The following is a 72,089-nucleotide window of genomic DNA, read 5'->3' on the forward strand; positions in this document are numbered from 1 at the left end:
TCTGAATTCTCTGCTGCTAATGGCATGGTAGGTGAAATCTCAACATCATCTTTTGATTTTCCCAAGAGATGCGTTGATGCTTCCATTCCACCAACCTTGCGTTCATCCCTCTACTATTGTTATCATCGTGTAGCCGCAATCATGTAATGACCGCATTCGCTTGAGTACTCAGATTTGAAAGGTAGAGGAAACTATGTCCCCAGTACATCAGACCTTAGAGATTATAGAAAGAGTGTGCCCGATAGCATATAAGTTACAGTTACCTCTGGAGCTAACACGTATTCACAACGTTTTCCATGTTTCGATGTTGAGGAAGTATGTACCTGATCCTATGCATGTACTGGTGGATCAACCGATTCAGCTCAGGGAAAATATGTCATATGATGAAGATCCAGTCCAGATCTTAGACAGGAAAGAACAGGTGCTCATGAACAAAACCATACCTTTAGTGAAGGTATTGTGGAACAACCATGGAGTTGAAAAGGCAACGTGGGAGTATGAGGAGCAAGTAAAGAAGAAGTATCCTCAACTCTTCCACTGACTTATACAAGTAAATTTCGAGGATAAAATTTCTTTTAGGGGTGGTAGGTTGTAAGACCCGCACCTTACTTTTCTCTTTTTAACTATGTTTACTGTTAAGTTAAGCAAAATGTTGGGTTAAGTATCTAAGTTAGATTTGATTTGTACATCCCGAAGTAAAAGATGAGTTTGAAGCTGGAGAAAATGGTTAAGTAAGGAAGCTTAGCTCTCGTTCACATCATCCTGGCTTGACAAGGGAAATTTTGGCTAAGTGTTGATCGTATTGAAGGATGCTTGAACATCAAGTAAGCGCCAGACGAGCATTGAGTAGATGCTGTCGAGCATCGAGTATAAGTGAGCGAGGAAGGAGGCGAGCGTCGAGTATAAGTGATCGAGAAGGGTCGAGCATCAAGTAGATGCTGCCGAGTGTCGAGTATATGTGAGCGAGGAAGGAGGCGAGTGTCGAGGATGAGCGAAGAAGGCTCGCATGTCTAGTTCGAGCATCGAGTAAGGGTGCGTGTCGAGCTAGCTCCTAGCATCGAGTTCCCCATCGAGTAGCGAGTCCTCCCATCGAGTATTTGACACAGTCTCTTGGAATTGTCTGTCGAGTAAGGAAATCTCCCCATTGAGTTTCCCCAGCGATAAATGAGTTGCTCGAAACATTCAGACTTAAATGCTCAGTTTTGACTTCTCTTTTAGTTATCTAGACAGATGGCTTATTCTCGGCCCTTGATCTCCATTAATGGGTGAGGTGGCTTAAGAAGATTCAGGTGAAGGGATGGACAGTAGTATAAAAAGAAAGAGAACTTCAAGGGCTCATCTTTTGACGTTTTTCTCGAGTAAACTAGGAAAACTTGGTACCATTGGAAAGCTTTTCGAGTCTAGTTGCTGAAATCAGGCCTTTGGAAGGGAGATCTCATTAGAAAAAAGGCCGAAGAAGGAAGGAAGAGTCGAAGGTTCATTTTAGGGCATTTTCGGGCACTCGATGAAGAAACATAGATCTAGACCGAACCACTTGGATTTTCGAGCTGAAACTTTAAGGTATTCTCGTAGACACCTTTCCAAGTAAGTTTGTGGAAGAAACCTTGGCAAGAAAAGGTCTATGGTTCGAGTTAGATATGTTGGGAAGTAACCCTAGAATCTTTACTCAAGTTTGCGGTTAGGGCTATCGGGAAAGATTCGAGGGCCCAAGTTAAACCACAAAGAGTTTCACACTGAAACTTTGAGGTAACATTGGTAACAAAATTTTGAACTTGTTTGGAGAAGGAACTTTCATGAAATGGGTTCTAGTTTTGAAGTTATTTATGTTAGAATTTGAATATGGAAAATGTTGGACGAATGGGCAACACAATGCCATGTATAAGCTTAGTTAAAAGAGTAGTCTCAAAAGGGAGACCAAGTAGCAACTACACTCTATCCTTTTATGTGTAGGAACTACGTCCATTAGAGTGGCCTACAAAGCTTATAAAGAACCAAGCCCAAGGATTTGTGAGTGACTAAATGTTTTCAAATATGTCTACAAGAGGGACATGCAGTTCAAATGAATTTCATGCTAATTGTTCATGGTTTTACAAGCAACTAAAGTTATATATGTATTTTAAATGACTTTTGTTAATCCTAGCGTATGTTAAGAATGTATGAAAAGAAGTGCAACTACATGTTATTAATTGTGAAGCATGCATGTGACTGATAATGATGCTAGAATTTCCCATGGATGTTAGGTTTCTAATGTACCGGGTACCTAAGATGTTGATGGTACTTAGTATACTCCAAGTGCATGTAGGTAGTTCTTTATGAGGGACCGAAGTATGGGTCTCCTGGCCACAACCTTCATTAAGGGACCGAAGTATAGATTTCACGGCCTTGAATGGACGTTGGGAGCTTGAGCTATGAATGCTCATTCTCAACTAAGATTTGCTAGCATGATTGATTATAACGCTATGATTAATGTATGAAATGAGGCAAGTTTCTTGAGGTTATTTTTCAGCATGTCATTTATTTTACATTAAAGCATATAAAAGGTTTGAGAAGAAATGTATTTCTATGTGTCACTCACTGGGCAACCAGCTCACAGTTTTCAAATGTTTTCCCTTTTCCAGGTAGTAGTCAGTTTCCTCGTGGTTGAATCCGCTGCAGCTTGCCACCTAAAGTTTGATGACCTTAGAAAGAAGCTTAGGTTAAACTTGTTTTGATGTACAGACATTTGGAAAGGAGTCGGGGACTTGTGGAACTCATTTTCTTTTGGGACACATGTTATTTTGGTCATCTTATTTTCATTGATCATATGTTTGTTTCTGGAACTGTATTTAAGACTTGCACTATTTAATTTCATGGATGTGTTTGTGCCAAGTCGTTGTATATTCAGGTTTAAGCATGTTCGTTTAAGTTAGGCAGTTGGCACCTAGGTCGGTAATTTCTGCCGTCATATCCTCTTCCAATTTTAGAGGGTAAACTGGGAAGAGGTATGACAGAGAGACTACAAGCTTGTGTATGGTTCTAAGGATCTGATTCTTACAGGATACATTGATTCTTATTTTCAAACTGATATGGATTCTAGAAAATTTACTTCAAGATCAAGATTCACTCTTAATGAAGAAGTTGTAGTATGGAGGAGTATAAGGCAAAATTGTATTGCTGACTTTACCATGGAAGCAGAGTATGTAGTTGCATCTGAAGCAACAAAAGAAGCAGTATGGCTAAGGAAGTTCTTGACTGATTTAGAAATAGTTCCAAAAATGCATCTACATATCACCCTCTATTGTGATAACAATGGAGCAGTTACAAATTCCAAAGAACCAAAGAGCCATAAGCAGGGGAAGCACATTGAGCGCAAATACCATATCAACAGGGATATAGTATGCTAAGGAGACGTGATCGTCACATAAATAGCTTCATAAGACAATCTAGCCGATCCATTTACAAAGGCCCTCACGGCTAAAGTATTCAAGGGTCACCTAGTTAGATTAGGACTACGAGATTCATAAATCTAGGGTAGGTGGGAGAATTCATGGGTATCTGATGCCCTAGTTTATTGTATTTATATTTATTCTCTCATACTCAACATTGTATATATTTATATATGTGTAAACCAACTAGAGTTTTAGTCCAAGTGGGAATTTGTTGGGTTGTATGTCCTAAAACTCGCAGTTTGTAATTTTTAAACTTATTCTATTTACAATAAAGTTGTCATTAAGGTTTATTCAATAAAGGTTTTATTGAACATGTAAATTGCACTTGTAATAGCCTAAATCAAATAAACTAACGAACCCCTGGCTATAGCATGAATACTTGAACTTTATGTAGAGACATAAAAGTGGATCATGTTTGAGTATATAACCAAAACGATCTATAAGTATAAAGATAAGGTTCGGTATCTTAGCCTGGTGACACTATGGATGCAAACCACTTTGTATTTGATACAAACGACATGATCCCAAAATCGTTCATGTAGAGACATGTGAGTGGGAGCATCCTATGCAAAAGATGTTTGCATAAAATCGGACCACAAAATAGTCATTTTTCTTTATAATGTCATTTACTATTAAAACTAACTATTTCAATTCGACGACCTAAGGTAACTCAATCTCAATCCTAAGCTAACTATGAACTCCTGTTTATTCGGGATTATCCTTTAATCTATATGGGTGGGAGTGGCTCAACATCTCCGCTCCATAAACCTCCCATTGTAGGAGTAAGCCCGGATAGATAGTTGGAGACATAGTCCTGCAAGATGGAATTCACTCCTACCCGATTTTAGGGTTAGTAGATAGGTTGTTCTTTTAAGTACTGACTTTTAGTTTTGAATAAGAGGCCCTACTCTCTCTATGAATCAGAGGGACTCGGTTTAGTGCTAGGACCACAAACCAATTGTTCATTGGTCTCCTACCCGATTTCAAGGTTAGCAAATAGGTTGTTCCCTTAAGTATTGTTCCCTTAAGTACTAACTCCTAGTCTTGAACAAGGGGCCTCACCCTCTCTATGACTGAGAGGGACTCGGTTTATTAGTAGAACCACAAACCAATTGTTCATTGGTGGATTAGTGGAGACTTAAGGAGCAAGATGTATTATATGGGTAAAACGGTAATTTTAACCTAACTATAAATACGAACAACTTGTGAAGGATCGATTTACTGATCATGGTTAAATCAAGTAGACAGAAATATATCTACTGTGAGGAAAGTGTAGCTACTGGGCTTTAGTAGAGTGTCCCAATAGTTAACAAATGTTGGTTGATTTGGCTAAAAGAGTTTAGTCAATTAATCTCAAATCATTGGAGCTCATGATCTATAGGTCCATTAGATCCCCTACTAGCTTATAAACGGACTAAACCTTAGAATAGTGTGATGGGAGAATTTGAAACGTTCAAATTTGAATTAAGGGAATTATTAATTTCATATGATATAATTAAACAATTAATTATCGAATTGAACAAAATTGACGAGTTGAAAAATATATAAATATGATTTTAATATTATATACATGAATAGGGATTCATGTTAAGAATTGATGTTTAATAAATTTAATATTTGATATTAAATTAAGTTAATTAATTAAAATTGTTTAATTAATTATTAAAATTAATTTATTTTAGAATTAATTAATTAAATTTAAAATATTAATTATTGAATTAATATTTAATAAAATGAAATTTCATTTTAAATTTGAAAATTGGGTTTTTCAAATTAAATTTGATTTGTATTGAAAAAATCAAATTAAAATAGAATTTAGGGGTTCAGGGGGTTTTTTCCCACTTCACACACTAACTAAAACACCTAAACATCCACTGAATGTTTGAAAAATTGGTGTCAATCTCTTGTGTAATTAGATTGCATGTTGAAGGAAGACAAAACCAGTCTTCATCTGCTGAGATTGATGGCATGCAATTTGAGATTTTTGAAGAAGAATGAGTTTTTATTCATGAGTGACACCAAAAACAAAATAATCCTCCAATCTCCCTTCAAATTCCCTCTCATTTCGGATACCAGTGAAGATTGGAGCTAATTTGGAGTTCTTCAAAAGTATTCACTCAAACCTTAAATTTGTAGAATATTAAGGACTTGCATGTTTGTAATCTAAAAATAATATAGTTAAAATGTTTAAGATCTTAATTGCTTTCACATGTTGAATGTCAACATCAACACATAAAATATTGTATTTATTTAGAAATTTAATAAATCTTAAATATGCAAAATAACGTTAAATTTATTAATTATAATAAAGAGGGAAAAACCGACATACCTTTAGGATCTACCTTTAGCGAGAAAAATGATAGAAGTACGTGTTCATAACGTGTTATGAATTTGAAGAGCACAACGACGGACATAGAGAAAATATAATATAATAATAATATATAATAAAATAAATAAATATAATAAATATATAAATATGTAAAATAAATAAATAACAAAAAGTAAATAAAATAACAAAGAATGGATTTCTCCACTTTCTCCAATCTTTTTGGATATAATATGTGTCTTTCAAAACCCACCAAATGCCACTATTTATAGGCAATTTGGCAAGTAGGAAGGTGGATTACATGAACACTAATAGTGGGTAATTGTGAGACAAATGGACAACACATGGGTTAATGGATAAGTGACATATGACCAATAGACACTAATAATGGACATCTACACTACACCTAATTTAACATATTTATAATACTCTCCACTCAATAGTTATTGACATTTTTTAAATGATAAGAGAAAAAAAAATAAACTTGACATTCTCAAGTAGTGCAAATGTTAAGAACAAGTTAACACCTATGCACTGTATATATTTAGGCAGACTATTTTTTGTCATTTTTTGGATGTTAAGTTAGTTTTTGATGGGTCTTTGTGTCATTATATTCTTCTGCGGAAGGTACAAGAGGATAGGGAAGACGTTATTAGCTTTAAGTTGCTAGAAAGAATGTTTCTTTTGGCCGGGAGAAGTTTGATATTGTGACAGGTTTGAGATATAGTCTCAGGCGTGTAGTTGATTTTGATCATGATAGAACTCTTAGGCTTAGGAAGTTGTACTTGGGAGATAGGTCCAACATGAATGACATTGAGTTGGACAAGGATTCCCCGAATTATGAGTTTGAGAATGTTGAAGATGCAGTGAAGATAGCTATTTTTTATTTTATCAAGTTGGCCATGATGAAAAGGGAACGAAGGCAACCTATGGACTGAATATCTAATTTTCCCTTGGTTTTTTAACGTTGTCATTAAGTTAGTACTTGAACTTTATTTTTGTTATTAAGTTATATTTTGGACTCAAATGGATCTTCGATGTTTTTTTTTATTATTTATACCCATTGAATGTGGGGTAGATGTGTGAATTATTTTCCCATCTATATGTCATGTTCTCAAATTTTTTGGAAGTTAGTTTATTGTTGAGCATCATATCAATTTGTCATATTCGAAAGTTTTCTTTATGTTTTGTTTTATCATAATGTTGCAGATATGTTATTTTTATTGTTGGTCATCATTTTGTAAATGTCTTATATATTAGTGTATTTGTAATATTCTTAAATTTATAAAACATTTTATGCCATGAAGTGTATGTGTATTCACATGTTATAATATGTAATATACCAAAGATTAGTCTTGATCATTTCGTAGTTGGAATGGAAATAATATATGGAATGTTCCATCCTTGAAATTTTCTGACTTTCAAATATATGAAATCTATATGAAATGTACTGTCATAGTAGGCATTTAATTTCATGCATATCATATGTATCTAAAGGTGTTGTACATTTAAGTGTTCTAAGATGTACAATTATGAACCTATCTGATATATCATATATATCTAAACAAAGAGTAATGTTGGTTTAATGTCATACTTGTAACTAATGACAAAATCCAAAGTTTTAAGTTGATATTGAGTATTAAAATTTTGTATCAAACAATTAAAAGCAATCAAACATCCCATACTGACCTACACAAAATTGTTATGTTGGTTGAAACCCCTAAAACATCAAAAAAGGCAATTACAATCCATAAATTAGTGTATTTGTAATATACTTAGATTTATTAAACATTTTATGCCATTACTTTAGGTGTTTGAAGTATATGTATATTCACATGTAATAATATATGTAGTATACCAAAGATTATTTTTTTATTATTTCGTAGTTGGAATGGGAAGTATATATGGAATGTTCTATCGTTGAAATTTTCTGACTTCCAAGTATATGAAGTCTATAATGGATTTTGTTGTCAACTGAATTTGTTATGGAATTGGCTCTATTGATATATATTTATATTCTTTCATTGTTTGTACATCATGGAACCTGGTTCTTGTTAGAGTTAGAAAACACGCAGCGGAAGTAAAACGGATCATTAAGCATTCTAATTCATTAATTTTAGTTTTAAATTAAGCATGCTCATAAACTAATAAGAGGGTTTCATGACATACCTTTGAAGAACCACTTAAATCTCGATTCCAGCTGTAAATCTCCTCCAAATCTACTTGTGAACCACCTCAAGGCCTTTCCTATATCCTCTTGGTGCCTTAGATTGAGTTGTGGGACTTAAAATAAACTTGAATTGAGGAAAAAATGGAGAAGAGATTCTGGTTTTTCAGTTGAAAACTCTTCTTCAACCTTTGAAGTTTTTCAGCTTAAAACTTTCAGTTGCATGCCCGATTTCCACTTCAATCTTCTTTATTTATTACATGACTATCATGCAAACAACATTGTTGCATGAATTACACCTCATGCTTGAAGATTGACTGAAAACCATAGTAGAGAATGTGTGAGCAAGTTGAATAGAAAGAGGAGAAATCTCACTTTTGGGGATTTTTCATTTTCTATCTTTTTCAATTTTGAATTTGTAATTGATTTCCAAAATCAATTTTTCAAAAATGGAATCTTTATTAATTTTACAAAATTAATTCAATAATTAATTTTCTAATAAAATTAATAATAAATAATTAATTAAACAATTTAATTAATTCTAAATAATTCAATAATAAATTTTAAATTAATTTAACACTTATTCTACCATCATGAATCTTTATTCATGAATTTAATATTTAATTCATATTTTAATATTAATTGATTCTCTAATTTCGTTTAGTTCCAAAATTAAATGCGTAATTATATCATAAGTAATTACAAAGTCTCTTAATTCTAATTTGAATGGTTCAAATTAACTTATCGCACTACTTTAAAGCTAATCCATTTGTGAGCTAGTAGGAGGATCTCGTGGACTTACAAATCATGGACTCCAACGATCCGAGATTAATTGGTTAAACTTTTTACATCGAATTAACCCCAACTACTAGGTCACTCCACTAAATTCCATAGTTGCACTCCTCTCACTGTAGATATATTGTGTCCATTCGATATAACCATAATTAGTAAGTTAACCCTTCACAGGTTATTCGTAATAACGACTAGGTCAAATGACTGTTTTACCCCCGAGATTACCTTTTATTCCTTAAGTCCCACTAATCCTCTAATGAACAATTGGTTTGTGATTTGATTTGATCTGAGTCCCTCTCAGGCCAATGAGAAGATGGGGCCCTTACTTAAGACCTGGAGTCTGCACTTAGGGGAACAACCTCTCTACTATCCCTGAAAGTGGGTAGGAGTGAATTCCATATTGCACCCTATGTTCCTAGCTATCTACTCGGTCTTACCCATGAAATGGAGGTTTATTGAGCCGGCGCTGTTGAGTCAACCCTCACCTATGCAAATCTAAGAATAATCCCAAATAAATAGGAGTTCATAGTTAGCTTAGGATTAAGGTCAAGTTACCTAGGTCATCACTTTGAAATAGTCAGTCTTAAACAGTAAACAACATTATAAAGTAAGAGTGACTTATTTTGTGGTCCAATCTTGTACAAACTCATTGCACAAGAGGCCCCACTCTTCATATCATATCATGACATATACGAATCAGGATCAATTCGTCTGTAGCACTTTACAACTCCTTGTAACAACTACAAAATGGGCCACATCCAATAGTGTTACCAGAATAAGGCACCCAACCTTATTCATATATATAGATCATTTTGACTATTTACTCAAACCTGACCCACTTTCATGTCTCTACATAAAGTTCAAGTATTCGTGTAATAATCATGGATCTTTTAGTTTATTGGATTTATTTCTAAAACGAAATAAGCAATTCATATATTCAATAACAACTTATTGAATTTTCATAATAAGTTTTAAAACCACGAGTTTTAGGACATAAAACCCAATAGTTCTTTTAATCTTGTGCAACTATATCAACAAAATATCCATCATTCACAATCGATATAGGATAGTTCCTTTATTGTAGTTTTAGGCTATCGGAGAATGAGGCATTGACAGAACATGCTATCCTGTTTGGGCATCAACAAAACATACAATCATGTTTGATCCACGTATTATGCCTTATGTACAACAGGCTGGTTTTATTGGGGTTGCACATAATAGATTTATCCAATTAGATTGGCACCTCATTACTACTTTGGTAGATCGTTGGAGACAGAAACCCACACATTTCACATGCCTTGTGGGGAATGCACAATTGCGTTGCAGGATGTTGTAGTTCAATTTGGATAACTAGTGGATGGAGAACCTGTTATAGGTTCATCATAATATGATTGGAAAATTATTTGTAACGGTCTTTTGGACATTTAACCAGATGATTTGAAAGGCTCAAGATTGAGTATCCCGTGGTTATCATCCCAATTTTCAGAGTTGTCTCTTGATGCCAACGACATCAACCTACAGAGATATGCACGAGCATACATTATGCAGCTTATTGGAGGATTTTTGTTCGCTGACAAGTCGAACATTTTAGTACGTCTTATGCTTCTTCCACTGTTGGCTAATTTCGAGCATCCTAGTACATACTCGTGGGTCGGTGTTTTTCTTACATGCCTTTATAGAGAACTATGTCGGGCTGCTAATGCACATGCTTTGGAAATAAGGGGGGCCACTGATATTACTACAAGTATGGGCTTATGAAAAAATTAACATTGTAGCACCACAGGTCCAGTTACAGGTCCCAAATCATCATCCACTTAGGGTCAAGTATTATTTTATTTATATATTTGTTCCATTACCATTTTATATATAAATTAATTGTATTTTTAAAAAAATTTAGATGGAGTGGTGTATTAACTGCTTTTAGACAGTCAGCAAATATGTTACTAATATATTGACAAATATTTAACCAAATGCACAATCAAGTAATAAATTAGTATACAAGTGAATATTACATACTTTTTGGGTGTCTAATTATTCCTTCTTTTTTTTTTCAAATTAATTGGCAATCATACACGCTAATTATTCATTTTTTTTCTAAATTAATTGGCAGTCATACACGCACGATATTTAGTCATTAGTGTCTGATTATTGTCGTGATGGTTAAGACATTTGGTTGATCGTTAACCCTCTTATATGCCTCCATATAATAGGGTGACATCAACCAGATCATGTGTTGAGACCATTTAGTTTGCGACAAATGGTATCGTCGTTGTGTTATACTCCCAACACAATGTTAGACTGATTGAGAGGTAAGCACGACCACAACTGGCATCAAAGTCATGTAGAATATATATCATACTGACGTACATGTCATAATCGTTGTGCACAAAGAGAAATAATAAATGGACAAGTTGTATCAAATGTTTAGTTTTCCTAGTATGATTCAATCACGAAACGATTTATCACATCTGACGACACTTACCACTATTACATGATAAGAGTTTTATTATCTTATGTTTTTCAAATGTATGATATGAACATTCTTTAGTATTAACTTTTTTCATCATATAGAATAATTTTGTACAAGATGTCTAGTAGTATTCAGTACAACACAGTTTACCAGAGTTAGTTAAATATGTGACCAAACCTTGGTAAATGTAGAAAATATTATGCAGCGGACAAGACGACTCAATGTTGCTGACACTGATCGAAGACGTATTCGTCGTTGACGACGACAACAAGGCGAAGCTAATCTAGAGACACACGAAGACAACCACCATATGGAAAACTAAGTAACTTGTAATTCAAACTTTTGATTTCATGTAAACTTCTATCTTTAAATAAAAGAACTAATGAAATTACATTTTATCTTGAGACACTAAATTTAGTAAATGAGTATGATATAAAAGAACAAGAACAAAACAAGAAAAAAAATTTACTTAAAAATTAAAAAAAAAAAAAAAAAAAAAAAAATCGTGGATGTTCACGAATTTGATCCTCATTTTGACCAAGTCCAATCCATATGGCTAACATGATAGCCATCTAGCATCCACAGGGTGATGATCAGACAACTGTAATCATGTACTGGTTATACAAATTTGTCACTCCACAAAATTATCCTATTTTTATCAATACTTCTCTTTGACCCTATTTTTTAGGTATCTTTTCTATATACCTTATTTTTGCCATTACTTTTAAAAATTACATTATTTGATCTTTGCCCTTTTCCAATCGTCTCTAATCTGTAATATAACCAGCCACAAGAAAAAAAAAAAGGTGAAACCCCGGTTAGTCACGCTTGCATTTGCGGACGCAGCTCCTGCATGACAATGTGGCCACATAAGCAATTCCCAACAAAGCGAGAAGAAGTACTGCAATATTGAAGTAAACAAATCATCACTACTGGTGTCTGGCAATTGATTAGCATAGAATTTCAATTCATAAATGCACATTTCGTAACTTACAAGTCAAGGTACTATAAAAAAAAATTGCCAGGCGATATCGGACTATCCATCCCAAATGAACTTCCAGAAGACAATGCCTCTCATACTCTCCCGTATTATTACTGGACAAATACTCACTGTTTCCTGGACGCAACAAACTCAATGGGATGTTTAAACCTACCACTGCAAGTCCATTTGTATCCCGCACTTCCATTTTGATTCTTACTGGAGTTGCACCCCAATCAATTTCAACGACTCCAAAATTTGGTTGGCCTAAAAGGAACCAAGAATTTGTACACAAAGGGGAGGTGAAACAGTGAAGAGCATCTAAAATCTAAACATTGCGAGTGACATGTGCATACCGAACGTGCAGGACTTGTATCTGCATTTGCTTTTCATAACTCTCATTGTAGATGGCGTCAATGATGCAAGAAACCTCACTAAAAATTGTAATGGTTGCGGAACCACCCTTTCAACTGCTTGGGTAAGACCACTTGAGGTTATGTCAAATAGTGGATATTCAACGGCGCAATCATAGCGTGAAATTTCGCCAAAATGAACATCTCCACTTATAAAGAAAACTCCTTGTCTCTTAATCCATAAAAAGACAGAAAGAAGGAAAAGACATAATGCATAGTAGAACAAAATAGATCATAGAGTATTCATCTTGACAATAAATTATCTACATGATAAGACCTATATCACAAGCACAAGGACTAGAGCAGCCTACTTCATATAATACGAGTTTCTTTAACACTCAAATATTGTAGTGTCAAGCACGTTGTCCCATGAGACTAGTCGAGATGCGCGTAAACTAGCTCGGATACTCACAGATACTCAAAAAAATGGTAACAATTTAATCCGGGTAACTAAAAGTTTGTAATAATTTAACCTTTGCCAGAGAAAATGTTACTAAAAGTTAGTGGTGTTTCTTATGTATTTAAATAGATAAATCGGTTGAAGACTAAATGTGTTTATAAACTACATAGACTAAATCATTGTGTAATAAAAAATGAAATTGATACTTAATTTTATTTAGATTTTCTTACGTTAGGGACTAAATTGTTAGAAATTTAAACTACTAAATTATTACAAACAAAAGTTTAGGGACAAAATTCTTCCAAAGAGTTTTAAATTATAAATTATGGAGATTTCTCTCATTCTTTTTTTCCTTTTGGTTGCAGTTTGTTATTTAAAGAGTAGAGGTGCTTGAATAAAAAATGGGAGCGCAAGTGTGAATTAGAGATTTTTACCTTGCTATCTGCAATCAACTTGAAAAGGAGATCTCTCTCCTTGGGGAAACGTCCCCAAGACTCCAAATAGAACAACGGCCTGGTGTTTGCTGAAAGATTTGATATAACCTGAATTGTAGAATAACTGTGACATGTACTCAAAAATAAAGCTGACAACTGCTATGTTACGCAAGACAAGATGTCTTATGATAAGATTTATCGCTGAACAAGTGTAAGAACAGATCCACAGAAAAAGTGCACAGGCTAGAAGTTTATAAACAGAGTATGCTTGAGACACCTGAATGGATGACCCAATTATTGTAACTGCCGACTCTGGACCCTTAAGCTCCTTCTCCAGCCACGTCCATTGAGCAGTACCCAAAATAGTTCCATCACTAAACAGCGGATCACGGTGATATCTAGTATCTAATAGGATAACCTATAAAACTTCAAGTCACAAACATATTTGCTGAAGGCTAAATATATAATGTGATCAAAATACAACCATCATTAAAACCAAATTATGAAGATGAGAATCATCGAAAGATCTCTAAATTGTACCTTAATTTTTTTACCTATAGGGCCTAACATATATGATGCATACACACCATGCTGCTTGCGCCTAGAATGGTAAAAGTTCGGTTAATAATTTAACAGAAAAAATCTACTAAGAGGTAAATTAACAATCCAAGTACGACAGTGCTATAAAATTTAATTTATCTTCTCATTACTGTTTCTCTTACTTCACTCCCTTGTGGAATTTCGTATCTTGTTCAAGAAAATAGTAATAATTTATCACAACAAAATGCCAAGGTGTAGGGCTGACCCAACAATAAAGTACAATATCTTTCCAATTTAATATATTATTCATTATCTATTAATCTTGTACCATTCCTTTCTCCTTTCTATTTTACTATTACACCCATCCTCTTCCACTCCCACTCTATCTCCCTCCCCTCCACACACACACACAGTAGAATGGGTAATTATGCTTAGCAAACTGACAAATAATGTCCTCGGATGGACCAAAAATGTCAAAAGGGTCATGCTGAATCATTTGAAGTTATCTATCTCTTTTCCTTTCTTTTTTAACCAGATATAAAACTGTTCATTAAGGAAATGAGAAGAGACTAATGCTCAAAGATACAAACTTCAAGACAAGTAAACAAAAATAAACAACAAAAAAAAGGAAAGCAGCAACCAAACTAACAAGTATCCCAAGAACAAGACCAAAAACCAAGAAACCAGAAACCCAACTGCAGGATACAAAGTACAAATATGAACAAACAAGTTAACAATGTGAAATAAAACATTCCAGCTTCTACAAATATCTTAAACGAAAAAAACATCAAAAAGCTTTGAAAGAGAACACCAATAAAAAGAGCCAAAGTCTGTTTAAAATCAACCAGATAAGTCACCCCATTATTCTGCCAAATTCTCTTCTTTGATTAAAAAATGTGGTTTGTTGATGAAATCAATTGCAAATCACTTATCATTAGTTGAAGTCTAGTTGATTAAATCAATTCCAAATCACTCATCATTAGTTAAAGTTTAGTTGGGCGGCTTTGTCTAGCAATGGAATTTTTTTTTTTCTTTTTGGAGTTCCCATGATCTTGAGACTAAGACTAAACGTGTTTTTTTAAAGAAGTTTTGATTTCTTTAGCAATTTTCAAGCTTCGAAGTGGCAGCTGGATAGCTTTTTCAGGTTTGGTTTGTGGTTTAACTCCGAAAACAGAAGTCTTGGGGTCCTCGTTTACTCGGGATATCTATCTCCCATATTGGTTCAGCCTTTGACCACTGGGATATAGTTCATGTTCTTGGAATATCTCGGTTTGCAAGCTATTTTAGGTCAAAGATATGCTGAATTTTCACTGGCTCTAGGGTTGTTCCAAAATTTCATATAAAAAGGGAACCAGCATGGCGGATGAAGTGCAACTATCCACCTTTATCAGCCAACTTCCCTCTTTCCATCTTTCTTTTCAGAGTTTACCACTCTTCATATTAAGGGTTCAATACTTTTCTCCTTCTAGAGGAGGTTTAAGGAACTCTAATGGTTCGATCTTTGTTCCAAGGAAATATCCATCAACCTTCTGACCTCTGAGGATGGCTAAGACCATTCCTCTCCATCGGAGACAGTTTTTCTGATCGAGCTTCACTGTCAGAATAGTGCTCAAGGGATGACCAATGGAGTAGCTAAATTATATTAGCTCACGGACAGTGGTGGTTGGGTTATTTGAAGGGTTGTTTGGGGCAACAATAGAGCTTGTGGTGCCTTCATCAGCCTCGAAGTGTATGTTGCTATAAATCTATAATCTTAAAATTGAGCAAATTTCAATCTATATCATACTAGAATATGATGAATCAGAAAACAGAAAACTCTGCCAAAATTTTTATGAACTTTTTTAAAGCGTCGGATTGCTAATCCGTTGTACGATTTTTTTGTACCGAGGGTTCGAATCCCTCTCTTCTCTAATAATTTTGCAAAGAAAATTTTTGCTAGCCGCTTATTTTCTAAACAACTGTTTTAAGAAGTTGACAATGGGTTCCTTAGTTTAGTTCGAATTTATTGTCAGCATGCCATCAACTCCAAGGAGTTCTACAGAATATGAAGGGTCAATGAAGATGGTCGATCACATGGTTGTGATGAAACAAGCTTTGGATCATCTCAAATTAGTTGGTAATCCTATTTTGCTTGATGATTTAGTTTCTTGTGTCCTTGCCGGTCTTAATGCTATGCAAAATATATCCTGATAGTCTGCACGATTGAAGGGAAGATAATTAGCACCTGGCAAGAGTTAGTGTCTATTCTAATAACCTTTGAAACAATTAAGCCCAAGCAATGTGATTAGAGAGATTGTTGAACTATCAGCAAATTTGGCGTACAACAAGCAACAACAGCGCTTCCCAGGCAATCAGTCCTCTAACCATAACAAGTTAATGGTCAAGGATCTGAAAACTCCCCAAACAACTCACCTAGAGGTAATGACAAAGGTCATGGTCAAGGACGATTTGTAAATCAAAGGGGTAACAACTCAAAACCCGCTTGCCAATTTGTTTTTAAAGATAACACCACTCATATGCAAAACATTGAGCATTTGTCAAAGAGGGTGAGCACATATGTAAAGTAGAATATGGCACAGCAATAAGAGTGTTGATATTTCCTTTATTTTCATTTTTATTTTTATTTTTATTTTTATTTTTTTGCTAATATCTCCATTGTATCTATTGTGTTATATTTGCTTGCTGTATTTTTATTTTTATTTTTTCCTTATTTGTAATGAGGTGTTTCTTCTATTTAAGAAACCCTTTCCTCCTAAGAGAAATAAGAAAGAAAATACACTTTCTTTGGTATGGTATCAGAGCAGCCCATTGTTTGAAATGAAACCCTAAAAACTCTTCTTTTTTTTTTTTAACCCTAGAAACCTTATCCCCTGTCGCCGCCGCCTGTGCATCATCACTGCCAATCATTCCATCTCCAGTTCAATTGAAAGTTTTGCATTGGTAATTGAAAATACTGCAACGAAGGCTTCTGATTCGAAGCCAAGGGAGCGTAATTCCCATACCTCTACTGCCATTGTTGTTGACTCCAACTCATTCAATAAAGAGTAAATTGATCAAATTCTGAAGCTGCTAAAGACTAATTCTTCATCTAGTAATCCTAGTATTTCCTTGGCACAATTAGGTAATTATCCTCAAGTTTTTTCTTGCCTTAATTTTTCTCTGTGGATAATAGATTCTAGAGCTTCTGACCATATGACTAGTTCCTCGTGTTTATTTGAATCTTAATCTTCTGTATTTTAATGAAAAAATTCATATTGCCGATGGTAGCTTCACATCTATTGCAGGAAAATGAACTATACACTTAACCCCCAAACTTACTTTACATATTGTCCTTCATGTTCCCAAATTAGCATGTAATTTGTTATATGTTAGTAAAATCTCTAAGGAAGCTAACTGTCGTATTACCTTCTTTGACTCCCATTGTATCTTTCAAGATTAGGAGTCGGGGGAGGCGATTGGACATGCTATGGTGATTAATAGTCTCTATTACTTTGATGAAGTTTCAGCTAGTCATAAAAAGGTTTAGGGCTTGAGTAGTGTATGTTCCCCTTCTGTTAAAGAAACTATAATGCTTTGACATCATAGATTAGAGCATCCAAATTTCTTCTACTTAAAGTATCTATTTCCAAATTTATTTAAAGAATTAGATTGTTCAGTTTTTCAATGTGAAAGTTGCATTTTTGCCCAACATCATCGATCCACTTATTTGTCTAAATCTTACAAGGCTTCATCACCTTTTTCCTTAATTCATACTGATGTTTGGGGGTCCGTCTAAAGTTCTAACTCATAGTGGTAAGTGTTGGTTCGTTACCTTTATAGATGATCACACTCTTTTAACTTGGTTTTATTTGTTGACAAAAAAGTCCAAGGTAAAAGAGGTTTTTGTTCAATTTTACAATATGATTGAGACTCGATTTCAAACTAAAATTTGCATTCTTCATTGTGATAATGACATTGAATAGTTTAACAAACAATTAATCAATTTTTTGCAAGATAAGGGTATGTTTCATCAAGCTACGTGTCGCAACACTCCTTGGCAAAATGGTATTACTGAGCGAAAAAATAGACATTTACTTGAAGTTGCTCATGTCCTTATGTTTTCTATGCATGTACCAAAATATTTGTGGGGTGATACAATCCTTACAGCAGCATAGCACTACCTGATCAATTGAATGTCGTCTAAGATTTTGAATTCTAAAACTCCTCTAAATCACTTCGAAGAGTTTTTTTTTCCCTAATGTTCGGCTGTTTTCTGATTTACCACTAAAATTATTTGGATTTACTGCTTATGTTCATGCTTCTACCCTTTCTCGAACTAAACTTGATCCTCCAGCTGTTAAATGCATTTTTGTAGGTTATATCTCTCATCAGAAAGCTTACAAATGTTTTGATCCTTCGACCAACAAGTATTTTGGAAGTATGGACATGTCTTTTTTGGAAATCAACCCTTTTTCAACCCAAATCCTCTTCAAAAGGAGACATTTAACCTTGAAGATAATTTTTGGGACGCTTCACCTCTCCCAAACATCATTGGTTCTGAAATTATGAGTTCTAGTCCTTCGATGCCAAGTATGGAACGTTCTTCTTCAGGGGGAGAAACACTACAAACTAACTCAACAAGTCAAAATCCTGAACTTCAAGCTTATACTAGAAGAAATTGACTCAAAGGGATCGAGATCAAACAATTGACTTATCACAGGACCAATCTAATGCTCCAATGAGTGATTTTGAAGATCTAAGCATTAGATGCTACTCCTATTCCTCTTAATTCTTCATCTCCTCATAATCCTTTACATGACGTCTCTAATCTTGATATTCCAATTGCCATAGGAAAGGTACCCGTAAATATACCAAATATCCCATTGCAAACTATCTTTCTTATCATAGATTGTTTGACTGCCATAAAGTCTTCATATCCAAAATAAATAACCTATTTGTTCCAAGGAATATACAGGTGGCCCTAAATGATTTAAATCGGAAATTAGCAGTAATGGAAGAGATGAATGCGCTTAACAAAATTGCACATAGGACATAGTTGAACTACCAAAAGTAAAGAAAACAGTAGGATGCAAACGGGTGTTCACTGTAAAATGAAAAGCTTATGGTAGTATTGAAAGGTACAAGGCTAGATTAGTTACCAAGGGGTTCACTCAGACCTATGGAATTGATTATCAAGAAACATTTTCTCCAGTTGCTAAAATTAACTCTATTAGAATTTTGTTGTTTATTGCAGTTAAGTTTGATTGGTCTCTTTATCAACTTAATGTTAAGAATGTCTTTCTCAATGGGGATCTTGAAGAAGAGGTGTTTATGGACTTGCCACCTGGTTTTGAAGTGAATCTAGGGGTTAACAAATTGTGCAAGTTAAAGAAATCATTATACGGCCTTAAACAGCCTCCTAAAACATGGTTTGAACGTTTTGGAAAGGCAGTCAAAAGCTATGGATTCAGTCAAAGTCAAGCCGACCATACTATATTCTATAAATATACTAGAAATGACAAGGTTGTTATTTTGATAGTGTATGTTGATGATATCATACTTACCAGTAATGATGAGACAGGACTTAATATCTTGAAGAAAAAACTAGCCAATGATTTCCAAATCAAGGACTTGGGAACCTTAAAGTATTCCTAGGCATGGAGTTTGCCAGGTCCAAAAGTGGCATTCTGGTCAACCAAAGGAAGCATATTCATGATCTACTGAACGAGACAGGTTTACTTGGTGCAAGGTAGCAGAAACTCCCATTGAGCAAAATTTTAAATTGGTTGTTGCAATTGAAAAAGAGGTAAAAGAAAAAGAAAAGTACCAGAGACTTGTGGAGAGACTCATATACCTCTCTCACACATGCCTTGACATTGCTTTTGCAATCAGTATAGTAAGCTAGTTCATGCATGCTCCGGTCCCAGTCCACTTTGAAGCAGTTTATAGAATCTTAATATATTTGAAAGATACTCCAAATCATACTATGTTCTATAAACATACTGTAAATGGCGAGCTTGTTGTTTTGATAGTGTATGTTGATGATATCATACTTATAGGTAATAATGAGATGGGACTGAACATCTTGAAGAAAAAACTAGCTAATGATTTCCAAATCAAGGACTTGGGAACCTTAAAGTATTTCCTAGGCATGGAGTTTGCCGGGTCCAAAAGTGGCATTCTTGTCAACCAAAGGAAGTATATTCTTGAGACAGGTTTTACTTGGTTGCAAGGTAGCAGAAACTCCCATTTAACAAAATTTTTTGGAGCTCTGAGACAATGTAAAACTTTTAGGTTCGAGAGAATCAGAATCAGAATACTTTATTCCATTCACTTATATACATGTGTACAAGAATGACCAAAGAAGGAACGCATAGAAAAGGCCATAAAAGAAAAATATAACAAAGATATTTACAATAATAAAAAAAATCCCTAATATTAGAACAATGACAAGTGTAAATGCTCTCCCTTTAGCAGCAAATTCTATGTTTCACTCTCAAAGCAAGCACATTGAATTTGATATTTGTTTTGTGCACGATAAAGTTCTTGCCAAGAAAGTTTATGTTTGGCATGTACCTTATGGCTTGACTAAACCATTATCAGAATCTCACTTCCCTAATTTCAAACAAACTCAGGGATTTTTTTTTATTTTGTTGGCATTCTTTGTATACATGTCTCATTTGTATAGGAAATATCTTACTACTTATGTGACCCCTTAGTAGCTGGCTTTGTTTGGGATTCTTTTCTTTAGACATTTAGTGTCATGGTTGCTCGGCACAAAGACATTGGTGCCACGATTGAGGAGTCCCTTTTCAACCCACCCCTTGGGGAGAAGGGTCACTTTCTTTTTAGCTTGTGGGAGTGCGCTATTTTGTAGGTTTTGTCGGGTGACCAGAATAGTAAGGTATTTAGATGTATGGAGAGGGTTCCCAGTGAGATGTGGTCTCTTGTTCATTGTCATGTTTCTTTGTGGGTTTCAATTTCAAAGCGTGTTTTTTAACTATTCTACCGGTGTTATTTTGCATAGTTGGAGTTCCTTTTTATAGAGGGTGTTCCTTCCTTTTGTGGGTTGGTTTTTTTGTATGCCCCTTGTATTCTTTTATTTTTCTTCTCAATGAAAGTGGTTATTCTCATTGAAAAAAAAATGTGGCCCCTCAGTAATTGGAAATAATCACTAAATACTGATCTCATTCTCTACACTTGATAATTTTTCTATCTTTGTGAAATTCTCTCTTTAAGAAATTTATGCCTGCCAACACCAGAGGTCGAGGGAAGTTGGTGAAATGGTAATAGGAGACCCAACAAGGCAAATGGATTCACAAGTAAAGTTCTAGAAAACCCAATATAAATCTACTATACAACTTCCTAAACAATTTTAGATATATATATCTATATATATTCACATACATACATATACATAAGGGAGAAAGAACCAAAAGTGGTCTAGTTCATTCTAGCATAGCCAATCACCGACGTTGAAGCATGATAACTCATGAGCATATGCTTCACAGCTCAAATTCAATTCAAGTGGTGAAAGTCAAATGCTTTCCGTAACAATTTTGCTATTTCAGATGGAGATAGCGAGAGAAGAGGAGGCATGTACATGAATGAAGAATAAGATGATATGACGTAGAAATAGTAGATGTACTACACAATGCATACATACAGAATAATGTTATGCATAATGCTAACAAAAAATTTTAATATCAACGCCAATTTTCTAATATCAGTTAACGGAAGTACTATGGAGTAATCAAATACACGGAATAAATTGCAAGATTAAAATGGAGAAATAATAATAAGATAAACCAAAGAAACACAAGCATTAGGTCAGAAAATAATATGTAGAAGTAGAAAATGAACTCCCACCTTGGACTATCAAGAGGTTCATCTAAAAAATCAAGGAGAAGCTTCTGATTAGTGACCTTCTCGGTAAATTCCTTTCCAGCATTGTTTAATCCATAATCATGGTCATCCCAGACACCGATTACCTAAAACAGCACAATGACTGACTAAAAAACAAAGGCACCCACCTTTAACCGTTAAAATTTTAGTCATTTTAAAATCAAATAATGTACTAGACTTTTCGATGAATTTAACAGATCGGGCACCTTGGTCTTCTGTCTAAGCCGAGAATAACCCGGAACTGTCTTGCCCTTCTTGTATTTGAGCATCATTTCCTGCTTAGACGAAGGAACGAAACGTGGAACATTTTTCCATGGTCCCACCGTCCTTTCTCGACCAAGTAATTTGAAAGGACGCCTAATGTCTCCATAGATGTTATCACCAAGCCAAATGAAAACTTGCGGGTCGAAGTTGATTATGGAATTCCAGATTGGCTGCAAAAAAACAACTCCATTTAAACTGTTACTCCTGTAATAACAACACTGTTTTTTCATTTATTTGACATCCCAATACAAAATTGTTTCAGAACGAATCAGTAGATAAAGTTCATTAAAAAAGAAACAACAACAACAAACAAGCAAAATAAAACCTGAGAAGCATCCTGGTTAGCGCATGATCCAAACGCAATCCTGGATACCACAGGCTGAGGCTCCATCAGTTGCTCCTGTTGTGAAGCACTGCTGCTAGGAAACAGAAATCCAGCGACCGCCACTCCAGTCACAATGAAAAACCGCCACCATCTCCATCTTCTCTCATTGCCCATCTCCATTTCTTCCTTCCCTTGATGGAAAGCAGGATTTGTTTGGTAACAGCAGAAAATGTTGAACTAATGGTATAGATAAATGAATAAATTTCGTACTGATATGGATAATCGACAAGACCAAAATGATTTTTGTGGGAAATTTGTATGGATGCCCCTTTTGAGGGGCCAAATAAAAAATGGCTTAGCTAAAAAAAAGGAAACACGGGAAAAATGGCTTCTATTTTCATCGTCCGCCTACAAAATTGGGAATTTTGTATGAATGGCCCAAAATCAAGGGTCCAAATGAAATTTGGTTTTTTTCTCAAATTTTCAGTGATATATGGTATTATGCTTGCATCAACGGCATGTGAATTTATCATACCGTCCCACAAAAGAGATTGACAGGCCTTGTGCATTCTACTCTCGGTTCTCCATCTCGTCTCTCAATTCTCACTCTCGTTCCACTTCATCAAATATTTTGACTTCTCATCCGTCACTCGCTCTCAATTCTCATATACCCACCTCAGTTCTCGCTCTCGCTTATCTTCATAACATTTTCTGGTAATTAATGCGCATTGCACGTCAATTAATTTGAATATTCATTCATTCCTTTCAAATCAATTTGAGTAAATTAGATTAAGTAAATTGGTTAACAAGTCTCATTTGTGAAAAACAAAAACTTTAGAAATCAAACCAAGTAGAAAACCTCACATCCAAAATTCGTGAAAAGCCCATACAACCAAGCAGTGAAAAAGAATTAGCAACAAATACGAAACCGATATTATAGTCGTTTAGCTTCAAACACTAAGTAAGTCTTCACACTTTTTCTCTTCAGTCTTCACACTTTTTCTCTTCTTTTGAACATTGTTAAGTATTTGTTGGGGTGAGATGCAATGATCTCCGAGTAGTAAGAGGGTGACACAAGAGATAATGAATGATTACATAAAATAACCTCAGATTTTAATTCATTGGATTGGGTTAATGCAAAATAAATGTCAAATAGAATAACGACTTATTTTATTAAACAAATAATGTGTGTACAAAATGTACAAACTACGAGACCCACAAGATTTAGGGTACCAACCCCAACATATTCAACATGGTGGAACATGGGATGATAGCAAATTGTGCTATGATGGAGGTGTTTTGAAGGCATCATAGTTCAAAGTACATGGGGGTATAAAGAATTGAAAGATTGTGTTTACAAAGTAGAAGGGGTCAATCCATCATAAGTCAACATTGTAATGAGGGTTCGATATAAGATGAACTTGTATGGACCTCTGATATGCTTAAAGGACGACAATGACATTATTTTTCTATTGGATAAGTTGGATCAAAATAGATCTCAAATTTATGTTCGTGTTGAAAGGAAACCTAAAGATAAGACCGTAGATGAAATGCAGACAAAACAACAGATAAAACAACGGAAAAAATAGCTAACAGAAGTGTTGGGATTGGTGTCCTAATTCTCCCGGAGTATTATAGTTTGTAATCTATACACATTGTTATGAATAAAATAAGAGTTATTTTATTTGGCATTTACTCATATCCAATAAACAAAGCTCCATGGTTATTGTATGTAAACTTAAGCATGTATTTGAGATATACAAGTGGATCATGCCTTAAGTGATAACCTAAAAAGGTCTGTAGTATAAAGATTAAGGAAGGATACCTGATCCTAGTGACACTACGGATATGGCCTGCTTTGTAGAGGTTTGCAAATGTTGTAAACTACTACAGATAGTAGATCCTGACCATTCATGTGAAGACATGCGAGCGGGGGTGTCCTATACAAAGAGTTTGTATAAGATCGGATAACGAGATGACTAGTCTCTGATATAACGCCGTTGATACTAGAGACTTACATCTCACCTAAACGACCATAGGTGACATGACCTCAATCCAGAGTGTTTTGGGAACTCCTGCCTTTGAGGGCGGTCCTTTGATTAGTATGGGTGAAAGTGGTCAGATTGCCAACTCAACATGCCTACCTTTCTGGGGACTTGTCTAATTTGGGAGCTGAGAACTCAATTACACAAGATGGAATTCACTTCTTCCCCGAAACAGGGGTAAATAGATAGATTGCTCCCTTAAAGGCTGATTCTGTGGCTTGAACATAGAGGTCACAACTTCACTTTGGAAGAGATGACTCAGTCATAGTAAGACTATGACTTATGTTCATTAGAGGGATCAGTGGTACTTAAGGAGTTAGATGCAACTACAGGGACATAACGGTTATTGGCCCAACTATACTTACGAGTGATCTATGAAGGGTTATTGCATTATTGATTGGTTGATATGGACACGTAATATATTTGTGATAAGGAGAGTTCAGCTATCGGTCTTTAGTGAAGTGCCTGATAGTTAATGGATGGTGGATCTCATGACTAAAGAGTTTAGTCAGTTATTCACGTACCGTTAGAGCTTCGAGCTACAGGTCCATAAGGTCCCCTTGGTAGCTCAATGGATTCAAGTTGAGAATCAGTTTTTGGTGTTATTTTGAAATTTTCAAATTAAAAAGAGGTAATTCAATTATATATGATATGATCGGTGTGATGTATGAGATACATCAAGTGGAGGATTAATGTAAATGAGATTTATATTAAGGACCATGAAATAGAAAAAGAGCTATGGTTTATATGTTTCATGAGATGAAATATTAAAACTATAGGTTATAAATATACTATGGTAAGTTGGTTATCATATATATTTATAATAATATAAATTATTGGATAATTATCTATTTTTCTCTAACAACCAATTGAATGGGAGATTATTGGTAGTTTCATGGTAACCGTGAGATAAAAGGGAAAATGTTATCCTAAATTTAGTAGTTGTTGATTGAGATTTTCCATTCTCGGGATTACTCACAGTTGGCTGTCAAGTGAATGAGATATACTAAACGACAGCTGAAGAGAGACTAAGCGATCATGGAGTGACACTACATGATAGTTCACTCAACTGGCCATTAACTAAACGATCGCGAAGCTTTTGCTAAACGATCGCAGTGCATTTGTTAAACGATTGGGCATCATCTATACGATAGACTTTGTTATCTCCCACTTGCTCAATCATTTACACAATTGTTCTTCCTCCAGTCTCGTCCTCTAACCAAGTCCACACATAGCCCACACTTCTGGATTCTCACACCGAGAATACCAGGTAGCCATTGTGGTGGTGTCATACTCAACGCGACATAGTTCGAGGTTTTTGGAGGCCATTTGCGGTGTTCGTGTGGTGGTTGCTGATTGATCATGTTATGTTGTGGTCGAAGAGTTCGAGCATTCGTGAGGTGCAGTCTTGGAGATTATTCGAGCGTTCGTGATCGAGGGTGGTTGAAGATGAGTCTTCAAAGGTATGATGTTCTATCCCTTGATCTTTGTTAAACATGTTGTAATTTCGTGTATTGCATGACCAGTTAGTTTCCGTTTCTTGATTGTAATTGTTAATGTTCAAATACGAATGGAACTTAGAACGATCATTCCGCTGCTCATGGAAATCCTCATGTCCAATTTTCTTTAATCAGTATTAAAGCTAGATTATTCTGATATTCCAAATTTCACTTCTGTTTTAAACTTCTTTTATAGTCGTGGTGGGATTTCTGCATTGTGTTTAATTGTTAAATGCGTTTACGGATGGCATTGATGAATGTTTACGGTTTAATTACCTCTGTTTAAAGCTTTCTTTAAATTGCAAAGTGTTAATTTGTAAGGCCCCTATGTTTTTTGGGCATAATTAACTTGCAATCGAGTCTGTAATTCAAAGTGTTTGAGTTTGTTGAGTCATTTATGATGAAGTATCGAAGCATGGAGATGCGATTCTCAGCAAGGAAGAAGACCAATAATTGGTCGTGTTGTGTAGCCTCAGGTAAATGATCGTTGGGATTTGGCTAAACAATTGTGTAGATTTTTCTATATGATCATGTAGTATTTACTAAACGATCATTTAGATAATGTTAAACGATGGGGTAAATCGTTTACTCTATCGCGTAGTGTTGGTTGCCCGATCGCATAGACGCTGGAGGTAAACAATCGAGTGGGAGCATTTGATGCTCATCGTTTAGAAAAAGACGTGCGCGCTAAATGATCGTATAGTTAGCATGCCCATCGCATAGTCACTGACTACACGATCACACGGTATACGATATGAAGGCACTCGCTCAGCGATCGTGCTTCATTGCATCATTTTCGTTTAGACGATCGTATAAGGCTTGCATTGCGGGGCGTGCTACATGATCGCGTACCTCATGCTTCATCACATAGTAAAAGGTACACAATTGTTGCTAAACAATCGTTTAGCTCTGGAAGCGTTGGTAAACAATTGAGTAAAGCGTTTACTCTTTCATGTAGACGATCGTGAGGAAGTTTGTTACATGATCAGTGGAGACGCGAACTTTGACCGAACGGTTCAAGACCCGGTTCATCTGTTTGAACCAGAAACTCTTTGCATTTGTAATAGTTAGCTTTTAGTTTTGAGGATTATAGGCTATTTTTCCCGGTTCATCAACATTTTGTTTGTTATACATGAGATGTGGTTTATATGGCAAAGTGTTTGACATATAGATTTGAAACCCACCTTAAGTTGTGCAATTATTTATGCATCATGTATTATGATTGTTATAATATTATAGAAAGAAATTACAAAAGTGCATGCGCATGCATCATGAAATATAAGAGTTATATTTGTGCATGTGATAATGGGCAGAAATACACGTTATTACAGTGCTAAGTTCTTAAACAATGATGGCTTGCGTTGATAAAATATGTTAGATTGCGTCCAAAAAACATTAAGTTTATAACATTGCGGTCGCATGCGTTCATCGCATAGGAACAGTTAGTTTTTGTGTTTGTATGCAGAATATGCGTTGACGCAAGGTGAAAAGCACGATCATAAGAGATCAACGGATGAGCGTAGCATTACCGCAAGGCTTTGCGGTGATTTATGTTCGCAAACATCTACTCAAGAAGGATTGTCACATAGAGCCGACGCAACTTGGTAGGCACATCTGGGTGAAAGGCATAATTAATCACGATGGGATAGAAAGTTGATTACGGTCGAATCCAAATTAAGTTGACAGCCGCTAACGATAACAAGTACATTAAGCTTTTCGGTGACAAATATTCAGCGCATCAGTCAGGGAATTAAAGTCATCCCATCTTTGCAATCATAAGAGAGAATCCGCCCTTCACCCCGAAGCTCTATAAATACCAAAGGCATCCTTCAGAAAAGGGGTTTGGTTCAGTTAACTCAGCACGTCTTTGTTCATAGTTTTTCTTTTATCTTGAAGAAGGTGGAGCAAGAGAAGAGTAGAGATGTCGGAAGTTCACTTAGGGCAACTCGAGAGAGAACCCGGAGGCATAAAAGCAGAGAGCGGGCTGACTCTCGTGAGAGCTAGATTATCTTTTGAACACGAGTAGAAAAGACAGTGTAAAAGCCTGGGAAGCAAGAGATTGCTACCAGACTCTTTATTCTTTTCTTGCATTGTTATTTTATACTTCATCTTTATTTTTATACAATGGAAGTTCTTATTCTACATCTATTCACTCTCTTAGCACGCATGAGTAGCTAAACTTGTCGAATGGGTTGAGAAGAACTAAGCTTACATGGCCTAGGATGTTCATTGCTTGTGATTATCTTGTGTTATGCTGTGCCAAACATCCCTTTAGAGCTACTCGAGAGAGAGTCTAAAGAAAGAACCTATGACTTAAGAGAGCTAGGTTAGAATCTAGACTCGAGAGAGCAAGATTTGAATTGCATAAACAAAAGATAGGGACTTAGAGATAAGCTCTGTTTGCCAACTTGCATCGTATGCATTCTAGAGATAGGAATGATATTATGTGGTCACCTTATTTTTGTGTGTGTCATTTTGTCATCGCATAAATAAGAATAGAGGCTTATGTATAGGTTTTATAGACTTATCGCATATATCGCATGTGTTCTAGCATTAGAAGCCGTAGCATTTGCATCCAGAGATGGTTTACTATTGTACGTGTATTGCATGATCGCATAGCATGAACGCATCCTAGGAAGTGTTAGCCGAAACCCTTTTCAACCCGTTCACCGCATACTCATCGTATCTTCCGTTTTATCAACTCTTTTCGAACTTTGCCCCATTTGTTTATTTTCATTACCGCAACAAACAAAACCAACAACTATTTGAGTTATCGTTACCTCAAGGTCTTCTGAAAAAATTACCACCGCAACCTGTTTTCCCAAGTCCCTGAGTTCGACCCTGGACTTACCAGAAAAATCAGTGGGGTTTACACTTGGATTCCACTGAGAAAACTTGAGTGCTCAATGCATTTTCATCATCGCATTTCATCCATAATTCCACATCATAAAATAATGCATCAAGTTTTTGGCGCCGTTGCCAGGGACTTCAACTAAATAGTGTGCTAACGGTAATTTTTCTGATTTATTTGCACACTCTCAATCTCTGGTGAATTATGACCCAGAGATTGAGAGGACGTTCAGAAGAAGATTAAGAGACCGGCAACAACAATAGTCAAACAAATAAGATATGGTGGAGCAGCTTGGAAACGGAGCACCAAACAAAAATAACGTCATGGTGAATCCAATCCTTTTGGGTAACGATCGTAATAGGATGCAAGCACTTTTGTGTCATGGTGAATCCAATCCAATTAAGAGACCGCCATGGTGAATCCAACAATAGTCTCTTAATCCAAACAAAAATAACGTCATGGTGAATCCAATCCTTCTGGGTAACGATCGTCATGTTGAATCCAATCCTTCTGGGTAACGATCATAACAAAAATAACATCATGGTGAATCCAACAATAGTCTATTAATCCAATCCAATTAAGAGACCGCCAACATCTAGAATACTTTTGTGTTCCCGAACATCTCTGCCGAAGTTCGACTAACTTTGTTTCCATTTTCTCTGTGTGATCAGGCAAGAAAATGGGCGTATTCCCTCGAGCCGGGAGAGATCACTTCATGGGAACAGGTCGTAGAGAAGTTCATGAAGAAATACTTTCCATCGACTGAGAATGCTAGACGAAGGAAACTAATCACTAATTTGAACAAGACATGGACGAATCACTCAGCGATGCATGGACGAGGTTTAAGAGGTTGGTCTTGGATTGTCCACATAATGGATTGCCATACTGCCTTCAGATAGAAATCTCTTATCATGGTTTAAATCTCGTTTTGCAGACCGCTGCCAATGCAGCAGCCGCTGATGATCTGCTTGACAAAACGTATGACGAGGCTAAGAACATCTTGGATCGCATCTCTAAAAACCACGAGGATTGGAGAGAGAGTGATCAAAGACTGAGAATCAAGGATAACGACGCAAGTAATGGTGCTATTACTTCACTACAGAATCAGATGACCGCAATGACGAACTTAATTCAGGGAATTACGATCAACAATCCAACACCGCAAAATGGGCAAGTCAACACCATTAGTCAAAACATCGCAAGGTGTGCGACTTGCGATGATGGGTACACAATGGAAAAATGCCCACAGAATCCACAGTCTATTTACTTTGTAAAAAAATAACCCATTTTCTAATACCTACAACCCCGGGTGGAGAAACCACCCCAATTTTGCATGGAAGAATCAACAGCGAAATTTTCAATCTGTGGCGCAGAAAGAGGGGCCACCTGGATTCTTCCCGCGAAATAATGGTCAGACAAGCAATCAAGCCAGTAGCTCACAACCGCCGCAATCCTCCTCCCTAGAAAGCCTATTAAAGCAGTATATAGAGAAAAACGAAACTATGCTTCAAAGTCAGGCTACGTCCATCTACAATCTAGAATTACAGATGGGACAGACCGCAAGGGGCTCTGTCGAGTTCAACAGAACTCCCATACAACCCGGGGGGATCAGGTAAAGAGCAATGTCAAGTTGTGACATTGCATAGTGGAAAAACTGTGGAGGGAGAAAAGAAGGAGCTTAGCCGCACTGCTTCCATTGCGTTGGAACCTGAAATTGCAGTGACACAAGAAGAAGAAGAAAAAGAAGCAATAGAGCCAGAAGTTGCATCCACCTCAAAACCAACAGAGAATGGGATTGTAAGAGTGAAATTACCACCTTTCCCACGGAGACTCAGAAAGAAAAAGAATGAAGAGGTACAGTACCAACGCTTTCTGTCTATGTTAAAACAATTACATATTAATATTCCATTCAGTGAAGTGATTGAGGAGATGCCTGCATACGTGAAGTTTCTAAAGGAAATGGTAACCAAGAAGAGGGGTACTGGTAAGTTTGCCACGGTGGCTTTAACACAAAGTTCAAAATCAATAATTCCACTGAAGATGAGCGATCCTGGGAGCTTTACTATACCTTGCTCCATAGGAGGACTGTACATCGGGCAGGTATTGTGTGACCTTGAAGCCAACATCAACTTGATGCCTCTGTCGATCTTTAAGCAGCTGAATGTGGGGAAACTTACGCCCACGAACGTGACTCTCCAACTTGCAGATAGATCTCTGGTGCATCCAGAGGGGAAGGTGAAGAACATGTTAATCACCATCGACAAATTTATCCTACCAGCTGACTTCATCATCTTAGATTACGAAGCCAACAAAAATGTGCCCATCATCTTGAGGTGACCATTTTTATCAACAGGTCGTGCCCAGATTGATGTGCATAAAGAAGAGATCACTCTGAGCATAAATGGAAAGAAGCTCAAGTTCAACATAATCCGTGCCATGAAGTTTCCTGACGAAGAAGACCTGCATGACTCTAACGACGACCAAAATTTGACTGGAGAAGAAAAGCTTGACGAAGAGAGTGAAGAAGAGGATGCAAGCGCATCCATTGTTGCATGTAATGCGATCATAAAAAAACAAACAAGGAAGTTGAAATGATCGCACCCCAAGAAGAAGAGGCAACAGCAAAAGAAGAAAGAAAAACAACGCAACTGTCCTTAGTAGAACCACCAACAATGGAATTAAAAACCCTGCTGAACCACCTAAAGTACGCATTTTTGGGGCAGAACGAGAATCTGCCAGTAATTATTTCCTCCAAATTTAATGAAGACCCAGAGAATGCATTGATGAGAATTCTGAGGAAACATGTGCGAGCAATTGGCTGGACGCTCGCCGACATTCGAGGAATTAGCCCAATCTACTGTATGCATCGAATTCATCTCGAAGAAGACCACAAAGCAACGATTGAACATCAGCGCAGACTCAATCCTGCGATGAAAGAGGTCATTAAAAAGAAGATCATTAAATGGTTAGATGCGGGCATTATTTATCCGATAGCAGATGGTACGTGGGTCAGTCCCACATAGTGTGTGCCAAAAAGGGTGGCATGACGGTAGTCCCGAACAAAAATAATGAGCTGATACCATAAAGAATCGTCACCGAGTGGCGTGTTTGCATGGACTACCACAGCTGAATGCGACAACAAAGAAAGATCATTTCCCTCTACCATTCATTGACCAGATGCTAGATCGTCTAGCCGAAAATGACTTTTACTGCTTTCTGGATGGCTATGTCGGATATAACTAGATTATGATTGCTCCAAAAAACCAGGACAAGACCACATTCACCTGCCCATATGGGACCTTTGCTTTTCGCCGCATGTCGTTCGGCCTCTGCAATGCGCCAAGCACATTCCAAAGGTGCATGATGGCCATCTTTTCATAATATCTTGAGGACTCCGTCGAAATATTTATGGACGACTTCTCTGTCTATGGGCACACCTACGAAGTTTGTCTGGCCAACTTGGAGAAGATACTGAAAAGATGCAAGGAGACGAATCTCGTTCTTAATTGGGAAAAATGCCATTTTATGGTAAAGGGGGCCATCGTGTTAGGGCACAAGGTATCGCGGGACGGGTTGAAGGTAGATAAAGCAAAAATAGAAGCAATTGAAAAACTCCCACCTCTAACAAATGTAAAGGCTGTAAGGAGTTTTTTAGGGCATGCTAGATTCTACAGACGTTTTGTCAAGGATTTCTCAAAAATAGTACGACCGCTGAGTGCGATGTTGAAAGCTGATAGGAAATTTTACTTTAATGATAATTTCCGCAATACATTCATGATTTTAAAGAACACATTGACGACTGCACCCGTTTTGATCGCACCAGATTGGACACTTTCTTTTGAAATAATGTGCAATGCAAGTGGGTATGCGATGGGAGCAGTACTAGCACAAAAGAGAAAAACAATCTTGCATCCCATCGCATATGCAAGTAAGACGTTAAACCTTGCTCAAACTAACTACACCACCACGGAAAAAGAGTTGCTGCTGGTAATATTTGTGTTAGAAAAGTTCAGAGCATATCTACTGGGAACGAAAGTGCTCATCCATACTGACCAATTGGCGATAAAATATCTAATGACAAAGAAGGATGCAAAGTCGAGGCTAATTAGATGGGTTCTCCTCCTTCAAGAGTTCAATATGGAAATAGTTGACTGCAAAGGAATGGAGAACCAAGTTGTAGATCATTTATCCAGATTGGAAAATTCTGAGGTTGACTGCAAGGAGTCAGAAGTAAACGCAGTGTTTCCAGATGAGCAGCTATTTCAGATTGAAGAACTACCGTGGTATGCTGACATAGTTAACTATCTGGTTTGCAAGCAATTTCCTGAAGATTATACCTACCACCAACAGAGGAAGCTTAAACATGAATGCAGATATTATTATTGGGATGAGCCGAATCTGTACAAAAGGGGGGAAGACTAGATTCTACGGCTATGCGTACCAAATGCTGCTCAACAATGCATATTATCGCAATGCCATGACTCACCATATGGTGGGCACTTTGGAGGATAGTGCACCGAAGCTAAGGTTTTACAAAGTGGATTCTTTTGGCCAACATTGTTTAAGGATGTAGCTAACTACGCGATGAAGTGTGATCGGTGCTAACGCACAGGTAACATTTCATGGAAACATTCAATGCCAATGAACATCATCTTGGAGCTTGAGTTATTTGACGTATGGGGTATCGACTTCATGGGACCATTCCCTCCATCGAATGGTAAAAATTATATTTTGTTAGCTGTCGACTATGTATCCAAGTGGGTAGAGGCAGTGGCATGCGCCACAAGCGATGCGGCGGTGGTCTCTCAATTCCTGAAGAAAAATATTTTCACTCGTTTTGGCACTCCACGTGCCATAATAAGTGATGAAGGGTCTCACTTTGTCAATCATATTTTCAAGGAGCTACTGCGCAAATATAACATTCTCCACAAAGTGGCCACCGCATACCATCTGCAGACGAATGGTCAGGCCGAGGTGTCTAATCGGGAGATTAAGTTGATACTTGAGAAGGTGGTAAGGCCTTCACAAAAAGATTGGCCAGCAAAGCTCAACAATGCGTTATGGGCATATCGGACTGCATTTAAAACACCCATAGGTATGTTCCCATATGCGTTGGTATTTGGTAAAGCGTGTCATTTGCCTCTGGAGCTGGAATACAAGGCACTGTGGGCGGTAAAGAAACTAAACTTTGATTTGAATAAAGCAGGAGAAGCGAGAAAACTTCAACTGGTCGAGCTGGAGGAATGGAGGATCGACGCATATGAGAACACAAAGATTTATAAGGAGCGCACAAAGCGCTGGCACGAAAAACATATATACGACAAGAACCTCCAAGTTAGGCAGAGGGTCTTACTATTCAACTCACGACTATGGCTCTTCCCTGGAAAATTAAAGTCACGTTGGTCCGGACCATTCATAGTTAGAAAGGTATTTCCGCACGGCGCGGTTGAATTATCAAATGATGACGAAACCAACATATTCAAAGTTAATGGGCAGTGAGTAAAAGTGTATCATGGAGAAGGCTGGCATCGCCAAGTCGACTCTGTGGAACTGAGGAACTTTGAATAAAGAAGGAAGTAGGTGGTCTCTGCGCTATCAGACAATCGAAATTCATCAGGGACGCAAGTTTTGGGAATCATGGAATCTTTAACTTTTCTCTACTACTCTGAATTTTCATTCCACTATATCTTTTTAGCTCTTTATCTATTCTATATTCTAAAAAAAATGGAGATTGCGGTAAAATAATTTTGTTTTGTTTAAAATCATTTGACTCTCTCACTATTTTTCTTGCAACGATCGAGGCGCAGGATTGCAGAGGTGTTACACGAAGAAGCAACTTGTCTTATTCCGTCACCGCAATCCAAAGAAGATAGATCGCCGGAAAGAAGGATGCATCAACACACAATGCGGGCGACAGCACAAATTTGGGGGTTCTATTCTTCCTTAACTTTATTTCAAATTTTGCACTATCGCATTGCATTTTGATTTTATAAGTTTTATCACCGCATCCTCTTTGACTACCGCAATCATTTAATATTGATAAATTTAGTGAGTCATCGCATGAGTTCTTTGACAATTATGATTTCAATGATGAAACACGTGCTTCTATTTTTTTCATATATACTAGAACCAACTTAATCTTAGAAAAGTCACCTCATGAAACATTTTTAGAAGTTAGAGGTCTGCTAGCTTTCTTTCAAACTCTCTTTACGTAGCCTCCTAAGAACATCGCATGACTTCTTTTAATCTTTTGGCAATGGGGACATTGTCGCATTTCAAATTTGGGGGTGAGGTATTTATTTTCGACCTTGCTATTTTTAGCTTTACAAAAAAATAAAATAAAATAAAAATGAGAATAACAACTCCATTGTCAACGCAGTGGGAAAACTCATGTTGATAAGAGTTAAGTTGTGAAGGGCACTTATCCATAGTTAGATGTCCGCATGACACACATGGGGGCAAGCCAAAACGAAAGTTAGTCGCCAGGATCAACGCATAAATACAATGACCGCAACTCCACTACCAAGAAGGTATGAGTTTAGTCTTAGAAAGAACGCATTGCTCGTAGTTGGATGTCTGCATGATACACGTGGAGGCAAGCCAAAACGAAGGCAAGGCACTTAGATCAGCGTAAGGTCAGAAAAAAATAATAATGTCAAGAAATATACAAGGATAAAAATCATTTGACACCTCGGTGGAAAAGTTTTCTTTTTGAAATAAATCATGCGATGTCCCGGAAGCTAGTAAAGTCCTTTTGAAGGTTAAGCTTGCGGTCCCTAGGTCTTAGAAATATTCTCAAAGGAGACTTGAATAAGAATTAATGAAATTTTGGTGTATAGGATTTGAATGAAGTATCCTTGAGAAATCTAGGAAAAGCGAATTGCGGTCGACTTACTAAAGGAAATCTTTAGCTTATGCTTGAGGACAAGCATTGTTTAAATTTGGGGGTGTGATAACGGGTAGAAATATACGTCATTACAGTGCTAAGTTCTTAAACAATGCTGGCTTGCATTGATAAAATATGTTAGATTGCGTCCAAAAAGCATTAAGTTTATAACATTGCGGTCACATGCGTTCATCGCATAGAAACAGTTAATTTTTGTGTTTGTATGCAGAATATGCGTTGACGCAAGGCGAAAAGCACGATCACAAGAGATCAACAGATGAGCGTAGCATTACCGCGAGGCTTTGCGATGATTTATGTTTGCAAACATCTGCTTAAGAAGGATTGCCGCATAGAGCCGACGCAACTTGGTGGGCACATCTGGGTGAAAGGCATAATTAATCACGATGGGACAGAAAGCTGATGACGGTCGAATCCGAATTAAGTTGACAGCCGCTAACGATAACAAGTATATTAAGCTTTTCGGTGATAAATATTTGGCGCATCAGTCAAGGAATTAAAGCCATCCCATCTGTGCAATCATAAGAGAGAAGCCACCCTTCACCCCGAAGCTCTATAAATACCAAAGGCATCCTTCAGAAAAAGAGGTTCGGTTTAGTTAGCTCAGACGTCTTTATTCATAGTTTTTCTTTTATCTTGAAGAAAGAAGAGCAAGAGAAGAGTAGAGACATCGGAAGATCGCTCAGGGAAACTCGAGAGAGAACCCAGAGGCGTAAAAGCAGAGAGCGAGCTGACTCTTACGAGAGCGAGATTATCTTTTGAACACGAGTATAAAAGACAATGTAAAAGCATGGGAAGCAAGAGATTGCTACCAGGCTCTTTATTCTCTTCTTGCATTGTTATTTTATACTTCATTTTTATATTTATACAATGAAAGTTCTTATTCTACATCTGTTCACTCTCTTAGCACGCATGAGTAGCTAAACTTGTCGAATGGGTTGAGAAGAACTAAGCTTACATGACCTAGGATGTTCATTGCTTGCAATTATCTTATGTTATGCTGTGTCAAACATCCATTTAGAGCTACTCGAGACAGAATCTAAAGAAAGAACCTAAGAATTGAGAGAGCTAGGTTAGAATCTAGACTCGAGAGAGCAAGATTTGAACTGCATAAACAAGATATAGGGACTTAGAGATAAGCTCTGTTTGCCAACCTGCATCGCATGCATCATAGAGATAGGAATAATATTATGTGGTCACCTTATTTTTGTGTGTGTCATTTTATCATCGCATAAATAAGAATAGAGGCTTATGTGTAAGTCCTATAGACTTATCGCATATATGCATGCGTTCTAGCATTAGAAGTCGTAGCATTCGCATCGAGAGATGGTTTACTATTGTATGTGTGTTGCATGCTCGCATAGCATGAACACATCCTAGGAAGTGTTAGCCGAAACCCTTCTCAACCCGTTCACCGCATACTCATCGTATCTTCCATTTTATCAACTCTTTTCGAACTCCACCGCATTTGTTTATTTTCATTACAAAACCAATAACTATTTGAGTTACCGGTTACCGCAAGGTCTTCTGAAAAATTACAACTGTAACCTATTTTCCCAAATCCCTGAGTTCGTCCCTGGACTTACCAGGAAACTTAGTGAGGTTTACACTTGGATTCCACTGAGAAAACTCGAGTGCTCAATGCATTTTCATCATCGCATTTCATCCATAATTCCACATCATAAAATAACGCATCAGCATGCAGTAAGCATATTCATGCATCATCTTTATATTATAAGCGTTATAGTATAAGGGTGAATGGATGCATGTTTTTCTTGGCTCGTTGCTTGTTTGTATAAGAGTTATATAAAAGGTAGCAATGACTGAACAATGCAAGGAGCATGACACTTAGGCTGTTTACAAAGTTATGAAGGCCTTGTATGTGTTAGCTTTGCATTGTGCATGGTTTTGGTTGTTTCTATTATAAGCGTTATAATAGAAATTAGAACTAAAATCGATAAGAAAAAGTTGCATGCGGACTTAGGGTGAACTCATGTTTTAAAAGGATTTTAAAATTGGATTGAGATAGACCTAAGTTTAAGGTTCTAATGGGATTACAACCTAGTTTAATCTTTTTAAATCGGTTTAATAGGGTTAAATTGATTGGCATAAAAGATTAAAATTGTATTAAATCTATCTATAAGGGACCTTTTGTCTAAGGCGGGTTCTATCTAGGCTGGGGTACTTAAGCTGATGGAAACGAAACACCTCTCTCTGGAAACCTACCTGGAAAGGTGAATTAGATAGATTTTCTGCAAGCATACGACAGTTGGTCAAAGACTCTGTTAAAGAGTTTAATGGATGATGATCAAAAGTTGTTTAACTATCCAAGGTAAAAGTTACTTTTAGGAAAACCTAAAAAATCACTTAGTTAAAATTCTTAGCTGTGTTTTTTCTAAGTAAACTAAACCCTAGGTTATAAAATACTCAGTGGGAAGAAGAGATGTATCTGATATGTTAATGATTCCACTTATGTTTCTCCTTGAATGTTCATGTCGTGAGATTCATGCTTGGCCTTGTGGTGCCCTGGGAGCATCCCCTTTCGGGTCGTGTTTGCATTAGCCAATATCAAGGTGGACAGAGAGAGTGTTTATAGTAAGTGGGTGAAAGGTGTGTGTCAACACGTCCTACGATCTCTGTCATTGGTTTGCATCTTGAGATCATTTTGTACTCCCTTGTAGCACCTGGGAGCGTCCCCCTTCGGATGGGTTTTGTGCAGTTGGTCAAGATCAAAGTGAACTCCAGAAATGGATAGGGTCGCTTTAGTTTTTGCCCCAATCGAATTTTTTCCCTTCGGATTAGCTGCTTGGGGCAGAACTTTAGGGCCTAAAATGGCGGATCACACTTACGGAAAATTGTTAAGCAAGTTAATGTTTTCTTGACCAAATCAATGATGGCTAGTCGTTATAGGAGCAAGAGTTGTTCTAGTATTAACTGATTGAGAATGTCTCAATTCAGAGGAGGGATAATTGATCTCCCTTCAGCGGCTTTTGTCCTAAACCTTTGAAGCGTCATTGCGAAACTAAATGTCACACGGGGTTCATGTTAGTTTTGCTAAACCTTATTGGATGTTGTATGTTTTTTCAACAGGTATTTGCTTAAAACCTAACGTAGGTCAATGTGTTTTTTTTTTTTTTAGTAACATGTTTGTATTTTCGTTTAATGTCTCTAGTTTGACCGATTACATACAGTGGAAAGAATCTTGTAAAATGTATTTCGTGGTAAACGACCTTGAATTTGTCATGGTTGAGGAATGTCCTCAAGTCCCGATCCTTGATGCACCGAGAAGTGTTCACAATGCATATAAGGTGTGAATAAAGGCTAATTCATTGGCCCGACTTCACATTTTGGCTAGCATACCTGATGTTTTGGCCAAAAGGGTTAAGAATATGGTCATTGCACGCGAGATCATGGACTCGTTGCAAGATTTGTTTGAACATCAGTTCTTGCTTTTCGAGCACAGAGGGATGGATGACAAAACCAGTAGTGTCAGTTCCCAATTTAAACTCCAAGAAGAGAAAGCACGTGTTGCTGACTCTGGTGAAGTTCATAGAAGAGAAGTGTTCTCTCTGAAATTGAACTTAGAGCTTATTTAGGTTCTGATACTGATCCCACTACTCTCTAAAAGAGGAGGATGTTTAAAGACAGTAAATCTGATTTATTGATCTTGGAGACGTGTTTGGTAGAGAATGACGATTCTGCCTGGATCCTTGATTCGAGTGCTACTAATCACGTCAGTTTCTCTTACCAAGGATTCACTTCATGGCAAACATTGCCATAGGGAGAGATAACTCTTCGAGTCGGTACTGGTGAGGTTGTTTCAGCTATTGCTGTAGGCAGGCTGAAGTTATTTTTGGACAAGAAACGTTATCTGTTATTGGATAATGTTTTCGTAGTTCCTCATATTAAGAGGAACTTAATCTCGATTTCTTGTCTCATTGAACAAGGTTATACCATCTCCTTTTCTGAGAATAAAGTGTTTATGTTCAAGAATGGAATGGAGATTAATTTTGGTTCAATGGAAAGTAACTTATATGTACTAAGGTCGTTAGTCATAAAAGCCTTGTTTAGCATTGAAATGTTCAGTATAGCGACAACAACTAAAAGATCAAAGGTTTCTCCTAAGGAAAATGCACATCTTTGGCATCTAAGGTTAGGTTACATCAATCTCAATAGGATTGAGTAGTTGGTGAAATATGGACTTCTAAAGAGTTTAGAAGAAAACTCCTGGTTGGTGTGTGAATCATGCCTCGAAGGCAAGATGACCAAACGACCTTTTACTGGAAAAGGTTATAGAGCTAAAGAAGCCTTGGAGCTTGTACATTCAGACCTCTATGGTCCAATGAGTGTTAGGGCTCGAGGTGGATATGAATATTTCATCTCTTTCATAGATGATTATTCAAGGTATGGGTTGTTGAGGTTGATGCTCTAAAGTTTTGTGTCCTGTAGTTTGTAAACAGTTTGTACGATCACTTGTGTTGTATAATATATGATATTTACTTCACATCTTGATTTTTCTCAGTTGTATGTTTTATTTGCTTTACCACAAACTAATAAACATAAAATCCCTGGTTATCTATATGTAACTTAAGCATGTATGTGGTGACATGCAAGTGGATCATGTCTTGAGTGATAACCAAAATGGTCTGTAGTATATGGATATAGAAGGGAAACCTTATCCTGGTAACGCTACAGATGCGGCCCTCTTTGTGGAATGGTCACAAGTGTTGTGACTTGTCACAGATGGACTAATCCTGATCATTCATGTAGGAGACATGTGAGCAGGGACATCCTATACAAAGAGTTTGTATAAGACCTGACCACGAAGTGTTAACGTCTCGTTATATAACACTGTTCATGATAGAGACTTCACTTCACTAATATGACCATAGATAACATGACCTCAATCTTGAGTGAGTTGGGAACTTCTGCCATTGAGAACAATCCTTTGATTTGTATGGATATGAGTGGCCTGGTTGCTAATTCAAACCTACCATTTTAGGGATTCGTCTGATTTAGGAGATGGGAACTCAGCTACACAAGATGGAATTCACTCCTTCCCCGAGGTAAGGGCAAGTAGATAGATAGATCCCTTAAGGGCTGATTCCAGGGCTTGAACGATGTGGTGCCACACACCTTCTCTTGGCTCGAGAGGTGTTCACACATAGTTGGACTATATTGTATTGTTCATTAGAGAAATTAGTGGTACTTAAGGAGTGAGATGTAACTACAGGGGCAAAACGATAAATTGGCCCAGCTGTACTTACGAGCATTTGTTAAGGGTCATCGTACTCATGATTGGTTATATCCGATGGACACAGAAATATATCTATGGTAAGAAGAGTTCAGTTGTTGGTCTTTAGTGGAATGCCTGGTAGTTAACGGATGGTGTATCTCGTGGCTAAAAAGTTTAGTCAGCTATTCACGTACCATTGGAGCTTCGAGCCACAAGTCCATAAGGTCCCCTAGGTAGCTTGGATAAAGTGGAGAATCAGTTTTTGGGTCAGTTTGAAATGTTCAAATTGACAAAAGGGAGTTTGATTATATATGATATAATTGAACAGGTTAATTATATATGATATAATTGACTAAATGTATGCGATAAATTATTTTGGAGGAAATTAGATATAGATATGATTTATATCAAGTGGAGAAGGAATTACTATAATAGATATATGATATCAAACTATAGGGTAAGAATATAATATGATTATATTCATTTATTAATTAAATTGATTAATTATGTGATAATTAGCCGAAAACCTCTCCTCAATCGTGCGTTAGTGGGAGAATCCTTATTCGGTTATTGTAACTGAAGAATAAAATGATTTTTTTTCATTTTGTAAGGAGTTTTTGAAAAAATCGCAAAAGATGTGAAAACGTTTTAATCGCTTAGCTGAAAGCCTATACAATAAAGCCTTATCACTTAAACGATCGCACGCAGTCTCTAAATGACCGCTTAGCTTTTCTATACGATCGTTTAGCATGCCGAGTTTTCTAAACGATCGCTTACCAAATACTAGACAATCGCTTAATAAAACCTACATGATCGTGTAGCTTTCTCTAAACAATAAGCATCAGCTATACGATAGCCTTCTCCCACTTACTTATCATTCTACATGATCAGCCCGTTCCTCCTTCCTCTACCAAATTCAACAAAGATCACTCTTTGGATTCTCACTTCAAGAATACCAAGGGCTTTAAGTGGTGGTGTCGTCCCCGCTCCTGTTTGTTCGTGTTGCTGCCATTCGTGTAGACAATCATGCTGTCGTAGTTGACTGTTTTGCTGGGCGATAAAGAACATAGAGGTTGCTTCCGCTGCATTGACTTCGAAGTGAAGAGAGTCGTCAACTAGTATGTGAACTCAATCCCTTGTATTTTATTTATCAAAGCATGTCGTTAATTAGTGTAAATTGCATAACTATTTGATAGAATGTGTGTGTGGTAATTTCGATCACAATTAAATAGGAAAGATCCGAACGCGCTCATGGATGCCCTTCGTTAAGAGATCCTTCAATTCGTATCAGAGACAGGTTCTGATATTCCAATTTCATTTTATGCAACGAATTGCATACACATTCATGGTGGGTGCATATCTGCTCTGTTTAATTGTTAAATTGTTGTGGCTGTGTGGATTAATGGAGTTTTCTGTGATGTTAGCCTCGGTTTGATTTAATTTTTTTACATTTTCGGTTGATTGTAAAGGCCCCTGCGTTTTTGGGCATTATTAATCGTTATCGAGTCTGTAATTCAAAGTCAGTTTGATTCTTGAGTCATTCGTGAAGAAGATCGAAGCAAGCGTTGCTATTTTTCGAGGAAGAAGACGATCAAGGGTTGATCAGGTCGTGTAGACTATGGGGTAAATGATCGCTGAGTATCAGATGCTCGCGTATCGTTTAACGCGCATGCACACTAGACGAACGTTTAGCTCAGCAAGCTTCATCGCTTAGTAACTGGTTAAACGATTGCTTAGCAACACGCAGTAAATCATTTACCTTTCGCCACGTTAAGTGATCGCCTGGACGATCAGGCTTCGTAGCCTCATTTTCATCTAAGTGATCATTTAGCTTTTGTGCCTATCGTCTAGTGTGCACTGAACGATCGTTTACCTTCAGCGTTTACTAAACGATGGAGTTATCCTGGCAGTTCAAGACCTGGTTCGCCTTTGAACTGGTTTGCTTGATGGAAAATGTAATAGATAGAGTTATTTCATTCTGATTTTTTTATAAAGGTTCATCCTGGTCCATTAATCCTTGGTTTATTACATACGATGTATGGTTTTTGTATGTCATATGGTATGCACATATAGTAAATCCCACCTTAGGTTATGCATTAGTCATGCATCATCTCTTTATTGTAAATGTTATAATTTAGAGAAGCATGATTTAATTATGTAAGAGCATGCTCATGCATCATATAATATAAGAGTTATTTTTATGCATGCATAAAAAGTATTGACATGCACCATCTTTATATTATAATGTTATAGTATAAGGGTGAATGGAAAGCATGTTTGCTTGGTTTTACGTGTATATAAAAGTTGTGTATAGTAATGACCGGACATTGCATGAAGCATGACACATAGGTTACTTTATAAGTGCTATAAGCACCTAGTTGTGCGCGATGTATTTTAGTTGTTTCTTTTTAAAAGTTAAAGAGAAATTAGAACTAAAAGCAATAAGAAAGACATGCATGCTCACTTAGGTTTAATTCGTGTTTTAAAATGTTTAAGACTTGGATCACATAGACCTAAGATCATGGTTCTAATATGATTAGCAACCCTAAGGCTTTAATCTTTTAATTAGTTTAATAGGATTAAACTGACTAATAAAAGGTTAAAGTGTAGCAAATCTATCTATAAGGGACCTTTTGTCTAAGGCAAGTTCTGTCTAGGCTAGGGTATTTAAGTTGACAGAAACGTAACACCTCTACCTGGGAACTTACCTGGAAAGGTGAATTAGATAGATTTGATGCATGCATGCAAGTTAAGGACAGTCCATTAAAGTGTTTAAATGTGACTACTTGAACTTGTTCATAATTCATAGACAAAAGTTGTTTATGAGCGGGATTTAAAAAGATGACTTGGCCTAAAATCAGTAGCCGGATTGGCTAGGTTAATGAACCCCTAGGTAGAACATTCAGTGGGAGGTACTTGGGGTATAAGATGCTTCACTTAAACCTTTCATGTTTCTCCTATATAGTCCACACCGTGAGATCTACCCTTGGCCTCGAGGCACCTTTGGAGTGTCTCCCTAACGGATGGTGTTTGGGTAGGTCAATATCAAGGTGGATGGAGAGAGTGTTCATAGTAAGTGGGAGTGGGAAGTGCAACAGTATATCCCTCGATCTCCCTCGTTAGATTGAATAAAGTTATTGTGCATCACCTCGAGGCACCCTAGGAGTGTCGCCCTATAGGATGGCAGTTTTATGCGTTTCTTTATTTGATCTCCTATAAGAGGATAAAGTTACTTAATCTCTTGTCCTAATATGCTTCTTCCCTACGGTGGGCTCATTAGGACGGGACTCTAGCACCGAAAGTGAAGGGTCACACTTATGCGAAACTGTTAAAGGTTAACAGTTCTGGAGCGAATAAATGGTGACTGTTAGGTTCAATTCCAAGAGTTGGTTCTGTCTAATGGTTGAGAATGTCTCATCCCAACGAAGGGGCATCTAATCACCCCACCAGTGACGTTTGTCTTGCCTCACTGGGGCATCATTGCAAAATAGAAGTCTTTCACTTAGGGTATTTGAAAATTTTTTGCAAAACTAATTGGTGGAATTGTGGTTTAGCAAAATCTAATAAAGTTTTGTTCGTATTTTCAGCAACAAGTTTTCAAAATGGCCACAACCATGTTAGATTTTCTTAGCGCTGAAAAATTAACTAGCGATAACTTTTCGACATGGAAACACATGATCACGACGATTCTTATCATCGAGGATCTCATGTTCGCCCTTACGGAGGTTTGTCCTCCTATTTCAGCTCCCAATGCCGCTCAAAATGTTTAGGAGGCATACGAGCAATGGATACGGGCGAATGAGAAGGCCCGAGCTTGCATCTTGGCAAGTCTTTCTGAAGTCTTGGTCAAGAAACATGAGTCAGTGGTCTCAGCGCATGAGATCATGGAGTCCCTGCGGGGGTTGTTTGGACAATCGCCTGAATAGCTTATGCATGAGGTTCTTAAGTATATATTCAACTCCAAAATGGAAGAAGGCACCTCTGTTCGTGAACATGTGCTTAACATGATGGTCCACTTCAATGTGGCGGAGTTGAATGGGTCTACCATCGATGAGGGCAACCGGGTTAGCATAATCCTGCATTTTTTGCCAGAGAGCTTCCTGCACTTTGTTAGTAATGTGATTCTTAACAAAGTGAAATATAACCTTACAACTTTCCTCAACGAGTTACAGACCTACCAATCTTAAAGTAAGAAGAGGAAGAAGAGTGAGGCAAATGTTGCTTCATCCTCTAGGACGTCATTATAAAAGTTAAACTAGTACAACAATACCATAAAATAAGAAACTAGGGCATACAATATGCGTCCAGTAAAATCTCTAACTTGCTCTAGACTAGATGCGGCCTATCCCATAGACCCAGCTCTCCAGATGACCCTCAAACACCTTAGTCATTAGGGTCTTTGTAAATAGATCGGCTATGTTATGCACCAAAGTTATCTGCATGACGATCACGTCCCCTCGATGCACTATCTCCCGAATCAGGTGATACTTGCACTCAATATGCTTTCCACGCCTATGGCTTCTAGGCTCCTGAAATCAACCACAACAACATTGTTATCACAGTAAAGGGTGATGGGTTTTGACATGTCTGGAATAACTTCTAGATCAGTCAAGAATTTTCTGAGCCAAATAGCCTCTTTGGCAGCTTCACAAGCTGTTACATATTCTACCTTCATAGTGGAGTCAGCAATGCACCCCTACCTGGTGCTTCTCCAAACTACAAATCCTCCATTAAGAGTAAACACTGATCCTAAAGTGGATTTCCTAGAATCCCTATCAGTCTAAAAGTTAGAGTTAGTGCATCCTGTAAGGATCAAATCCTCAAACCCATACACGAGCATATAGCCCCTCGTTCTTCAAAGATACTTGAGGATGGTTTTAACGATAGTCCGGAGATCTAATCCTGGATTAGAATGATATCCACTGACTATCCTTGCTGCATAGCAGATGTTAGGTTTACTATATAACATCGCATACAATAGGTGTTGGGTTTTATGTCCTAAAACTCATGGTATGTAAACAATGAAGCTTATTCTGAAAATTCAATAAAGCTGTTATTGAATAGATCTATTGCTTGAATAGAAATCCAATAAACCTAAAAGTCCCTTTACTATTGGATGAGTACTTGAACTTTATGTGGAGACATAAAAGTGGATCAAGTTTAATTAAATAGTCAAAATGATCTATAGTATATGGATAAGGTTGGGTACCTTATTCTGGTAACACTATTGGATGTGGCCTGCTCTGTAGTTTTTATAAGGAGTTGTAAAGTGCTACAAACGAAGTGATCCTAATTCGTTCATATTGGACATGAGGAGTGGGGGTGTCCTTGTGCAAAAGAGTTTGTACAAGATCGGACCACGAAATGAGTCACTCTTACTTTATAACACTGTTTACTATTTAAGATTGACTATTTCAAAGTGATAACCTAGGTAACTTGACCTTAATCCTGAGCTAACTATGAACTCCTATTTATCTGGGATTGCCCTTAGATTTGCATAGGTGAGGGTTGGCTCAATAGCGCTAGCTCAATATGATTGCCATTTCAGAGGTAAGACTGGATAGATAGCTAGGGACATAGGGTGCAAGAGGGAATTCACTCCTACCCGCTTTAGGGATAGTAGAGAAGTTGTTCCCTTAAGTGCGATTCTAGGGCTTGAATAAGGGATCCCGCCCTCTCATTTGGTATGAGAGGGACTCGGTTTTGTGATTGGATCACAAAAAAATTGTTCATTAGGGGATCAGTGGGGACTTAAGGAACAAGAGGTAATTTCGGGGGTAAAGCAGAGATTTGACCCAACCGTTATTATGAACAACCTGCGAAGGGTTAACTTACTAATCATGGTTATATCGAATGGATATAATATATCTACAGTGAGGGGAGTTCAACTATGGGCTTTAGTGGAGTGACCCATTAGTTAATGAATGGGGGTTAGATCAGTCTAATGAGTTTAGCCGATTAATCTCGTATCTTAGAGGTTATGATCTGTAGGTCCATGAGGTCCCTCTACTAGCTCGGAAATGGATTAGCTCTAGAGTAATGTGATAAGTTAATTTGAAACGTTCAAATTAGAATCAAACGAAATTGGAGAAAATATATTTAAGTATGATTTAAATATATGAAGATGAATTTGTGTAAAAAATAATTTAATATTGGATATTAAATTAATTAGAATTATTTTAATTGTTTAAATATTTATTTATTAATTTTATTAGAAAATTAATTTATGAAATTAATTTTTAAAATTAATAAATTTTGATTTTAGAAATAAAATATGGTTTTAAAATCAAAATAGATTTTTGGAAATTGAAAAATTACACAAACTTGAAAAATGGGTTTTTCAAAGTTCATCTTCAACTAGCTTACAAGGAACCCACCATCTCTTCCTTCGGTTTACTCCAAGCATGAGTTGCATCCCATGCAACACTTCTCTTTGCATGATAGTCTGCAATATATTGAAGAGATTGGAGTGAAGAATGGATGAGGAACTGATTGAATTTTTTGCTGAAAAATTCGAATGAAGAAGGTGTTCTTCAATGGGTTGGTTTAGTGAGTTTTCTCTATATTCCCTTTGATTCCAGCTTATTTTGAGTCCCACAACTCAATCTAGAGCACCAAGAGAATAGTAGGGAAGATATTGTGGTGGTCTACACAAGGATTGGAGGATTTTGCAACTGAAAAATGGAGATTTTGAAGGTTCGGCCAAGGTATGTTCATGAAACCCATTAATCTCTATTTTAACATGTTTCTTTTATGCCAAAATTAATGAATTAGAATGCTTATGGATCCTAATTTCTTCCACTGCATGCTGGTGTTGATCCAACAATATGCTGCCAACAGCCGATGCTTAGGGGATCCATCTCATTTCCTCAACTTCTTGAGGTGTCTTAGGACACTATTCCTTAGACAGAGTAACTCCATGTTGTAAAGGGAGCAAACCTCTCTTGAAGTTTAGCATCGAATACTTGACAAGCATTTTGTCAATATATGACGCCTAAAACAAGGCTAGCGATTTGTTCGTACGATCTCTAAAGATATGAATACCTAGAACAAACAACGCCTCTCCCAAATATTTAATTTGGAATTGGGCCACTAGACATTGTTTTATGTCAGTTAGTAGACCTACATCATTCCCAATGAATAAGATATCGTCTATGTATAGCTCTAAAAAAGCTATTGAACAGTTGATGATTCTTTTTAAACACACGGTTCATCAATGTCTTGATCTAGCCATAAGATTTACTCACAATATCAAATTTATATTCCAAGATGGAGAAGCTTGTTTCAGTCCATAAATGGACGATTGAGCTTGCAAACCTTTTGCTCTTGACCTTAGGTTATGAATCCTTCTGGTTACTGCATATAGATGGTCTCCTCAAGATTTTCATTCAAAAAGGCAGTTTTGACATCCATTTGTCAAATCTCATAGTCATAATATGTAGCAATGGATAGGAGTATCTGGATAGACTTCAACATGGTAACAGGTGAGAAAGTCTCCTCATAGTCAACTTCCTCAACCTGGGTATAACCCTTTGTCACTAGTCTAACCTTAAAAGTTTGCACCTTCCCATATGCACTCCTTTTTTCTCTTGTAGATCTATTTGCAACCAATAAGTTTTACCCATCAGGTTAATCTATAGATCCCAGACTAAATTGAAGTACATAGACTCTATTTTGAGATCCATATATTTGATTCATTAATCTCTGTCTACATCTTCTATTTCCTTCTTATATGACAATGGATCCTCGATGTCACCATCAGATATGACAGTTAGCATTTCTGTTAAACCCATATAACTAATAGGCAGGTTCTCAACCCTCCTACTACGTCGAGGTTCTCTCAATGATTGAGGTTGACGTGACCTATTAGATGAATCGACATATATAACTTTTGTTGATGTACTTGGCTCTTCAACAACTTTTGTTGAAGGTTCAGTAGTTTCATTGGAAAGCTCATTCAATACTATCTTGTTGTGCGGTTTGTGCTCCCTAATATGGTCCTCTTCTAAAAATGTAGCGCTTGTCGACACAAACACTTTATTATCTTTGGGATCGTAAAATTAACCACCTCTCATTCCTTTAGCGTAGCCTACAAATAGGCACAATTTTGAACGAGGTTCGAATTTCTTAGGATTAGCCTCAAGTGCATGTACTAGGCAACCCCAAATCTTGAAAATGGCGTAAACTACCTTTATGACCATTCAATAATTCCAAAGGTGTTTCGAAAATACTTTTGGATGCAACACAATTAAAAATATAGGTTGCAGTCTATACTGCATAACCCCATAACAGATCAGATAAATGAGTGTTACTCATGACCGAACCATGCCCAACAAGGTTCGATTCTCTCCTTTCTGATACACCACTCTACTGAGGTCTATCAGATACTGAGAGTTAGTATACAATTTAATGTTTTATCAAATAGTCTTGGAAGTTCAAATCCATATACTCTTTACCTCGATCAAATTGAAGTGTTTTAATTTTTTTACCTAATGCATTTTCAACTCCAGCTCCTTGAACTTTTCAAAGGCTACAAACTTATGCTGCATTAAGTAAATATACTCATACCTTGAATAATTATCAATAAAGGTGATGAAATATTCAAACCATTCTCTTAGTCTTAACATTCATAAGACCACAGAAGTTCAAATGTACAAGTTCTAAGGGTTCTTCAACTCTGTGACCTTTTCAAATAAAAAGGTCTTTTAATCATTTTGTCTTCAAGGCATGACTCACATACTGGTAGAAAATTTTCTTTTAACTCATGATAACTTGTAGAAATACAAGTTATTTTGGCTCTTAAGTTGGAACAACTAAGGTTTTTAATGATAAATTCTCCTCATTTTTAGAAGAAACAAATGGAATTACTCAAACATTTGCAGACTCATGCAAAAGAAGTTTTATTACTAAATACTGCGGCACTAACGCGTTATACTGCAGGATTTCAACAAGAAGCTAACGCATGGGTAAGAAGTGTCGCAGGTAAAAGTCCTAACGCATGGGCCATGCGTCGGAGGGAATTCAATGCAAAGAAGATTCATTGATGTAGGTTGTTTGTGTCAAATCACCACTTGCAAGTATGGGCACCTGCAGCAGGCAGCGTCTGAAAAGCTACTGAGTGTCAGGCGACTAACCAGGGCATGGACTTTAATGTTGCCCATCACCAAGCTAGAGATGACCAACGCCTATAAATAGATGAAATCCCTCCAGAGTTCAATATACAGATACATATATAGAAATTTTCAAGATCCTCACTCTTATAATTAGCGTAGTCATAGTTTTAGTTCTTTAGAAGTTGTGCTGTGGTGCCAAGGCGATCAGAAGGGTTGAGAACCACCATCACCGCCAGTCAGAGAGCGGAGGAAGTCAAACTTGAGAAAGACACTTCGTCCAACTCTATACAAGTGATTGTACACAACTAGATTGAGCCAAAGAGACAAGAGATTGTACTTTGTGGCTTGACTCAGTTCCTTTCATCTCATTTATCACTTTCATTTCATTTTATTAAATATATTTGATCCATCATACTTTGCCATTGTTTATTTCTTGTTTATGTTGAATGCATCTATACTTTATGCAAAACTTCATTTCAAACACTTAAGCCATCTTGATCAATTGGTAAAAGCATCTTTAACTTAGACTATTCGAGAGAATAACTAAGCTGCATCAAGTAGAATGCCTAGTACATCTAGAGATAGACTTACTGGTGTTTATTGCATTCTGGGTTCGACACATGCATCCTAGAGATAGGTTTTGTATGTTATTCGCATTGAGAAGTGTTGAATAAAGTCAAACGCATAAACAAAGATAAGCAAACCATCCCATCTCATCCACATCACACTCTAGTTTGTGTACATTCATCTTAGATCGACGCATACCACTTACATTAAAATCCATTTTCGCATGATTCATCACTCACTACTCAACTCTTTTGTATCTTCTTGCACAAGCACAACACTTTAGTGTAAATAACACTTTTCTCTCATACATTTAGAAAACCCCTACAATAGCTACAACGCAAGGTTTACGTTAGCTTAACTGAATCCCTGAGTTTGACCTTGGACTTACTAGGAACCTAAATTGTGTTTATACTTGGGTCTGGTTTAGGAAAACTTGAATGTCAACAGGAGTGTCGTGCATTCTGTTGCACAGCTCTAACGCACTAACACGTTACAAATACATAAATACATCAAAGCATTAATGCACCATCTATACTTAGAACTTATTTTATACAATAGACTCCCAGCTCGAATCACGATAGCAACGAACAAGTTTTTGGCGCCGTTTTCGAGGATTCCAAAACAAAACTGACCAGAAATTTTGTTGTATCTTTTGTAGGTACTAGCTTATGTACTGTATGTTGTCGGGCAATGGTGGAAGAACAAGCAAATCATAACTTAGCTCAGCAACTAGCTCATGCTACACAAAATTTGATCCTAATGGCGAACAGCAGCACGCATCCCCTGTACTGTATGATTTCTCTCAAGGAATCATATACCCAATGCCAGATGGGATAAGGTTCGAGATGAAATCTGTAATGCTTCAAATGCTCCAAACTGTTGGACAATTTGGGGGTGGTCATGGTGAAGATCCTCACACCCACATGAAGCGTTTCCTGGAAACGTGTAATTCATTTGTGATTCCTAAAATCACCCCAAAGGCGATCAGGCTATCTTTGTTCCCCTATTCTTTGTGTGATGAAGCAAAACAATGGGTAAGCTCACTAGAGCCTGGTGAAATCACCACCTGGGAGAAGTTGGTGGAGAAATTTATGCAAAAATACTCCCCACTTACCACCAACACGAGAAGGCGTCAAGAGATTATGAACTTTGAACAAGAAGAAGCTGAGACCTTAAGCGCCGCATGGGAGCGTTTTAAGGGATTGGTCAAAAATTGCCCAAATCATGGACTACCACTAACTATCCAGATGGAGACTTTTTATGGTGGATTGAATAGAGCATTGCAGATGGCAGCCGATGCAGCAAAAACTGGTGGAATTATGGATAAATCTTACACTGAGGCTAAAGAGATATTGGACCGCATTTCTAAGCACAACATGGAATGGGTGGATGATACGTATGATGGAAGAGCTGACAAGAAGAAGAGATCTCAGAGTGTTAATTCTATCGATCCCAACGCAATAGCCACACTTTCTGCACAAGTGGCTACGATGACCAGCCTTTTGCAGAACATATCGCTAGGAAACGCATCAAATCAGCAGAAAATGAATTAGGAAAAAGCGTTCGGGCAGCCCATGGTTAGCTGTATGGGTTGTGGAGATCCTCATTCTTATGCTAATTGCCTACAAATCCCGCAGTCAGTATGCTTCATTAAAAACAAAGCATTTTCCAATACATATAATCCTGGATAGAGAAACCATCAAATTTTTCTTGGACAGGAGGAAATCATCAAGAGCATCACTCAGGGGCAAACCAACAGCAAAGGCAAGGACCGCCGCCTGCATTTCAACCAATGCATCAGCCACACCAACAACCCTTTAATAGAGGAGGACAGACGTCGAGCTCAGTATCTCCGCTTGAGAACCTATTAAAGGAGTACATAGCCCAGAATGACGCATTGCTGAAAAGCTAGGCGTCGTCTTTCAGAAACCTAGAAATACAGGTAGGGCAAATAGCGAGCGAGTTGAAGAACAGGTAGCCTAGAGTATTGCCTAGCAAAACTAAAAAACCTGGGAACAACAATGGAAAGGAGCAATGTCACGCGGTGACATTGCGAGTGGAAAAGCTCTTGAAGAAAGAAGAATGAATCCAAGAAACAACAGTCCTTCAAAAGAACACAACACACGTCCAATGTATTAAAAGATCAAGAAGAAAGAGCGTCTGAGACTACAAGCCATTCAGAACTAAGTACGTCTAACACGGAAAAACCTGCGATGCCGCTGAACGCACCATTCCCGAGACGGTTGATGAAAAAGATTGATGAACAACAATTCAAGCGCTTTCTTGAGCTTCTAAGGCACTTGCATATCAACATTTCACTTATAGAGGCCTTGGAGCAAATGCCAAAATATGTAAAAAATTTTAAGGATATTTTGACGAAGAAAAGGAGAGTCAACGAGACGAAGGTAATTGCACTAACGCAGAAGTGCAACGCATTAGTAAGCAACAATTTACCCAAGAAACAGAAAGACCTTGGGAGCTTCATAGTTCTTTGCTCGATAGGATGGATGTGGGACATGCGTTATGCGATTTGGGAGCCAGCATTAATCTCATGCCACTCTCCATCTTTAAGAAATTGAGAATTGGTGAAGCACAACCCACTTCTATTACTCTTCAACTTGCTAACAGAACAATTAAGTACCCTGAAGGAAAGATTGAAGACGTTCTGGTAAAGGTTGACAACTTCATATTCCCAATAGATTTTATCATCTTGGACTATGAAGCAGATAAGGAGGTACCAATTATCCTTGGACGCCCCTTCTTACCTACTAAGAAAGTTTTAATTGACGTGCATAAAGGAGAATTAACTATGCGTGTAGATAATCAAGAGGTGAAGTTTCATGTGTTAAACGCATTAAAGTTCCCGGACAGTGAAGAATGTAAAATGAACAGTAAAGAGTTGCCTGAAGAAGTGACCCATGTGTGTGAGGTCCTCGTGTTAGAAGAGAACATGAAAGAACTAGAGCCGCCAAGTCTGAGTGAGCGGCGGACGAAACCAACGTGTCCATCACTAGAGGAACCACCAGAACTCGAGTTGAAACTGTTACCTGGTCACCTAAAATATGCCTTCCTTGGAACAAACAAAACTTTACCTGTGATCATTTCCGCGAATCTTACTGAGCTTAACGAGCACTATCTCTTGCAGATGTTGAAAAAGCACGTGCGTGCAATAGGTTGGACGCTAGTGGATATCCATGGCATCAACCCATCTTATTGCATGCATAAGACCAGGCTGGAAGAAGGGAAGTCGGTATCGATTGAGCCTCAAAGAAGGCTAAACCCCATAATGAAGGAGGTGGTCAAGAAAGAAATCTTAAAATGGTTGGACGCAGGAGTGATCTATCCTATATCCGATAGTAGTTGGGTAAGCCCAGTCCAATGCGTTCCCAAGAAAGGGGGAACTACTGTGATAGTCAATAATAATAATGAACTCATTCCTTCGAGGACTGTCATGGGCTTGCGCATCTGTATGGACTATAGGAAGATCAACGCAGCAACTAAGAAAGAACATTTCCCCCTTCCTTTCATTGACAAAATGCTTGGCAGACTTGCTAGCAAAGAATTTTATTGTTTCCTTGATGGATACTCTGGTTATAACCAGATTTTGATTGACTCAGAAGATCAGGAGAAGACAACATTTACCTGTCCCTTTGGAACGTTCGTGTTTAGACGCATACTCTTTGGGCTGTGTAACGCACCTGGAACATTCCAAAGGTGTATGATGGTTATTTTCTCTGACTTCTTGGAAAATACTGTTGAAGTTTTCATGGACGATTTCTCAGTCTTTAGAGACTCATTCCAATCATGCTTAGATAATTTGGAGGTCGTCCTCGCTCGATGCGAGGAAACAAACCTTGTGCTGAATTGAGAAAAATGTCACTTCATGGTGACTGAAGGAATTTTCTTAGGCCACAAAGTATCTAAAGCTGGGTTGGAAGTAGATGAAGCCAATATAGATGTCATAGCTAAACTTCCACCACCATCAAATGTTAAAGCTCTATGAAGTTTTCTAGGGCATGTTGGCTTCTATCGAAGGTTCATTAGAGGATTTTCTCAAATTGCGTGACCTCTGAGCGTATTACTATAGGCGAATCGACCCTACGATTTCAATGAAGACTGCTGTGACGCATTTGAAACTTTAAAATATGCGTTGACTATAGCCCCAGTACTAATAGCACCGGATTGGATGCAGCGTTTTATTCTCATATGCGATGTGAGTGATGTTAAAAGGTAGAAGAAAGGAAATTTGATATATCCCATCTCTTACGCGTCCAAGACACTAAATGACTCTTAAGAACACTACACAACCACTGAAAAAGAAATGTTGGCTATAATGTTTGTGGTCGAGAAGTTCAGATCTTATCTAGTTGGTGCGTCAGCCACCATTTACACAGATCACTCAACCATACAGTTCCTGATGAGTAAGAAGGACGCGAAGCCAAGCTTAATAAGATGGGTGCTGCTGTTACAGGAATTTGATATTGATATTCAGGATAGAAAGGGAACCGAGAATCAGGTGGCTGACCACCTGTCTAGGTTAGAAAATCAGGAAATGCAACATCAAGAAAGTGAAATCAAGGATGCATTTCCTGATGAAAGCTTGTTCAGAGTTGAAAGCAGGGAACCTTGGTACACGGGCATAGTTAATTACTTAACTACCAAACAATTCCCTAGGAACTTTAACTCTTAGCAAAAGAAACGGTTAGTACATGACAACAAATTTTATTTTTGGGATGAACCGTCTCTCTATAATCAAGGCCCTGACTCCATAATGCGTCGATGCGTTCTGGAGAAGGAGACACAATGCATTTTGGTTGAGTATCATGACTCTCCTTACAGAGGGCATTTCGGTGGGTAAAGAACCGCTGCGAAGATCCTTCAAAGTGGATACTTCTGGCCCACTCTCTTCAAAGACTCGAGGGAGTTTGTTCGTAAATGTGACCCCTGCCAATGCACCGGGAATATCTCATCAAGGGACGCAATGCCCTTAAACAATATTCTCGAAGTTGAGTTGTTTGATGTTTGGGACGTTGATTTTATGAGACCTTTTCGATTGTCCTGCGGCCAACAATATATCCTGCTTGCAGTAGACTATGTATCAAAGTGGGTAGAAGTAGTAGCTTGTGCCAGAAATGATGTGTTGTTTCTAAGTTTCTTACCAGGAACATCTTCACACGCTTTGGAACGCCAAAAACCCTGATAAGTGACGAAGGTACGCATTTCATTAATCGCATCATTTCTAAATTACTTGCCAAATATAATGTTAGGCACAAGATCGTTACTGCCTACCACCCACAAACAAACGATCAAGCTGAGGTATCCAATAGGGAAATAAAATCTATCCTGGAGAAAGTTGTCAACGCATCGCGGAAAGACTGGGCACAGAGGGTGGATGAAGCGCTCTAGGCCTACAGGACTACCTACAAGACCCCCATAAGTATGTCTCCATACTCTCTAGTATTTGGAAAAGCTTGTCACTTACCCCTAGAGTTGGAGCACAAGGCTTTTTGGGCAGTTAAGAAGCTAAATTTTAAACTTGGACGCCACGGGCGCTCAACGGAAACTTCAGCTCAATGAGCTTGAAGAGTGGCAATTGAACGCATACGAGAACAACAAGCTCTACAAAGAGAAGACAAAACGTTGGCACGACCAACGCATTATTACTAAATACTGCGGCACTAATGCGTTATACTGCAGGATTTCAACAAGAAGCTAATGCACGAGTAAGAAGTGTCACAGGCAAAAGTCTTAACGCATGGGCCAAGCGTCGGAGGGAATTCAACGCAGAGAAGATTCAATTATGTAGGTTGTTTGTGTCAAATCACCATTTTCAAGTATGGGCACCTGCAGCAGGCGGCATATGAAAAGTTTCTGAGTGTTAGGCGGCTGACCAGGGCATGGACTTTAATGCTGCCCATCACCAAGCTAGAGATGACCAACGCCTATAAATAGATGAAATCCCTCCAGATTTTAATATACAGATACATATATAGAAATTTTCAAGATCCTCACTCTTATAATTAGCGTAGTCATAGTTTTAGTTCTTTAGAAGTTGTGCTGTGGTGCCAAGACGATCAGAAGGGTTGAGAACCACCATCACCACCAGTCAGAGAGCGGAGGAAGTCAAACTTGAGAAAGACACTTCGTCCAACTCTATACAAGTGATTGTACACAACTAGATTGAGCCAAAGAGATACAAGAGATTGTACTCTGTAGCTTGACTCAGTTCCTTTCATCTCATTTATCGTTTTCATTTCATGTGATTAAATATTGCTTTTGTAAAGACAATCTGCTTCTTTATAAATTCATATATTTGATCCATCATACTTTGCCATTGTTTATTTCTTGTTTATGTTGAATGCATCTATACTTTATGCAAAACTTCATTTCAAACGCTTAAGCCATCTTGATCAATTGGTAAAAGCATCTTTAACTTAGACTATTCGAGAGAATAACTAAGCCGCATCAAGTAGAATGCCTTGTACATCTAGAGATAGACTTACTGGTGTTTATTGTATTATGTGTTCGACGCATGCATCTTAGAGATAGGTTTGGTATGTTATTCGCATTGAGAAGTGTTGAATAAATTCTAACGCATAAACAAAGATAAGCAAATCATCCCATCTCATCCACATCACACTCTGGTTTGTGTACATTCATCTTAGATCGACGCATACCACTTACATTAAAATCCATTTTCACATGATTCATCACTCACTACTCAACTCTTTTTATCTTCTTGCACAAGCAAAACACTTTAGTGTAAATAACACTTTTCTCTCATACATTTAGGAAACCCCTACAATAGCTACAATGCAAGGTCTGCGATAGCTTAACTGAATCCCTGAGTTCGACCCTGGACTTACCAGGAACCTAAATTGGATTTATACTTGGGTCTGGTTTAGGAAAACTTGATCGTCAATAGGAGTGTCGTGCGTTCTGTTGCACAGCTCTAACGCACCAATGCATTACAAATACATAGACGCATCAAAGCATCAACGCATCATCTATACTTAGAACTTATTTTCCAATTTATTTTATACAGTACACTCCCAGCTCGAATCACGATAGCAACGAACAACTCACTTTGAAGTAAATTCTTAACCAACCTCTCAATCCTATTGAGATTTATGTGACCTAATTTTAGGTGCCAAAGTTGAGCATTTTCTTTAGGAGAAACTTTTTGTCTTTTGTTTTGAGTTACTGTAGTTCTGAATAATTTAGTATTAAGGAGGTCCTTTGATGCTAACGGCCTTAGCATATACAGGTTATCTTCTAACTTGGCAGAACAAATTTCAACACTATTTTTGTAAATAAACACTTTATTCACAACAAAATTTAGAGTGCAATTTTTTTCTAATCAGCACTTTACAAAAATCAAGTTCTTTTTTTAAACCAGGAACAACAAACACATTTTCTAGTAAAATATAAGATTTTTTTAAACAAAGTCAGAGTCCTCCCACTACCACAGCTGAGGCGACTTGCCCAATTCCAACACACATCATCATCCCACCAGTCTCTAGCTGCCATCAGGAACTAATTCCCTGAAATGAAGAACAAACATGATTAGTGACGCTCGAATCAATTATCCAGACAGAATCATTATTATCTACTAAACAGGTTTCTAACACGAGTAAATCATATTTACCTTGTTTGGCCTTCTTCTTTTCTGCCAAATATCACTTAAACATGATCCACATGTTTGTCTCCACATACATGTTTAAGTTACAGAAGATAACCTTGGATTTTAGTTTATTAGTTTTTGTGGGTTAATGCAACTAAATTTCAAATAAAATACTCTTATTTTATTAGATAAATAAATTGTTTGTACAATTCAATTACAAACTACGAGACCACGAGATTTATGGCATCAACCCTAAACCCTGTGACGTTATATTGGGTTACTGAAAATGATAACAATTATATGTAAAATAGGAGAGAGTTAAGAGAATCATTACATCATCGTGGACCCACTCGCTATCCTTAGCCAAATCATGCAAGACTTCTCAAGTGGTTATATTCATTTAGATGAGTGTCTCGGTACCCAGTGCATAAGACCCGACATTAGGAGTTGTTAGCCATTCCACGAATGCATTGAACACATCCTTTGGCACTGGATGTGTCAAGTCATCTAACTATTGAGGTTGATGCCCTAAATCTCGTAGGGTTCTATAGTTTGTATTTGTAATGTACAAACATTTTATTTATCTAATAAAATATTTTATGTTTTATTTCAAAATTAGTTGCATTAACCATAAACCAATAAACAACATCTAGGGTTATCTTGTAGCTTAAATATGTATGTAGAGACATACATGTGGATCATGTTTAAGTGATAAACTAAATGGTCTGTAGTAGATGGATAAGGCTGGATACCTTATCCTGGTGACACTACGAGTATGACCCGGTTTATAGGTGTTATAATTGTTGTAAAGTGCTACAAATGATATGATCCTGATCACTCATGTGGGGACATGTGAGCGGGGATATTCTTTACAAAAGAGTTTGTATAAGACCGGACCACGAAATGTTTAGTCTCATTATATAATGTCGTTCATAATAGAGACTTACATTTCACCAGAATGACCATAGGTAACATGACCTGAATCTTGAGTAAGTTGTGAACTCCTGCCTATTAAGGCATTTCTTTGATTTGTATGGGTGAAAGTGGCCAGATTGCTGACTCAACAAGCCTACCGTTTTAGGGATTCGTTTAATTGGGGAGCTGAGAACACAACTATACAAGAAGGAATTCACTCTTTCCCCAATGTTAGGGCAAGTAGATAAATTGCTCCCTCAAGGGCTGATTCCAAGGCTTGAACAATGTGGTCCCCACACCCTCTCCTAGCTCGAAAGGGGTTTGATCATAGTTGGAATGATTTATTGTTCATTAGAGGAATTAATGGTACCTAAGGAGTTAGATGTAACTATATGGGAAAAATGGTAATTTTGACCCAACTGTACTTACAAACAATTTATGAAGGGTCATCATACTGTTGATTGGTTATATCTAATGGACACATAAATATATCTGTAGTGCGAAGAGTGCAGCTGTCGGTCTTTAATAGAGTGTCTGACAGTTAACAGATGGTGAATAATTTAATTAAAGAGTTTAATTAATTATTCACGTATAGTTGAAACTTCAAGCTACAGGTCCATGAGGTCCCCTGGTAGCTCAATAGAACTAAATGAGAATCATTTTTTGGATTAATTTGAATTGTTCAAATTAATTGAGGAAATTAATTATATATGATATAATTAAGTTAAATTAATTATATATGATATAATTGTTATAATTTATTTGATACATTGTAATATAAAGTTTATTTGAGAGGAAATAAATACTTGAATGTGATTCAAATTTTAATTATATGATTTAGATTCATATGGTTAAATTTAATATAAATGTGATTTATATTAAATGAGTGGGAGAATATTTGAAATTATAGACTATATTGTATTTGAGACAATATAGAAGCTATAGGTTATATGTTGTATGTGATATAACATATCTATGTGTATAATAAAATTAGTTATTATATATATAATTATAATTATATTTAGATTAATTTAAATTAAATTTATTTATTTGATTTGAATTAATGGGAGGGAAATAAATTTGGGGGTGTGATAACGGGCAGAAATTCATAGAGTTCAACCTGCATTGGGCTTTAGTTAAGCCTACATCCATTTAGTTATTCAATATAGGGATGATGACCGGACACCTTCTTCATTTTCTATGGAACGTTATCATAGTACTAAGTTCTTAAACAATGTTGGATTGCGTTGATGAAATATGTTAAATTGCGTCCATTAAGCATAAATTCTATAATATTGCGGTCGCATGCGTCCAACGCATTGGAGTAGTTGATCTTTACATTTTTGTTCAGAATATGCGTTAACGCAATGCAGAGATTTCGATCATAAGAATACATTGGTCGAGCGCAACTTTACCGTAAGACTTTGCGTTGATCGTGCTCGCAAACATTCGCCCAAGAAGAATCACCACAACTTGGTCAGCGCAACATGGTGAGCGCATCCGGGTGAAAGGATAATTAAGAGCGATGGGACATAAAGCTGACGGCAATTGGATCCAAATTAAGTTGACAGCCGATTACAGTCACGAAGTACATTCAACTTTATCGGTGACAATTATCTGGCGCATCAGTCAGGAATTAAAGTTGTCCCATCTGTACAACCGGGAGAGAGAAGCCGCCTTTCACCATGGAAACTCTATAAATACCAAGTACATTCTTCAGAGAAGGGGTTAAGCAGTCGATTACTTCATCACTTTACAAGTTCACACCTTTGTCCATCGTTTTCTTTCATTTTAAGGCAGATGTGAGGAAAAAAGTGTATCGGTAGATCGTTCCGGTAAGCTTGGGAAAGCATCAGAAGCTCCAAGATAGAGAGAGGGCCGACACCTGCGGAAGTGGGAACATTTGTAGACCAGAATAGAGATTCAGTGTAAAAAGCCTCAGTCAGCAAGGAATTACTACCAGGCTCTCTACCTTTACTTTCCATTGTCATTTTGTACTCAACTCAGTTATAAGAATGGAATGTATTTCTCTATATCTGTTCACTCTCAGTTATAAATTAGTTGAATGGGTTGAGAAGTAGTTAGCTAGCATAACGAGGGTATCTTCATCTTTGCGATTATCTTGTTTATGTATGCTTCATTCATCTATTAGAGATACTCGGGAGGGTAGTCTTGTCAACCCCGTACTCTATTTTTTTTCCTACAAAAGTAAGTAACAAACGTGTTAAGTAAAATTATGAAAGGAGATAAAGAAAGTAGGAAGATGGAGGAAGAAAATTTTAAGTATTAGAAATACTTAGATGTGTGAATTTTAGATAATATAACAAGTGGAAATTTGGCTAAGTATGGAAGCAAAGTGTAGGCATGTGTTGATGGAGAAGAGTGGACGCATGAGGTTGCGTGTGTAGCAACCAAGGCTTGTAGAGGCTAAGTGTTTAAGGCAAGGATAAGCTATGCATTGGTACCAAGGGTGAACACATGAGTGAAAGCTATGATGCGTTGGTAAGCAGCCGAAGGCATGTGATGACGCAATGCGAGGCATGCGTCGATGGATAGCATGCGGTAAGGGATGCATGCGACGTTGGACGCGGCAGTGCTATGCGATGGTATGTCGTGATGGATGCGATAGACGTGATGCTATGTGGCCTATGCGTTGATGTTATGCGGCCTATGCGTTGATGCTACGCAACCTATGCATTGATGCTATGCGGCCTATGCGTTGGTGTTATGCGGCCTATGCGTTGGTGCTATGCGGTCTATGCATTGGTGCTATGCAGCCTATTCATTGGTGCTATGCGGCAGTAGTACTAAACGATGGGCTAGACGATAGAGTATGTGATGCATGCTGAAGTTATGCTATGAAACGAGGAAGGCTTAATGCATGGTTGATATGATAAGAGCTATGTGTGGGCTAGGACATGCGTTAGCTTAGAAGTATGTGACCAAAAGAGGGATGCAAAAGCCTCTAAGTGAGCTATGCGTTAGCCAGATTGAGCGATGCGTTGAAAAGGAGGTATGCGGCCATGTGGTCGTAAGCGTTGGCTTGGGAGCTGCCCTTGCGTTGATAGCCAAGAGGGAAAGATCATCTTGAAGATTGATTAGCTAAGCCAGCTGTCATACTCAGGTTTGATATTATCCTCTAAGGATGAGGTGGCAGCCTGATGTTAAAAGAAGAACATGCAGCTGTTAGTTTAAAAAGAGAAGCCCGACTTCAAGCAGAAGTTTGGAGAAATTCACTCGAGAAAATGAAATAATTTTAGAGCCATTCAAACCCTAAATATGTCTAGTTGCTGAGGTTGATATGCCGGAGGGAGATTCTAGCAGAATTGAGCTGAAGTATGAAGAATCCAATTAGAGGTCGAATTCTCGGGTAAGTTGGGCCAGTCTTGATAATTTGAGGATTCCGGCACAATCATGAGGAATTATGAGCTGAAATTTTAAGTTGAGCTTGCTAAGACAATTTAGAGAATGTTTGTATAAGAAAATTTCTTGAGGAAAGGCCTAGAAAATTAGTTATTAAAATTTAAATTTAAATCTAGAATCTTGAGCAAGCAGGCAGCTGCTTGGGTTGAACAAGCAAGCAACTTTAAGAGCTTGACAATGATGATGAGCGCATGCGTTAGAGGTTGAATTGGCGCAAGGATGCACAAGAAGCATCAGACTATGCAACGCATATTGAAGCCATAAGCGCAAGGTTGCGTTGGACGATGGTGCACCGGATGAACGCATGGGACATGCGTCGATGTGCCACCAGACGGGAGTATAAGCCGGATGATTGGCGCAACTAGATGAACGCATGGGGCATGCATTGATGTGCCACAAGACAGGCACATGAGCTGAGCAATGGGCGCAAAGATTGCTATGCGATGGGCAGTAGGCGTGAGCTGAAGGCTTGAATGCCGAATGTAATGCATGGACGCAAGGCATGGACGCATGGTAATGAAGTTACTGCATAGTCAAGTTAAGGCCTAAGAATTTGGCTAAGTGTTCAACACACAGTAAGCATATACATGAAGGGAATTGCCAAAAACTGTGAGTGACTCTAAATGCTTTAAATGTTTTAAGTAAACTGCTAAAGCTTATAAATGTTTAGCAATGTATGTTTACTGAAAGCTATTTATGACAATTATTCTCAAATAGTTATGTAGCAACACATCTCACTTTAATGTTATGTTTATGCTATGCTTTACAATGACCATGAGGATGCGTTAGTAAGGAATGCATTTCGGTAACTAAGTCATTAAGAGATAAGAATATGCAAGTAAGTATAAATAGCTCAGTACTAAAGTACATGAATAAGGTACTAAAGCTTGGACTTAGAATGTGAATAGCTCAGTACTGAAGTACATGGAGAAGGTACTGAAGCTTTGTCCTAGAATTTGAATAGCTCGATACTGAAGGACATGGAGAAGGTATCCGAGCAGCTCGATACTGAAGTACGCAGAGAAGGTATCTGAGTAATAGTACCTAAGGTATGACGGTACTTAAACAGAATTATACAAATAAATGAAAAGTTGTTATTGGTAGTGTCGAGATCACTCCACTTTAGCTATGAATTGATGTTGAAGGATTGAGTAAAGGTTCTCTCTCAACTAAGGATGAAAATTATGATTTTAGGAAGTGAACAGAAAGGGTTCCTTCCTAGTTAAGTAGTAATGTAGTAAAGGATGATAAAGAGTGAGCAAAAGGGCCACTCTAGACTGATAGACTAAGGCATAGTCCAACAAAGCATAAAAATGCTATATGATGTTGATGATAATATGAATAATAGTTGCCAAGTTTATATTTCAGTAAAAGCTTTCAGTTTTGATATGAAATTTATGTATGAATGTTATGTTTAAATGTTAGTCACTCACTGGGCTTCTAGCTCATGTTTTCAAATGTTTTATTTTCAGGTAGCGGTCAGTTAAGCTCATGTTTTCAGTTCGCTGTTGCTGCTCTGCCACTTAAAGAGTCAAGTTAAAGGAAGCTTAATTGAAGACCTGTATTAGTTAGTACACATGTGTCTATCTAGTGACTAGTATTCTAGTCGGGCTCACTAAATTGTAAGATTCATGTATGAACAATGCTGCAAAACCCTGTAATGTAAATGTGTTAAGTTTTGAGTTAATTTGTTCAATGTATTGATGATATGTACATTTTAAGGGTTTGAGAATATTTAACAGGTTAGATAGGCAGTAAGTGTCAGCAAAAGGGTTGGTAACTACTGCAGCCACAACTCCAACCAGGTTAAGAGTGTAATCTAGGGTGGGGTGTGACAAGTCTAAAGACAGGATCTAGACTTGGGAAGGTCAGGTCAGAATCTAGGTTTGAAAGAACCAGATTAGAATGCATAAATAGGAGATAGGCGCTTAGGAATGAGCACTATTTGTTATTAACGCATCGCATACATCTTAGCAATAAGATATGATTGTATGCGGTCACCTTACTTTCATGCATTTTACATCAACGCATAGGACAAGAGCAGAGACTTAGGGATAAGCTCTATGGACATTTTGCATTCAACTCATGCGTCTTAGACTTAAGAGCATCGTATTTACATTGGGAAATGACTTGTTGTGCATGGTTGTAACATGATCGCAAAGTTTGACACATTCCCAAGTAATGCTAGCTAAAGATCTTCTCAATCCGTTCGTTGCATACTCATTGCACCTATCAACGTAACTATCTTTCTCAAATCCACCGCCTTCATTTACTTCTTTTTCATCAACGCAACAACACACCCACACTTTATTTATTTACTTGGTTACCACAAAGTTTTCATACACATTACCAATGCAACTATTTTCACAAGTCCCTGTGTTCGACCTTGGACTTATCAGGAAACTTAGAGGAATTTACACTTGAATTCCGCTGGGGAAACTTGAGTGCACAACGCAATCCATCAACGCATATCATCCATATTTCCATTCATAAAATAACGCATCAGTGAGCCTAGAGTTTTGCTAGTTAAGCTTACAAAGCTCGGAAGAGTTTCAAAAAGGTCCTCATCTCGTTTTCCCCTACTTTGGTTCGATTATTGACCTCGGACATACCACACTTGCAAAAAAGAGGGCAACACTAAGACAAGGATGCCTAAACACACACAAAAAAAATATAAAGGGCATTTATTTTACCTAGAGGGCTAGCTTTCACACCCCACCATTGGGAACCTAACACTTTTTTGTTGTGGGCCCTAACTAGTCACGGTGAGGGTAGCTCTTTTCACCTCTATCCATGCGCCCACACACACACGCACATTTTTTTTTTTTGCGGGCGTGTCGACTAATGCCTCTTTTTTTCATGGATTTTTTTTTTCAGAATTGCAACTAATTTTCTTTTCTTTCTTTTCTCTTTTTTTTAGCTCACAGTAGGCCCTATTTTATCCACTTTGTCTAGTTTTGCTCTAAAACAAGTGTGGTCACTCCTAAGTCAAAGGTGGACCGTTCGGGGTGACAACAGAAGTATAAACCAAATAACTCAATTCTAAGCATTCAAGGCTTTAGTTTCGCAAAAGAAATGACTTGAATATGTAAGAGACAAGAAAATTTTTTAAATTTGGGATGAAAATAATGATCATGCATTCATTTTCTCATGCAAATTTCATCATAGAAAGAGTGCATCATAGACTATCATGATAACAATATGGAAAATAAGCTAATAAGGCAATCAAGCACACAAGCGTAGTCCGGGCACAACGCTTAAGGACCCCAAGCTAATAAAAACTACCTAACATGCACCCCACCCCCAACTTAAAATAATACATGGTCCCCAATGTATTATAAATAAAGCTCAACAATATCATAAAGACAAGGGAACAGAAAACATCCCTTGAAAATGATGCGTGCATGGGATAGTGGTGGTTAGGCATCTCCTCCTCACTTGATTAGGCTCTGGAGAGGCCTACTGATGACTTGAAATTGGTCGTATGTTGTGCATGCCTGATGATGTGCTACAAGCTCATGTTGCCATAAAATTGTAACGCTAAATGTAATATTATGCTATGTTAATGCTCATGCACATTTTATGCGATACTACTTTTAGATATATGCGTTGTTAATTATATGCATGTAGTATGCTATAGAGTAATACGTTGTCACAAGTTTCCTTGCGCTGAAACCAAATATAATTCCAACGCAAGTTTCTCAGAGTAATCTGAGGTTGAACATAGGGATTGTTTTCGTTAATGTGTTACTTTTGTGATACATGCAACCAATTTTTACAATTAATAAGAATTGGGTTTGTACATGAATTTAAAGTTGCGTTAATAAACTAAATTGCGATGAAGATAAACCTAAGCTAATGTGATATAAGATACAAGATACATGGTATATATGATGCTGAGTTCGAGACTGACTGTGAAGTTTATACAAAGGATCGTGGTATGCGATGACAAGTCTTTATGGATGAATCAGAAGGAGAAAGAATAATTAGTACAAGTGTCGCAAGTTTGTTAATTGCGTAAAGATGTAACTAAGGTTCTGCTTTCCCTTGGCGTACACCTCTCGGTGATCAGCTGTGTTCCCATATCTCTATGATGAAACAGGAATGAACGTGGTGAACGCAAGGTTACTTCCATCTCTGGAAGTACTTCTCGCTTTAGTTAACGCATTCTTCCAACCCTCTCTTGATAGGCAGAATAGCATCTTCACTTCTGCTCTCACAGGTGAAGATGTCGTCTAGCATGCCTTGACTAAACTTAATTATTTCTTTAACCCAACTAATTTACCTGCTTAATTCTTGCTAATTACCCAAGGGATTAAGAAAACATCATGGAGAAAATGAATTATGGGTGAACGAAAATAGACAGAGAAATGATAATGGAAATGATCATAACATTCAATACCAAGATTAAGCGTCTGATACATGGTGTAAATGATAGACTAAAAAGATGAATACAAGTGATGATAAAGAGATAGAACAAATACAGAAGAGTGTCAACGTCTTGACACAGATCTAGACGGTGGTTTTGCTTGCCGGCGTGTGGAATGGATGAACAGAAGAGCTTCCCTCTCAGGCTTGCTCATCTGGTAGTGGTGACCTTTGTACAGAGCTTCGACAGTGGGGATCAGAAGGATTCTTTACCTGGAGACTCACCTCTCGGCCTTGTCTTTTAATTCTTCTCAGATCTACTTTGATTAGTCGCTCAACCAGTCTCTCTCTCAGATCAGTATATACACTTTTTCTCTATATTCAAGCATCCCTTCAATGAAATTGCAGAAGCTATTTATAGGCAAAGCTTTGACTCATTGCATTGTGGTCCCACTTTATTGTTAAGGCAGTTCCTAAAATGGTGGAGTGAATATTCCTTCTGTTATGCAATCAATCCCATCAGTAATGTACAACGGTCAGTTGTACATGTGTCAGAATCCTCCGTAATTGCATTGCTCTTTACATCTTTGATCGTTTGCCCACATGCGGTATTACTTTTGATTACCGCATGCGATTGAAATTGCGTTGATCGCAAAGCTCTTGATCGATTGTCGCATGCACCATCATTGCGTTAATCGTCTCTTCATTATTGAGTGACGGGCGCAAGGCGACGTAGATGCGTTGTTCAGTTTATCTTTGAGCCATGAACGCATGTAGTGACTTGATTTCCTACAAAACATAACTGAAACATTCCATTCTACCATCATAATGATGTTAGTGGGTGTATTGATGACAATTTATAATTCTCGCATTTCTTAGCCAATTTCTATACAATCGACGCAACTTTCCTTTCTTTTGGCCGCAATATCTAAATAAAACAATATAAATAACTTGTATTTCTACAAGTTATCACCTACAAAAAGAGAAAAACAAAAGAAAACCTACAAAGCAAACAAAAAAAAGTAGCGAAAACTAAAAGAAAGAAAAACTAAAAGAAAATGAAAACCGAGGGCAAAATAAAATAGGAAGGGAAAAGAAAACAAGCCTCAGTTGAAGTCAGGAGAGTTCGGGTTTCTCTGAAGACCGCTCTAGAATATAATGTTGTCGTAATAGAGGCAGTTTTCGATGGAAATGAAATTTAACGTAATAGAGGCAGTCAGGAGAGTTCGGGTCTCTCTGAAGACCACAGCCTCGCGACTCACTCGGAGTGACTCAGTGGCTATCCTGAGCGCCTCCTCCCCGTAAGATTCCTCTGCCATCAAAATCTTATACTAGACCTGGGGACCAGCATCAGGAAGCTGCTCTGCCGTTGGGACATCCTCGTCTTCCCCTTCATCATCTAAACTATGCCCTTCTGCAACTCACTCACGAAAGGTGGCAATTAAAAACCTACAGATGGCGGCTCGAACCCCCATCCTCTCTTCATCGTCTGAAATCTCCACCTTGAACCTATGACACCACTCAGTAATTAAGTTTGTGTGTCCTAAGCTAATGGTGGTGGAACATCGTCCACAACGACGAATCGAAGCACTAATGACTCATCCGACATTGATGGGCATTCCCTGGACTAGACAGTACAAGAGTTTAGCCTAGTCCTTCGCTACATTCGTGAGCTGTAGAACTGGCATGAACTTGGAACATACAAAGGCATGCAAATTTTGGCCAGTGATGGACATATCCATCCCTCTGAATCTCACTGCCACCTCTCTTGACCCGGCCCACTACACTTCTGGACCACATAAGGCCTCCATAACCTCCTCCTCGAGGAATTGCTGAGAATAGAACCCACTATACTAATCGTTGAAGTCATGTAAACCGTACACTTCATTGATGTGTGATGATGAAAAGGGAACCTTAATGCCTCTCACCAACAAATAGTCCTTACTCTCGTCGATGTTAGCATAAAACTCTCTAACTAATGGGACAACTACCTCGCTAGGAAGGGCTGCCAAAGATTCCCACCCCCTCTACTCTATAGTAGTAGTGATATGTGGGTAAAAATTAGCCTCTAAGGACCAGGCTCTCTTTGGGACAATTTTCCTAAAAGACACTACATGGTGGCATCTATCTAGGGCCTCCTGAGAACTAAACCTAGAATGCTCGAAAACTGGCTCTTGGTATTGCCCATGCCCACTAGAACTAACTTCCTTCCTTCCTACTCTCCTAGGACTCATGAAAATGATTTCCACAAAAAGTTTAAACTCAAAAAATTTGATTCCTAGACAAAGTCTCACAACCCCTTCTCAACTTCCTTCCAAAAACCACTCCCAAACTCTCAATAACCACAAAAAATCACCAAACGTAGAAAAATCCCAATTATTTCATTCACATATATTTAACTTTAACATATCCAAATCTACAAACCCATTCAAAACAAGCAAGAACTCATGCGAAATAAAGAATGGAAAAAATAATTACCTTGAAGCAGAGAAATCCAAAAACGCTAGAAAACTCACTAGTTGGAGAAAACCCCACAAAAATGGACTACCAATCTAGGTGAAACATGAGGATTCGGAAGAAATGAAGGGGAAGACGTGTTTAAGATGAAAAATAATGAAGGAAATCGAGAGAAAATGGGGAGGGAGGCTCGGGTTTGAAAGAAAAATGAGAAGAAAGTGAAGAGTTTAAGGCAGAAATTGCGTTTTAACGTAGTTTTATCTTCACAGCGTTACAATGTTGTGCTTGCAGCATCGCGACACTATGTCCTGATTTCAATTTTTTTAAGAAAAACATAGAAACTTTCCTAAAAACTACTAAAATCTCTCTTAAAAATAAAAACAAAAAGGCAAGAAACAATTTTTTTTAAACATGGCTGCCTCCAAGAAACGCAAATTTTTAACATCGGTTGCTCGACGCGACCCATCTTCTATCAAAGCGCAAAAAAAATCTCGTATTTCTCGGGTCCTTTCTTGGATGAGTCAATATAGCCTGGTAAGGCCATAAGGGTTCCCATCTTTTGAAAAGAACCAGACAAGTCGAATTTTGGATTTTTAAATTTTATAAAAGGAAATAAGAAATAAAATGAAAGACTCTGGGATGGACTCAGCTAAAAATAAAGACTCTGACTCGACTGACTCATTAGGTGAAGATGAGCAAAATTCAAATATTAAAGAAATACCAAGACAAAGAACAGATCGAGGCTCGGGAGCCTCTAACTCCTTTACATGAGACTCCTCGAAGTAAAGCTCAGACTCATACTTAACCTCACCAACTTGTTCTCGGCATGGCAAGGGATAAACATCGTCATCTGAATCAGTCCACACGTATTCCCTCACAAGGTCGGCCTCAGTGCCACAAACGCGAGAAGGCTCTTAGTCAGAAATTCGAGGAATCAATTGTTCGACGTTCTCATCGATGCAAGTATTTCCATTGCACAACTCGACATTTTCAGAAAATGATTGTTCCCAAGACTCCTCAAGTCTCCTAACTAATTCAATGATCTGAATAATGCGGTCACTCAGACTTTGAAGCTCAGCTCTAACTTCGTGTCTAGAATAGAAGTCATCTTGCTAGATTCTCAAGGGTTCTTGATAACTGTAGGGGCACTTATGCACAGACTCACTAGAGGGATTAGAAAGTTCCCTAACTATATCGTCTAAAGAAATACCTGGGCTGGTAGATGGATATGACATCGATAACGGCATTTGGCCAGGCAACTCCCAAGGAGAATAGTATTCGCGCTCATGGCCATGCGAATTATGTATCTATATCTGAGCCAAAACTTGAACAATAGAGGTTAGTTTGGATATTTGATTTCTAAGTTCAACAATCTCACTTACCTCTTGTGTTTCCTGTTGTGTCACATATCTCGCTTGAAGCACATAAATGTTCAAATCTTCTGCCATAGAAAAACAAGTAGACATAAAAAGAAAAAAAAATATTTTGGGGTTTTAAAGTTTGCAATCAATTTTAACAAAAAGATATTAATTGGCGTGTATCCCCAGAAACGATGCCATTTTTAACAGGCCCAAAACTTACGTCGTTAATAAGCTCCAAACTTGATCAAAAGAAAATTTGTATACACCGAACTACTCATATTACTACTAAAGCATAGCAATAGTGGTAAGTGTGGGGTTGAACCACAAAGATGCGTTGAATTAATTTCTTTTAAATTAAAATTGACTTTGGAAAAAGTAAAAAACGGGGTTTTGGTTTTCGGTTGAAATTTGAATAATATGCAAGAAAATAAATTGCTAGGGATAAATGTAAGTCGTAATTGGTTTATCTAATTCTCAGATCAAGTAAACATTCAATGTAATTTCAATCATCGTTTTCTACCAATTGACTATACTAACGAATTATGCGTGCATAGCTACTAAATTAATGTGATTTAACTAATCTCTACAAAGGCCGATAATCAATTAAATTAAAATCAATCAAGCGTCCTAATTAATAATTAAGGCTGGAAAGACCGTGCCCTATTAATCTACATGCTCCTAGATTCAATTGGGTTCTTAGCGACTATAAAGAACTAGAAACACGTGCATTAAGTTTTAGGATTCAACTATGTTGATTAAGTGTCAGGAAAAGTCATGTTCAAATAACCAAGCATTCTTCAAATCTAAATTAAACATGCATACAAAGATTCAAGATTAGCTTGTAAACCTAAACATACATGTTCAATTGTTGCTACGGGGGTAAATTCAAGCATAGATGAACTAGTATGAAACGTGCGAACTTGAAATTAACTAGCAGAGAATTGCAATCATGATAGAAGCATCAATCCAACACACAAATGCAAATCTAAATCAATTGAGATTTAAAGAAAACATAATTCTGAATTATAAACATCAAATTGGGTAGAAAACTCAAGAGTTACATCAAATCCTAATCCAAGAACTAGATAGAAGTTTACCTCATCAACTCATAGACAAACCCATGAGATACAATCCAATCCGTGCTTACAATCCAAAATTAAACTAAAAACTAGCATAACGAAACTGAAAACATAAAGAGGGAAGAAGAAAGTTCGGCCTCTCCTCGGCCTCCATTGGAATTCAGCCTCCTTTAACCTAAAATCAAAGGAGAATATTTATAGAAAACATGATAGCATTGCAATGCT

At 37.5% G+C, this 72,089-nt stretch overlaps 2 protein-coding genes, 1 non-coding gene and 1 pseudogene across 3 annotated transcripts; 2 read left to right on the plus strand and 2 right to left on the minus strand.

Annotated features, from left to right (window-relative positions):
* Positions 1-11,695: 11,695 nt before the first annotated feature.
* On the minus strand, positions 11,696-22,820 carry LOC120086269 (Calcineurin-like metallo-phosphoesterase superfamily protein). Its single transcript, XM_039042823.2, has 9 exons — positions 22,423-22,820; positions 22,040-22,267; positions 21,798-21,919; positions 13,950-14,010; positions 13,687-13,827; positions 13,410-13,517; positions 12,519-12,747; positions 12,178-12,429; positions 11,696-12,084 (listed from the first exon to the last, which is right to left on the minus strand). Exons 1-9 carry the CDS (start codon positions 22,600-22,602, stop codon positions 12,002-12,004), a joined length of 1,404 nt encoding a protein of 467 aa, XP_038898751.1. The 5' UTR covers positions 22,603-22,820; the 3' UTR covers positions 11,696-12,001.
* Positions 22,821-31,408: 8,588 nt separating this feature from the next.
* Positions 31,409-52,190, plus strand: LOC150034102 (uncharacterized; annotated as a pseudogene).
* On the minus strand, positions 51,766-51,868 carry LOC120087451 (small nucleolar RNA R71). Its single transcript, XR_005484592.1, has one exon. It is a non-coding gene; the product is annotated as a small nucleolar RNA R71 (small nucleolar RNA).
* Positions 52,191-52,850: 660 nt separating the features above from the next.
* Positions 52,851-54,505, plus strand: LOC150034103 (uncharacterized). Its single transcript, XM_090317226.1, has 2 exons — positions 52,851-53,042; positions 53,210-54,505. Exons 1-2 carry the CDS (start codon positions 52,851-52,853, stop codon positions 54,503-54,505), a joined length of 1,488 nt encoding a protein of 495 aa, XP_090173352.1.
* The last annotated feature ends 17,584 nt before the right edge of the window (positions 54,506-72,089 follow it).

The sequence above is a fragment of the Benincasa hispida genome, chromosome 9 (assembly GCF_027475165.1).
Source record: "Benincasa hispida cultivar pf3 chromosome 9, pf3_genome.v1.1, whole genome shotgun sequence".
NCBI classification, from domain to species: Eukaryota; Viridiplantae; Streptophyta; class Magnoliopsida; order Cucurbitales; family Cucurbitaceae; genus Benincasa; species Benincasa hispida.

Bases quoted from the DNA above. Each gene is read 5' to 3' on its own strand.
- LOC120086269 (XM_039042823.2), bottom strand. From the start codon at position 22,602: ATGGAGATGGGCAATGAGAGAAGATGGAGATGGTGGCGGTTTTTCATT. The intron at 21,920-22,039 runs GTGCCCGATCTG...GTGCTGTTTTAG, and splicing joins GGCTTAGACAGAAGACCAAG to GTAATCGGTGTCTGGGATGA. The intron at 14,011-21,797 runs GTGGGAGTTCAT...TTACCATTCTAG, and splicing joins GAACCTCTTGATAGTCCAAG to GCGCAAGCAGCATGGTGTGT.
- LOC150034103 (XM_090317226.1), top strand. From the start codon at position 52,851: ATGCCGCTGAACGCACCATTCCCGAGACGGTTGATGAAAAAGATTGAT. The intron at 53,043-53,209 runs GTAATTGCACTA...TCCATCTTTAAG, and splicing joins GGAGAGTCAACGAGACGAAG to AAATTGAGAATTGGTGAAGC.